This window comes from Erpetoichthys calabaricus, chromosome 4 (genome assembly GCF_900747795.2).
Source record: "Erpetoichthys calabaricus chromosome 4, fErpCal1.3, whole genome shotgun sequence".
Classification (NCBI taxonomy): Eukaryota; Metazoa; Chordata; class Cladistia; order Polypteriformes; family Polypteridae; genus Erpetoichthys; species Erpetoichthys calabaricus.
In genome coordinates, this window is record NC_041397.2 from 244,060,352 (window position 1) to 244,116,438 (window position 56,087).

Genomic DNA, 56,087 nt, shown 5'->3' on the forward strand with positions numbered 1-56,087 from the left:
CAGCCTAGAAGTTCAATGACAAACTATAGTCTTGCTTTAATGTTCTTTTTGGACAGCAGAGGCTTTTTCCTACCATATCTCACATGCAGGTCAAATTTCTGCAATCTCTTTCTGATTGTAGATGTCCACACTTTGACACCAACTTTTGCAAGACTTACCTGCAGATCCCACAATGAAATTGTGAGGATCTTGGAGACTTATTTTAGCAACAAGTGGTCAGCTCTTGGGCTGAATTTGTTGAGCCAACCAGTATCTTGGACAAATTAGGGGTTGTTTGAAGTTTGACATCATTTGTAAATTATTTCCCCTACAGTGGAACGATTGATTTCAGATAATTTATCAATCTTTTTTAAATCTATTGCCAGACTCAAAGGCATTCACAGCCTTCTTTCTGAGAGCTCTTTTGATCTTGGCTTGATGTCACCACACCTATCAATAGCAACAACAACACCAAATGCACTAGATATCTGCAGTTTAAATAAGACAGGTTCCATCTGCCTACTTGCCAAGGATGTTCTGATCATTGGCACTAAATCTGGAACACCTGATACCAGTTTTATGGATCTGAGATGGTGATAAATATAGGGGTGTACTTACTTTTTCCATGTGACAAATCTGTTTTTTTGTTAATTTAGATTATGTAAATGAATACGCCATGTCAGTCTTATTTGTGATTTGTTCAAGTATATCACTTTTATCTGTAGGCACTGTTTACATAAAGATCTAATCACAGGTGGCGCAGTGGTAGTGCTGCTGCTTTGCAGTAAGGAGATTGTGAGTTTGCTTCCCGGGTCCTCCCTGTGTGGAGAGTGCTTTGAGTAGTGAGAAAATATAAATGAAAAGAACTAGTATTATTAATGTTTGCCTCTTCAGATATGTTCAAAAAGTCAAAAATTTCTATGGGGTGCACCTATATTTTCATCCATCCATTATCCAACCCACTATATCCTAACTACACGGTCATCCCAGTCCCAGCCAACACAGGGCAGGAAACAAACCCCGGGCAGGGTGCCAGCCCACCACAGGGCACGCACACATACACACACGCACACCCCAGTACACGACTGTGGAAGGAAACCGGAGTACCCGGAGGAAACCCACGCACACACGGGGAGAACATGTAAACTCCACGCAGGGAGGACCCGGGATGCGAACCCGGGTCTCCTAACTGCGAGGCAGCAGCGCTACCCACCGTGCCGCCCCTTATATTTTCAAGTTACTGTAAATATCCATGAGTCCATTGGCCCATTGCTGGCAAACACTGCATAGCACTACTTGGGATTAATAAAGTATACTATCTATCTATCTATAATATTAAAAAAGCTACACGAAACACACGTTTGATTGCCAGCTACCCCTAGTACTAACAATCATGTATAGGTCTGAGTTTTTATTACCTTTTTTTTATAGATTTAAGCAGTTAAAATGTAGCCAAAGTTCTAACTGTGCCTAATTACAAAAAGTAAAGCATTTTGTTACTCCTAAAATGTGGCCTCATCTTGTTTAAAACATATTCATCTTCCGTATCCAGAACATGGTTATGAAATATGACTGCAAACATATCTGATTCTTCGACTGAAAAACTCCATTACAACACCCAGAAACAAAATTAGACTGAGAGCCAGACTCTGAGCAAGAGCCGCTGACTAACCCCGCCCGTCAGTGACGTCACCACACCCCCACGCATTTCTCATAAAATCCTTGGCTGCAGGCGGAGGCCACGCGCCTAACTCCACCCCGTTATGACATCATCGCGTTCGCAAGAGCGGAGCACATAGCGGTAATGTAGTCAGATTTCTTTTTATGTCCATGCGCAGGAAAGGTAGGGGGCGCTCTCTCTCTGAACGCAAACATTTTGTTCGACCCCCTCAAGATTGGATTTTTTTACGACAAATTGAGGGTGTGGACTAGAAACAAGATATCTGGGAAAGTTTGATTGAAAATCCACTGTGTGTGTATTTGCAGGTAATTTATTTTTATTTTATGCTTGCACGAGTCGACCGTGTGGGATTTGTGGTTAACCTTGGGCGAAGGCAGCAGTTAAAGGAAAAATCCTGGCTTGCCGTTGAAACCAAGCGTTCTTACCGATCTAATGGCCGTGGCAGGCAGCGCGTTTACTTATCATTTTTAACGTCAAGTCTTTTATGTCAAGTATAGAACTGAAAAGAGGAGCCCTGCGGAGGTATCTTCTTTTTTGCATGGAAAAGAAATTAATTCATAAAGTACCGCCGCATGTTTATTTTTTTGACTACCCAGTTTACTTCAGTTCTCTCTGCCTGTCGTAATTGGTGAGACAGCGGATAAATGAGTGGAGTGGACCGTGTCGAACGGAGCCTTCAGCGCATAGTCCACGCACGTAGCTCATGGATCCGGCGTGTCTGGAAGGTGGTAGCGACAAGTTGGGACGTCTGAATACAAGGACGAGCGGCTAGGCAGCTTTTAAGTCGGGCTCGGAGACGGAACTCGGGGGGGGAAATGTGTATGTATTTTTGAGTGATTTCTTTAAAAGTCACTATACCAGAGACTGCTACGTTGCCTGGCGTCTTCCGAAGTGGAGTTTGACACATAATTTCCTAGTTGTTAAAGGGATTAAAAAGTTACAGTGAAGCATCTTACGGCATTGCAGAAACTTTCCCCTTAAAACTGATTAAAGGAAAAGGGGAATAAAGTGGCCCCCCGTGGCCATATTCTCAGCTCCTGTTTCCCCCCAAAGCCTTGCCTTTTCAGGCAAGAAATTCAGCCGTTTGTCTGCTTCCATAACAGGACATTTCTAAACTCCTTGAATGCTCTGAGTGAACCTAATGAGCGCATTCTCGAAGTCGGCGCCAGGGCTTCCATTTTTACTCTGCGACGGCGCTGACGGCTCAGAGAAAGTGACAGGCATGCACTCATTGCAAAGGAACTTGCAGTAAATCAGTTTCTGCTTACAGTACGTTAAGAAGAAAGATTTCTTTAATCGAAGTGTGTGATAGTATATTCCAAATGGAGCTGTTTTTTTCATACATAAAATATGCCATTCTGGCTATTTATTAACCATCCATCTTTTGTCTGACCCTGCTTGACCTGGTGCTTATTCTGGGAGTCAGTGACAAGAGCCAGCCTTTGGAGACTTGGTACGTTCAACATAAAATGTCACTTTAGACACACTAGTTAACTGTAGTAACTGATAGCTATTTTTCCACTGGCACCTTTATTTTTACTGTCGCAGGGTGTCCTCAGGAAGGATTAAATATTAGGTGGCTGTAACAAACGATTATAAAGATTAGGAAAATTAATTGATGGCTGAAATATATCTAGGTAAAGAGGCATTTATTTTAATACTTATTTATCATGGGACCAGAGAGTGGCAATACAGCGCATGTTGGTTGGAAAATTAGTCTGGGAAAGTTGTACTTTTTGTGCCATGTAAAAATGATGCCTAAAAAAAGAGTAACATGAATATAAAAAGCCCCCTTAAGAACAATTAGCATATTAAAGATTTCCTCAACCCTTTGTGCAAGTTAGTCCACATTCAATGTGATTTAATGTAAAATTAAAACTTCCTTGAGAGTTCTTACTTGTATTAGAGAAACACCTGGAACCAGGTTGTCAACCTATTTCTGCTTTCTTGTTCTCCTTGTTGGTGCAGTAAAGACTTGCTGGCAGTACCCTGCTTGTTGGCTCAAACGCATGTCAAAATATATTTAGTTATGTATTATTTCTTACTTTATCCAGCCATCCCTTCTTCCAGTGCTGATTTTCTGTAACTGTATCTTCTCTTTGTCTTCTGAATGTTTCATCATGGTTGTATTTCCTAGTTTTAATGCCAAGTATGTTAAAAACTTTTTCTGATGTTTGTCAGTAGTACAAATTGAAACAACAAAGCAATAAAGTGTGTAAATATAATGCATTTGGGAGTGGTTTTGGGGCAACTTTGCTGTTAGCTCACCAAATGGGGCTGACAGTCATTGTTCTTCTGTAATTTGTTTGTAAGGTTTGTTCTGGTACTCCAGTTTCCTGCTACACTCTTATACCATCAGATTTTGCAAAGACTCTATAAAGATGTACTTTTCATTGTTATGGTGAACATACCAGAGGGAAGAATGAAGACCAAACTGACGGCCATTATGAGCAGTGCTGCACATCCTCTCTCTGACACACCGGCATTGAGTACTTTCAGCCAGTGAGTCATTCAACAAAACGCTATTTGGGTTCTTCATTGCTTACAGCAGTTCTCCTTTATGATGCCTCTTTGGGACTGCTCTTTTATCAGACAAGTCAGATGTTTTTATATATTTTTGTAATTAATTAGTAAATTTGAGGGGGATAGGGTTGCTGTGGTATGTTTGTGTTTCTCCAGCTTCTGTAAATTGCTAAATGTACTACTTGGGCCAGATAAAGTTCCAATTTTTGCACAATCTACAAGGAGACTTCATATGAAGTACTATGCACAGTTTTACCTCAAATATTTAAAAAAAGACATAGCAGCTCTATAGAAAGTCCAAGGAAGAGTAACTAGGGTGATTCTAAGACCGATAGATGTGAGCTCAGAGGAAAGATTGAACACACATAACCTTTTTCAGGTTAGGTGAATGCAGTTTAGGAGGGGACATGATTTAAAGTGTTCACAATTATGTAGGGAATAAATAATGGATCTTGATTTTTGCATTAAAATAGCACAGTGATTAGAGATGTAAATTTGTTAAGTTAGATTTAATAAAACATAATAATACATACACATGTTGTAGTTTCCGTATGTGGCAAATTATTGACACATGGAATAAATTACCAAGGGGTGTGGTAGATAATTAGATGGCTGGTATTGGCCAGTTTGTTAGGCTGAATGATCTGCTCTCATCACAGTTGCTGTAGCTTACTGTGTTACAGATGTGATCTCTTCTTTAACATATAGCTGTGCATGCATGCTTCTGATACACCGACTCTGATCCTTGCCCTCAAGGCTGATAGTAGCATTGTACATGAACACGGCCTGCAGCAAGACATCATTCCATGAAGACAAACACATTCACAGGACTGTCTAATCTGGTGCTCACAATGTACTTGGCAAACAGCCCTGAGTTTACTTTAAAGGCACAGAATCTTGGTTGGGAACACTCGGCACAGCTTGTCATCCACCTGGGATCAGTCCCCCAGCCCTTGTATTCATAGCTCAACATTTCAAGCAGTTTGGAAAGAAGGGTATCTTTGTCTGTGTGTGTTTATTATGGCCAAATGTTGAAAAACGGCCAGTCCAAAATTGAGAGGAAAGGTTATGGTTACTTGGGCCAAAGAATAGTCAAAAGACGAGACAAAGGTCTAAGCCAAGAGATCTTAAAGATCCAGCGAACTAAACCAAAATGTGAGGCATTAATCTAAGGTCCAACAATACTGAAGCAGAGGTCCTCCACTAACTAAATCTACTTTTACTAGATATCTAACAAGACCCAGTGTTCTAGATTGTTTTAATTTATCCAAGATCCTGGATTCTCTATGCTACACATCACCATCTTTTATAATGTGGGCCTAATGGTGTCAGGTGTTACCTTAACATCTGGTCATGTGCTTAGCACTCAAGTGGTGATGTTTACACACAACACAAGCCACAGCAACATGAAACTAGCTCGAAATGGCTAAATGAGGAAGTTACTGATGAATAAAATGAAGTTATGGTGCCATCAAATAAACAATATGCAATGATAATTAAACTGCATAAAACATTACTGAGATTATATTTTTGTGATCTGGAAAATTTTTTTCTTTCGTATGTTTATGATTATACATTTAGTGGACTATTTGGAATGGATCGATTCTTACGAAAGTTTGGGAACAACTTGCACTCATTGGTCTTAAGGGCAGAGTAGGTTTTGGGTTAATTGCAACAATTCTGTTTTGAGCTTGTAAAGTTGAAAATTTTTAAAGCTGATACCAACAATAGCCAAATTGCTGCCCAGAAGTTCACAAAAAATCTGGCATACACAGTTAGGACTTCGAAAGAAAGACTTTTGTGAATTGAATCCAAAGCTTGAAATTGAACTTTTCAAAATTTTCAAATGCAGTAGAGCAATTATATATTGCATATACAGTATTTCGATACATTTACTCCATACTGTAATTATGTTGTAAATATGGAGTGAGTCCTGCTGGCAACATCAGAATGTTTTCTCTTTAAGTATACTGTACCACGGGGAGCAGACACTCTAGAGCCCCCATCACATTGCATGGTATTTTCAGCAGTTTTCAGTTGTAGCCTTCATTTATATCAACTTAGCAAGTCATGGACAATAACAGCACACATTTGTAACCACCATTTATGTAGCATGGCATCTAGAGTGGCTCAGTCATATTGCTTTGCAACTAGCCACAACACAATCAAGTTGGTTTTGTTTTGTTACTTTTCAGAGGGACGAACTCCTTTGTGTACTAAACAATCCATGAGCACTTAACAGGAAGCGTAACGCCAACAAACAACTAAGAGCCCAATCAAATCTACAAGAAAAAAAGATGAGAGCAGAGCAATAGCAGTCTCAAGAAATAAAGGGAAATGGGTGTTCTGGACCACACAAATGGAGGAGACGACACAAATGTCTATTCCTTGCATTCTCATTGTCATACCATGAAAGAGTGGAGAAAGAAAAAAAAATGTTCCATGTTGGCTACTGACACATGTCAATCATGTGATACTTTTACTGTACATTAGAATATTTGAAACTGTGCTCATAGGTCGTGAGCAAGTTGTTTAATTTGGCATCCCCCGTTAGATCTGGCAACTGCAGCCATTATGTGTGACATGCTGTCCGACTTAAATTCATGCAGTGTGATGCCAGTCAAAGAAGAATCCACGCAGACATGGAGAGAACATGCAAACTCTTTACAGACAAGGGATTCTAAGCTGGGATGTGGGTTTGTAAGGCAGCAGTGCTAATCACAATGTTAATGTACCACCCAATGTGTGAATTTCAGTATGTGTCATTAAAATGATAAATGATAAGGCATAAAGAAGTGACTAAAAAGGCATTAGGATTCACATGAGACAGCCTGTTAGTCAGCAGAATGATGATAATGACTTGGTAAATTTCTTACGCCCCATTTTTGATCCATTCACCATCTTCTAAATGCAGTTTATCTAGCTCAGCATTAGAGGGTCTGGACTGGATTACATTCATTTTAAACCAATACTGTAAATTCTCTTGTTTTCCAATGATAGCGCAACCATAATCCTAATGTTACCAAAAAAAAAAATGAAAGAAATGAATGGTTCATTTTGAAAATATCTAGAAAGCCATCTTAGCCTCTATATTTTGTAGACTGGTTACATTTCAACTTCTCACCAGTTTGTTCGTGTGAATTTCCAGTCAGATGATATGGAGAAATGTGACTTAAGTATTGATTTATTATTTGATCTGCAAAAAAAAAAAGTTTTTTTGTGAAAATAAAGAGCAAACTAAACATATTTAAAGGCGTATCATTTTGCTCTAAATGCAGTTCAGCCACAAAATTCCATTTGCAGCTTATCCAAATTATATTTTTTTTATCTTAAATAATTGTGCATTGGCGATCCTAAATTGTCCCTAGTGTGTGCTTTGGGTGTGGGTGGGTGTGTGTCTTGTGGTGGGCTGGCGCCCTGCCCGGGATTTGTTCCTGCCTTGCGCCCTGTGTTGGATGGGATTGGCTCTAGCAGACCCCCGTGACCCTGTGTTAGAATGTAGCGGGTTGGATATTGACTGATGACTGACTAATTGACTGAGGCAAAAGGTCTGTGTTGCCGCACACCTCAGAGGATTCAGGTAACATTGTTTCCTCCAAATTGTCCAACTCTGAGTTCAGCTTCGAAGGACATGCATGTGAAAGTTTCAATTGGGAAGCCCAGCTTTTTATATGACAGGATGTGAACGCCGCAAAAGAGCATTGGGCTAGGGGTCAGGTGTAGGGTGACAAAGGTCCAGCTGACCGGATGAGGTGAGACCAGTGCATAAAGAAGGGGAGGAAGAGGAGTGGTAATGCCATGATTATTAAGAGATGACATGAAAGCAGTGTTCAGAATTAGGAATGGAATAAGCAAGGTGGATCACAAGTATTATTTTAAAATGAGTTTCTCAATAACAACAGAGAGACACAAGTTTTCTTCAAAAAGAAAATAGACAAATGAAATAAGTTCATGTAATTTTATGAGAGGTGAATAGAAATTTGTGAATGTCCCGCTCTCATTGTAAATATCCTAATGTAATAAATTGGAAATGTGTAGATTAAGCTGAGAGAGTATAAGTGTAACCTCCTGTTAGACATGGAGGTATTAAGTAGTTGAGTCCATAGTGACAGTTAGGGTCTTGTTTTGTATGTTTTGTGTGTTGTTGCTGCTTGGGTTTCTCCTCTGAACATTCTTCAGTTGTGTTAAAGCAATTTAGGGTTCCTGTGGTAGCCCGCAGTATATTTGTTGGTTTTTTTTTTTTTTTTTTCTACCACTGTTTTATGCTCTTTTGTGGTTCCAAGATAGCTATACAATTGTGACATCACTGCAAAGGTTGTGTTGCTAGCTTATGTTGTGCACCAACAGCATGGTTTTGCTTGGCAGGTGTGTCAGTACATGTGTGTTCATGGCTGGCTTTTTTTTTTTTTTTTAAATTACATACAGTAAAATCAATATAAACCGTCAGTTTTTCTAGTCTTTTTTAGAGATTGTAATGTCATCTTCCTAATGCTTCTGCAGTTGCTATTGTTACCTCTTCACATCTTTTGTGTATTTTGGGTATTGTTTTCTGAGCGCTTTGTTTTTTCTTGTGCTCCTGTTCCTTTGCTTTTTCTTAGGTATTTTTCTTTTTCGTTGTCATAGTAGTAGCTAAGAAAATAGATTCTGGCTTCTGTAAAATTATGCAGACATGACAGTTAGGTTAACAATGATTTTATTGGCCCTGTAACAGTGTTGGGGTGCTCTGCAGCAGAATGGCATCCCCTTTAATTCTTCCATATTGACTCTGGCTCTCTCTGACCCTGAAATGGGAAAAAAAATATTACTTTAGCATTGTGGGATTAGATTATTTCTTTAGAAGGAAAGTTTATTTTTAGGCATGTACTTGCATCAGACCAAGTAATCCTTTGTGAGCTCTCCAGTAAGACCTCTGCCATAACCGTCTTTATTGGCAAAGCATTAGGGTACTGGAGATTAACTAATGTGATATTTCTTAAGTCTTGCTGACACAGGTTTAAAAAAAAAAAAAAAAAGAGTAAAACTTCACATTTAGTCACAAATTTTACTACCTTGATTTTTCTGTGTTTATATATTCAATGTTTAAATATAGAGAAAAGCCAAGCAAAATGACACCTTTTATTGGTTAACTAAAAAGATTACAATATGCAAGCTTTCAAGGCAACTCTGGCCCCTTCTACAGGCAAGATGTGAAGAAGGGGCCTGAGTTGCCTTGAAAGCTTGCATATTGTAATCTTTTTAGTTAGCCAATGAAAGGTGTCATTTTGCTTGGCTTTTCTCTACATTCATAATGGCTAACACGGTACAACATCCTAGTACTACAATGTTTAAATAGTAACACTGGGGGACTGTTGTATTTAAGAACCTGGAGAAGACTTCAGAATGTTACAGGTTTCATTGGTGACACTAGCACTCTGCCCCAAATCAAGGTATCTAATTCTGCAAAAAATAGTTATGTATAATATACTACATTGTGAATTTCCCATTGGGATTAATAAAGTATCTATCTATCTATCTATAAGATAAAGGAATACAGGGTGAAGTCACATTAGATATCACTGATCTCATTAAAGTTATCCATCCATTCATGTCGACACCTATATTTACCAGTTGCAGGGTTGGGTGGAGTCTGACTCCATACTGACAGCATTGTGTGGGAGAGTGTAACAAGCCTTGACTAGATACCAGTTCATCACAGGGCATACACGCTTACCTCTGCCAAGGCAGTCGGCCAAACGTGCGCGTCTGTGGAATACCGGAGAGAACTGGAATATCTGGAGAAATGACATTCAGAAAATATCCATTCTACATAGAGATTAAAACATTAGATGACTTTAATGAAATTGACAAAAAAGAATTCCACAAACATGTTTTTAAAAACTAAATGCATGAGTTGCAAAATATCTGTCCTATCACATTAAGAACATTGTGTTTTTTATACTTAAATAATACTGTTGAACAGCAAATGTTAATGTTAATACATACATAAAGTATTACTCCTAAAGAGCATAATTTCTGTGAATTAAAGGTCAGGATGTCCCTTTTAGTACCTAGAAATAAAAGGACTTTACAAATTACCAAGAAGGATCAACTTGACATGTAGTTCTGCTTTTTCTCAAGAAAAGTATTTTGTTGTAGTTGTTAAGCATTTCCATGCTTGAGAATAAAGAAAAGCCACCTAATAGTGATAAGATAATATTAGAGGAACATCAGGGTTAGTCACTAGCACTTGGCATTGCCTACTCTTTGGTGATGGTGTATCCTTCTCTGTTATTTCATGATCCAAGGTAATGGAGGCAGTGAAAGCTCTGTATTTGGTATAATTTGATATAGTGTACTTTTAAGAGTCTACTTTGGACATCAGTTAGGTTACAAAATGTGTATTTCACTGGAACAAGTTGCAAGATGATAGATTTTAGTAATGTGGCTTTTGAAACCCTCAGCAGATGACTTTTACATTTTATAATGAATGCCCATTCTGACATCAGTTTTGCTGTTTTGCACAGATCGAACGATCTATCGTCAGATCTGGCTTGGACACTCATACTTGATAATGGAGAACAGTTTAATACCTAGTGCTTAAGATTATGTATTATGTGAACAGAGGTCTTTTCTTTTAATCACTGATAATGTTACATTTCCACTGTGAGTAGACTGGGAAGAGCTGGTGTGCTAATGAGTGTAGACACGGAATACTGTATGTATATAGGGTCATTGTTGTCACGTGTGCAAGTGAAATTCTTACTTGGATGTGCTAATGAACATACAGCATGTCATTCATTACTCTTAAACCTGCCTGTGATGCTCTATAGCCTTTGTACTGCAGCTCCTCTATTGGCTTATTATTTTCTCCTGGCTTCTCCTTTCTGTGCCTAATTCTTAACCTCCCTCCTCTTCCTTTTGGTTGCTATGTGCTCCTGGCCCCTCTCACGTCTGAGAATTCAACCACTGCCGTACCTTTTTTCTGCTATTTGCCCCGACCAGTGCTATCTGTGTCTCGGGCTCCGCTATGTATTAGTCATTCCTTTTCTGTATTGTTTTCTCTCTTGCCCCCTTCTCTCTAAGGAAATAACCTGACTAAAATAGGACAGGAGACACAAATTTGGTCTTTATATAGTGTACTAATGTTAGACATCAGAAAACCACATCAGATGAAGCTGTCCAGAATTACACAAAGTTGTCTGCACTCATTCACATACTACAGTATATGACCAGCCTATTCCAATGGTGGGCTACATACAACCCAGAAGTAACCTCCGAGTGGCCCAGCCTGTGATCCCGACAGATGCTCAGAGAAAAACACATTTCTCAAACCTTAGAAATTCCTTCCATAAATTCATACAATAGTACAGACGATAAATGCAATAACCCACATAGCCTAGCAACATTCAGCCCACGATGCAGCATGTTTTTGTGTCTAGAAGTGGTGGTAGCAGTGTATACTTTAACTGTGATACTGTAACAAACTGTCGAATAAGACACACAGGAGCCACCTCTTGGGGGAGTCTTCAAAATGCCAACTAGCTTTTTATTTGCTGTGCCACACTATAAGTGGTGCCTTACTGCTCTTTGTCTGGGTCACTTTGGGGGGGTCAGACCTCCAAAACAAAAAATAGTAGCCTTCCACTTCCTCTTCATTCTATTTTACCATTCGCTGTCATCTCACTGTGATCCTGTCACTCAGCTCTCTCTAGGGAGGTGCCCTGAGCCACCACATAGCGCTTTCCCCAAGACTCCACCCTCCTCAGACCATGCAGTAGTGAGACACGTTGCAGTATCAACATAATGTGGGATGTGTAACAAAGCCATGTCTAATCACACGTGGTGATTTAAAATGAACCCTCAGTGTATCTTAGTTAGTTTTATCATTTGTTATGGATTTGTGCACTGATAGCTTTGATAGCATTGACAGTTTTTTTTTATTCTGTCAAATGCACTTTGTGATATGCCTGGGTCATATATGACCAAAATATTTATTTTATTTCAAAAGATAAACAAATTTTCTTGCTAATACTGTGCACTTTTTTGATTTTATGCACTTTGAGATGTGCCTAGGTCACATATGACCAAAATATTAATTTTTTCCACTACCTCGGATTCTGTTCGGTTATAGGTTTTTTTTTTTTCTTTTTTTTTTTTTTAATACATGTTTTGATGTACCTGTGTGAGATGTGACCAAATTTAAAAGGGAAACAATGAATAAACATTTTTTTTAATGCATTCATTTGTGTTGGTTTAAATTTGTCATTACCTGCTGCTTACTGGTCACTGAAAATATCTGGCCCAGGTAAATTTCTTGGTTTGAAAATCTGGCCCAACTGAACTTATTATTGAATAGCCCTGCTGTATGGATTATGCTTTTTTTTACTGGAGAATTTGGACCCTGTATTCTCTTTGTTTGACATTATTATCTGATTCAGCTCTTGCAGTAAAAAGGTACAAATACTCGGTTATTGGGCATAATTTATCTGTAGTTAACTCATAGCAGTTTGGATTTTTAAAGTCATTGTTGATATAACTGGTCATTCACTGCTAGCAAAATAACCATATTACACTGAGCAATTTTATCATTATCAGCATTATGTTTTCTTGTGGTTTTAGCAGGTCCAACATGATTCTGTCATTCTCCCAGATCATCTTGATATGGCTAATTCATTGTCTATTCACTGGTCTTTATTCCATCCATCCTGAATTTGCTTAATCTAACACAGATAATAAGGAAGGAACCATCCCTTTAAAACACACCAGTCCATCACAGGGGATGCTTCCATACAAACGTACTCTTGTTCACATGTATAAGGATAATTTAGGATTACCAATGAGCATGGAAGGAAGTGGGTAACATGGAGAAAATTTATACAGACCCAAGAAGAAGAGGCAAACTATACATGAAAAGCTTCCAGCCTGTGGATTTGAATTCAAAACACTAACCCCCATGCACTGTTTCATTCCCTTGACCATTTGTCCTTTAACTTATTTAATCCTGATTTTATTGCTTGCCTGACAATTCAAATGTCCAAGGTGTTATCTTAATAACCTTAATCTTAATAAACAAAGTTGTCTTTACATACTTAACTCTCATCTTTGCTAAATTGATCTTATCCAGTTTTGACATATTTTCTTCAGATACAGTGCCGTGTTAGACAATAAATTAAAATGTCACTCCCACTATTGCATATCTAAAAGCTTAAGACTGTTATTGTGAATAAAAAGTAAGTCAACATCAAAGAAAAACAGAAAATAAAAGTCATGTGTGAAGGTGGTGGGAGTTGACACCTTTCCGAAAAACATGAGGTATAAGGCAGCATCCAGCTTTAGATGGAACTCTAACTCATCCTGGAGCACACCTACACGGCCATTCTGGTCAATTTAGACTCGCTAGTCAAACTAATATGCTTTTGGAGGACACCCAACTGGCAATACTATTTGGCATAATATGTTGTATTTTGTCCTTAAACCCATTCACACCTACTGTGTGCCATTTATTCTTTCTTGTAGGTATTCTCAACAGTAATTGGCAATTCCACCAAGCATCCTCTGAGTTTGTTTCAGTTTTGCTATTTAAGTATCCACTTAATATAATACCAGTGATGATGTGTGAGTCAATATTCCTGCTCCCTTTTTTATTTTTAAGTTCTTAACCTCTCCTCAGATTTGGCTGTACTTGGACAGACTTATGCAAAAAGACCATCTTTTGCTCAGTTTTGACTATTTTCTTCTTGTTTTTGTTTACTTCACTTTGCACATTCTGGCTGTTTGTCCACATCCTCCATTTGTGAAGCATACAAGTTCACATCCTTAACTCGCAGCTCAGATAGTGATTCATGTTTATTTACAGTTTATATGGGTATTTTGGTTTACTCCCACACATTCCGGTGACTCCTCCAGTGTTAAGGATTATCATCTAGTCCATAGTTGGTTCCTGCCTTGTACCTGAAATACCACCCATAACTACATTAACCTGTATTATGGAAAACATGTTTAGAAATTAACTGCACTAATAAAACAATAAGGCCCTACATTAACATACGTAATAAATACATTTTGGACTGTTAGAAAAATATTTTTTTATCCGTTTATTTCTTTTTTACTAATGTGCCAATCAACCGTGTAAAGGCACAGGGTTAGCTGGACTCTTTAATTTTGTATTCTCTGTTAGATGCCTTTGTGACCCAGTAAGACAACAGTACGGGTTTGAATATGAAGTAGGCTATGATTGGCGACCAACAAAGTAAAGGAATGAAGAGTTCAAAGATCATTTCATGGCAGGCATAAACCAAATGAGTATCATTATTCTAAATAAACTGAAGTAGTCAGATTGCAGGGTCTGCGTGTCCTGATATAGTTGTGTTATGTGTTGACCAGCTCTTAGATTAAAATGTTTATATAATTCTGTGTGTTTGTTTTTCAAAGGCAATTAAAGGTGACCTGCACAGCATCAAACATACCTGAATGAAAACACTGAAAACCTCTTACGTGATCCTTTCTCTGAAGACCCCTCTTTCTTAAGAAGTCATAATTCAAAGTGCTGCTATCAGGTTTAGTGTAAGAAGAGAGAATTTCAGCAGGACAGGGATGGATGACATTTTCACTCAGTGCCGAGAGGGGAATGCTGTGGCAGTGCGATTGTGGTTGGACAACACAGAAAATGATTTAAACCAAGGGTGAGTAGTTAAAGTTTGTGACATTATGAATGTATTTAGTAAGGAATGTGTATTCATTCACACAATGCTGTACCTATATATCAGTTTTATAATATGTTTATGGGATGTAATATTTACATAAACATCATTTAGTTGACAAAGTAGTATTAATACCCAGTTCTGTTTTTTGATGTCTTTAAATGGCAATTTCACTTCCATCTTATGACTATAAATGTGTAGGCAGCTGTGTAAAGTTGGACGCTACACTTGGCATAGTAAGTAATTAGCACTGCTCCTTCCTACATTTGTCCACCTTGAGTTTTCTTTTATGATCCAAAAGCATGTACTGTATGTTAGGTTAATTGAGACCTATAAATTGACATATGATTTAACCCATGATTCTTTTCTGTTTTGGACTATTGCCCCATCTAAGGTTGGCTCCTACTTTATGCCCAGTGCATGTTGGGATAAGGTGCCATTCACCTCATCTTTGAATTTGGCTGAGTGGTTCCAGTAAATGGATGGGTGGAGGTCATATTTAAAGTTAGGCACCATTTCTACATTCTTGAACTGGTTACACTCTGATTGTAGCTTAGTGCATATTCAGAAAAATGTGCTAATTAAGGAACATCAGAAATCTAGTCAGTTGTTTGATCCCAAGAGTTTTTACAAAGTAGTTTTGTTGATCAAATGTCACCTGTTATTTGTCCAGTTTCTCCTATTCCAGATCATTAGCTTAGGAATCTCCTTGAAACATTGGATACATTAACTTCATTTCGGGAGTCAGTAAGCTGGATGTGCACTAAGGTTGGGCGGTATCCAAATTTTGATACCGTCAAACCTCCTCCCTATTTTACCTCGGTATACGGTATTACTGTGAATAATAAAAAAAAATGTGACATAAGGCTCAGACAGCGTCACCAAACTGTTGGCTTGTGCCTAAACCGTTCAGAAACTGAATATCAAACACTAATACTGAAACAATAACAAAATAACATGCAGAACAATATTAACAACTTTTATTAGCAACAAATAGCAGTTTATAAAAAAGTGCAAATACAACAGTCAAACAGAATTAAATTAACATAAACATCCAGAACAGTTTTCGCCCGGAGACGCGCACACAAATCAATTAAATTAAATCACACCGCCTGAACAACTTTTAATAACAAAGAAGAGCAGCTTATAAAAAAGTGCAAATAGACCCACAACAGTCAACCAGAGTTGAATTAACATAAACATCATCCATATTATAAAAAGTATTGCAAAGCAATAGTCCTAAACAAAAACTTCTTTCCAGTCTTCTTTCCAATATTGTTTTTAACGTAAACCAAATAAAAATACCTGAATCAATTAAATAAATAAAAATAAACACAGTGCGAATAGGAACGAATGACAAGTGGCATCAATCTAGTCAAGATTTTTCGCTAGAAAAACCAGCATGTTTACTTTGTCTGGCTTTAACAGGGCACGTTGTGGACCGACAACTTTACCAGCGGTGCTGAAAACCCGCTCCGATGGTGTGCTTGTGGCATAGATGCACAGGTACTTTCGTGCCACTCGCGACATCTGGGGAAAACGGCCGGCAGCATTTTTCCACCAGAGAAGTGGGTCCTCGTCTCTTTGAGTAACTGGCTCCAAACAGTAGGCTGTTATTTCAGCTCCGATCTCGGTCCTCTACGGTGCCGATGCCGACGGGACCTGCCATTGCATCAGAATTTTTTTGCAGCATACTTCCCAGAGTCATCTTTTTTCGTGAGGGTGCAGGTTGCGCCTCTCCCTCTTCCACTCTGGTTGCCACTGGACCTGCTGCCTCTAAGCGCACGATCTCAGCCTGTAATTCAGCCTTGGTCTCAGCCAATGCATTGTCATCCGTCTCATATCCTCCACGGTAACGAGGGTCGAGGAAAGTGCATTTTCGCAATATTTTGCGCACTGAATTGGATTCATACTTGGCCTCCAGCTTTGTTAGAATTCCAGTTTTGATTGACTTTGTTAGCTGGAGGTCATTTTCTGACGCAGCCAACACATTGTCCCTGCAGAGCTGTAGTATGGGGAGGATACAGGAACTGGTCACATAATTTTCTCCTGACAAAATATCAGTGAAGTCACCGACTGGTTTCAGTGCTTGTTGAACAGCTTTCAAGACGTCCATGTCCTGCCAGGTCAGGGACAGGCTGCTCCTTCTGTCATCAGACAGGACGTGTCTAATCGGTTGGGCCTGCTCGAGGATGCGCTCCACCATTTTCAGTTTGGAGCCCCAGCGAGTTGCACAGTCCTGCCGACGGATGGATGGATGAATTAATTAATGAATGATGAATAAACGATTAAATGAATGAATAGGCCTAAATAAACAAATGAATGAATAAATAGGCATAAATAAACGAATGAATGAATAAATAGGCCTAAATAAACGAATGCATAAATAAATAAGTCCATTAATGTATATTATTCCATTTGGTCAAATTTGCATGCACATTTATTTTAGGCTAAATAAGTCCCTTATGCACATCAAGCCTGCATTTATTTGATAAAAAATACAGGAAAAAAATTACAATTTAAAAAATGGTTTTCTATTTTAATATAGCCTACTTTTCAATATAATTTATGTGATGCAAAGCATATATATATATATATATATATATATATATATATATATATATGCCCCTTTTTTTATATTTGAGCCCCTGCCCCTGAGGAACTCTCTGCACGTTTTATGCTTACCGTTATAAGACTATGTTTTGGGAGTCCCAAGTCCACTTGCTTCTTGTGGAGTTCATGCTTACGTTGCCAGCTGTGTGAAAAGGCCCCGACAGTATTATGGCATAGTCCGAGGGCGCGCTCGGTTTTTTGCCTCTGGTCATGCAATCTATTCGTGACAGCCAAGTTTAGATTGTGACCGAAGCAGTATAGCCACGGCCAATGCAGGGACCTGATTGCGGCATGAATGTTGGCAGCGTTGTCAGTGGTTATGGCTGAAAGTTTTTTCTCGTCAAGTTGCTATTCCTGAAGTGCAGCTCTGAGCGCAGCAGCAAGATTGTCCGCTGTATGACTCTCAGGAAAATACGTAGTTTGGAGGCATTTGGATTCAAGTTTCCAGTCAGGTGTAATAGTATGGACAGTCAGAGACATGTATGGTGTCATGTTAACTGACGACCACATGTCAGTTGTTAAGGAATAACTGTCTGTCGCTGACAGCAGCACTTGAACATTGTCTCTAACTTTGCTATATAAATGTGGGACGGCTGTTTGTGAGAAATATTTCCGTCCAGGCAGCTCGTACTGGGTATCTAGGACCTTTACCATGTCCGTAAAGGACTTTTTTTCCACTGTGTGGAAAGAGACCATTTCCTTCGCCAAGTATTTTGTCACTGCATCAGTACAGGTTTTCCAACAGACACTGTCCCTTTTGTACTTTGTTGCTTTCCCGAAGGCCCCCATTATCGTCGGCTGCGTACTGGCGGTGGACCTAGATGTTGTTGGTCCTGCATCGGGAGGCATCCTCGCAGCAGTGAGTGGATGGTGGTTTCGTATATGCGACCTTAGGTTCGAGGTATTTCCTTCTCTCGCAGTCACCTTTTTGTTGCACAATTTGCAAATTGCCTCGTCCGTATTTACCGCCTCTCCCTTCTCGTTCGATCGAAACCTGAAATACTGCCAAACTGCAGAAGTTGTGTTCTTTTTCGAGACCAGGTCACTTGGTGCGCGACTCGCCATCTTTCCCCACCTCTCTCTTTCTCCTCCACGCTGTCACGTGATGACAACCACGCATACGCATTTTTAGGCATTAAATAAATTATATTTAATATTTAATCCTTGTCTCCCATATAAGTGCATTGTTTTTATGACAGTATAACGGTATTGAAACTGATACCGTTGCTATTTTTAGATCCCGCGGGATACCATATTATCGTATTACCGCCCAAGCCTAGTGTGCACAAAACGTGCTCATTTTATTGTTCATAAGGAGTGGATTCACTTGACCCATAACCAGTCCCTGTTGTTTCTGGTGTCCCATGCACTGGCAAAGGTTTTTTTTAAGTTGTCAATGTTGAGGGCTTGCCAGACCTTGTCATCTGTGGGAGACATCTTGCCAAGACAGAATTCAAGGTACACGTTGACTTAGTTAGGAGGAATATCCAACGGTGTGTTGATCTCTAATGTTACAAATTCAGTTAATAGTATCATACTTGATTTTTGTTGTTTTCGGCATCCTTGTTCTGAAACTAGCCTGTCAGGTCCTAGTGATGTGTTGCATTTTAAGTGAAAGTGTCCTGTTCAAACTTTCCAGCTTTTGCAAAGAAGTTTTATATTTTTGATTCAGACAAGTCATTTACTAAAATGATGCATCATGCTGTATTCATTTGTGCAAACTTTATTGTGCTTTTACAACATTTGATTGTTTTAGGACTGTTGATATATGACCCCATGGTGGGTTATACAGTTAGGATGTCACAAAAAATTGCTTATCCTACTGCTATGCAACATTAAGTCTTCAGTGGTAAAACTTACACTTTTGGAAGCCTGACATGAATAGTAAAATGGAAGATTTACTTATTTTGGCAATTCTTTTTAACATGAGACAGATAGCAAGAATAAGAAAAATGTTATTCTACAGTTAGCATCATATGTATTGTTGCAGAGGGTAGAATGAACCCAATTGAACGTCATTAAAATCTTCATCCATTTCTTGAATTGGGCCAATGTCTTTAGCATTGAAGACATGCAGACCCTATATGGCAAGCCATTTTACATTTGTCTCGTGTGAATTTCTGTTTTTCATATTTATGGCTACATTTTTGAATTGCATATCTCTCTAATTCCATTTGACTCTTGAAAATGATTTGAAATATGTCTTTTTATATGTATACATGTATATGTATATATGTATATTTAAAGTGTAATTTTGATTTGTCAGAGTGTAATTATAATTAGTGAAAGGAAAGCATGTTAAAATGGTTTGCCATATGCACTAGAATCCATAGAGAATAGTTGAGGCTTACAATGTATAGTGAACGAACTGGCGCCAAAAGAGAGCACTGCCTGTAGTTTTATTCATTGGTTGGAATTAATCACATTTATTAGTCTAAGGTGGGGAGGGATGATGAGAATCATAACTTATATTCTTCTCTACTACTAAACTACAAGTTGTGCCTTCTGTCTAACACATTTTTGTTGTGTTGTTTATCCAACTGATCTGTCACACTAAGGACAACTCCATAAATGGTTTATACTAGTGGTTCTCAAAATGTTTCAAAGGTAGGGATTTAACCTGTTCATCCATAATAACCCTGCAACCTGACGGCATTGAGATTGTAAAAGTGGCATGCATCATCTAAGACAAGGAATTAAGGAATTGTATTTGCCAGGTTCAGATTCTTCGGGCACAACCCGCACAATGATAGTGGTTAATTGATGTAGAGAGAGACTAAAGTCTGAAGAAGTGTCAAGAGAAAGTACAATAGCTACAGACAAGTTAGTGCAGAACAGAAAGGAGTGAAATTAAAATAAAATGTGGCAATGTCTGAAAGAAAGTCGGATAGTGTGCTCACAGAGGTAGTTTTGGATGCATTTCTCATAACTGTAACAGTCAGAAGTCAATTTAAGAGTCAGACTTTTAGAAATAAATGACTATATTTACACATCGAGGTCAAAGTAATTTCTCTCTATTATAAAAAAAAAAAAAATCTTGGAAGGAGACGATACGTGATTTTCTCGGAGACACTTTAACGTCCCGTGAGACAAAAGGACAGCTGCTATACAGGCTTTTAAATGATCAACGCACAGCACGACAAGCAGAACACGCAGCTCGGCCAGCAGCTGATACAACCATGTCTCCTTAGCGTGCGTCCAGCACCACCCCCCTTCACAATGCAAGCGGCAGAGATGCGAAGTGGCTGGCATGTAGTGCGCCCCCATGGCGGGTGGGCAAGCTAAGCGAGTAAGGGGCAAAGCCCCCTAGTTGTTCTAAAATTATGACTTTTGCCTGCAGACTAATTGACTTACACTTGTAGACTACTCGTGGTGGTCCACAGACCACCCTTGAGAACCACTGATCTGTATAGCTAACAGTGTTACAGATATTTTCACAGAACCTTTGTCAGAAGTTGTTAAAATTAAAAATTGTTGTGGGCCATCAGACTATTAATACTGTCAAAAATGTAAGTGTGATAGGAAATTTTGTAACTTGATAATAGCAGACTACTTTCAATTTTTTCAGTACGCTCTATATTCTTGGAGAAATTAATTATTTTATTTGTGCCTTTTATTTTAATTTAGTGATGATCATGGCTTTAGCCCACTTCACTGGGCTTGTCGAGAAGGCAGATCAAATGTTGTAGATATGCTTATTATGAGAGGAGCTCGAATCAATGTGATGAACCGTGGAGATGACACTCCTCTTCATCTTGCATCTAGCCATGGTCATCGTGACATTGTCAGCAAGGTAACTTCTTTTCATTGTAATCCACTATAATGGCGGACTCATGAAGTCTGTTCACCTATGAAAATAACAAGGAAAGTATGGCATAATTTATTAGGCAATAGAAAAGGAACTATTTGTATAAAGTTGTACTCATTGCCTAATATTGTTAGAATTTTGCCAGACTGTAGTTGTAGTAGATTGTATCTAAAAATGCAAAAGGTGCAGGTTAATGTGTCCACCTTGTAAAAGGATTTTGGTGATTATTGTACACTTTGTCTTCCAGTTAATACAGTGTAAAGCAGACTGCAATGCAGTAAATGAACATGGTAATACACCTCTCCATTATGCATGCTTCTGGGGACAAGAACAGGTTGCTGAGGTAAGCATTCCAATATTTCAAATCAAATGGGGTAGGTGGCATGATACATACATTATTTACTATTACTTGTTAAAAGCTAGGGAATATATGATCACTGTAAACCTATCTAAAATATGTTTAATGTCTAAAATATGTTTAATCAAAAAAGAAGAAAAACATAGTTTATAAACGGCTTGCCTATTGTACATGTTATAATGTCAGTAGTACCTGGAAAAATTCAACAATAGACTGCACATTCAGGAGTTAAAATGTAGTTCTTCATAAATGTATTTTATTTCTCAGCATTTATCATATCACCTTTGATAGGATTTGCTGGCTAATGGTGCACAAGTTAGTATCTGCAATAAATACGGAGAAACACCACTGGACAAAGCAAAGCCACACCTCCAGGAACGTCTTAAAGGTAAGGTCTTATCAGTGTAAAACTGAATATGATGTAAAGTCTTCTTATAATATTCAGTAATCCATCATCAGACCTATTTAAATATTTCATGGGCGTATTGCATTTATTTATTTATGTGTGTAGACCTTGCATGCTGTCATGACACATTTAATAAAATCATTTGCAATCCACTATTATGAAACGAAGTATTGTATTTACTGTATGTAGTAGTGGATTTAAAGAGAAGAATCTTCAGAACAGCCCCCTCCATGCTGCAAGTGTAAATAAATAGCAATTAATAATGAGGAAGCCGGTTTACAATGCCAAGATTAATCACAGTCATAATTATCTTCACTCTTCACAAAAAAACTCCTTGTTTTTTTTTTTATTAACATAAATGTATTGTGTGATTCTTTGCCTTGCGATCATTAAGCTGGACCATAAACTAATCATCACAAATTTTGATGTAGAGCCACAAAGTTATTCTTTAACTTATTCAGTCTTTTTGGCATATTTTATGGGTGTTGGTGTGTGTGAGTATTTATTCTGTTCACCATTAAAATCGCAACACCAAAAACAACGTAATATAACAAAGGGGTGTTTATGTATCAAATTACCTGTGAAACATAATGTAGAAGTACCACTTGATCATGTATGATGCATATGGAATGTACAACAATCAGTATTTCGTTTATCTACCTCAGGCCAAAATAACTGCTTATATGCGGTCTGGCAAGGACTGGAAGATATGTTAGTTTGTGTTTGTAGAAGGGCACTTCATGCAGACTGTATACATGCCCAAAGTTCATCCGTTTTAATTGTTAGTGGTGCACAATGAAGGGCAGGAAGAAGTGGTACATGTTAGTCATCTAGGAACAGTACGAGGTTTGTGCCACGTGTGGTTGACTGTTGTCCTGTTAGAATATGGCACCAGGGAACCTCAGCTGATAGGGTGTTACCTTTGCTTCAAGAACCTCTGTTACTTATTGCTGACTGGTCAAGGTATGTAAGTACAGGAGTGAAATCCAATGGCATCCCACAGCATAACATGTGCTGCTGGGCCCATATGGCATTACAAAATGCGTTCCTTCAGGAGCCTTTCATCATGGTGTCACCATACACAGATCTTCCCACCATTGGGCTGTAAGGTGAATCATGTATCATCCAAAAACACAGTGTCATCCTGCTGTTCTTGCGACCAGATAAAAATGTAGTGCAATTCTAAAATGACAAAATGCATATGCACTGAAATATGAGAAATAAAAAGTGTTCCATTGGGGTCAGCAAAGTACTTATACAAAGCAGAAAGAGTCACCATTGATGATGGCACTGTCTTTGTATGTATTTTTGTATGTATGCATATCAAATAAAATTTTCTGTTGGGATTGATAAAGTTTGTCTAATCTAATATATAGTACATCTATGTATGGTTCCAAATCATTGCAACCATTGGATTTTATTATGTAGACTGTCTTGACCTTTTCTCTTCTCAGCTGTAACAACAAAGAATGTTAGAGGGAATGTGGTAATAAGCCTCACTGGCATTACCAGCAACTAAATAAAATTAGTTTAGTGTCCTCTGCAGTGTTATGAGAGAGGCATTTGTTTGGAAATAAAAGGAAAAAAAAGGTATAAAGAAAGGAAACTTGCTTTTTTTTTTTTTTTTTTTTTTTAGTGTAGAGAGATGTCTTTGCTGACGATATGAGCACCTTTTGGGGAGCGTCACGGCTAGTCTTGTGTAGACTGGAGAGACAGTCCTGCCATTGACCGGCCGGGATGGCACTGTCGGTCCTCCACTCCTGGGCATGCCTCCCGCGACCTCATAACTTTATACGTACAAAAGAACGTGCGAAGAACATTAATATTAGTTTACCGCAGTTTAGAAAAGGGATCCCGTGTTTGCAGTTGTTTTTGCTGTAGCTCAGGGAAGGAGAAAAAAAAATTTAAAAGTGCTTACTTTCACTTAAGGCAGAAGCGCAGTCTGCGTCTCAAAGGCCAGCACAGCTAGCACGCGCCGGCTGCTTGACTTTTTATAATAATTATGTGGGACAGGAGGCGACACTTTTCGAAGATGCGTTCACGTCATCACGTAGCCGTGGAGGGATGATGTAGAACAGTTTAATTGGTCAGCGCGAGGGCGCCAAATACAAAAAGGAATTACGGCCTCTAGAGGCCTGACTAGATCTGACTAGATCTTGTTAGAGAAAGGTACTTGGTAGAAGAGCGATTTGAATTTACCAAGCACTACTGCTTGTGCTGTGATTATTGTAAATATATTTTTCTTCTTGTATATATAAATATCTCTGGATTAACTATGGTGGAGGTATTTATTGGGTTGTGGTTATTGGTGCAGTTTATTTTTGTATATGTTACGGCCAAAACCCGAAGTTCAGCCAGTTCCCGAATTGACCGGCCATTTCGCATTTTGGCCGCGAGGTGTGGCCAAAGTCCGAAGTACTAGAAATGACCAGCATATATGCTACTTTGGCCAGCCATTTCGCGAAGTGGCGAGAACTCCCTGGTCAAAATCCGATGTGCTGATGTAAGACTGTCCGCTCAAGGTGCGAAGATGCTTAAAAATTTTCAGATGCAGATTCAGAAGTGAGTTTTCCATTCTGCACGAGAAACTGCTCAAGGCGGGTCTTGTTCAGCAAAGCGGACGCCACTTGAGACGGCCTTCCCCTCGCCCAAACACTAACCTTAAGGTCAATAAAATAGGTCCCTGATGTTAAGTCACTATTTTATTGCTAAAATGATAACAGAAATGTGAAATCTACTTATATACCTGATCTTAATTATTGTGAAACAACCAAGTGGCGTCCGCTTTCTGAACATGAGCCACCAAGGCTACACTCAACGCAATTGCACTACTAAGTGCGCAATAAATCGCTGCTCGTGCCTTTTTCCTTCCGACTTTGGCCGATTGCCCCATGCCATTTCGCAAACTGGCTGGCCAAATCACGAAATTGAGGAAAAGATCGGACATTGGCCGGTCAATTTACAGCGACATTGGCCATTTCCCGATTTGGCCGGACATTTCCCGCTTTGGCCAATTTCGGGTTTTGGCCGTAACATATATACACCTTTTTTTTTTTTTTACTTTTGAATATTTTTGGGTGAATCCTGTAGTATACACTGTTTGAAGGAGCAGCTTCCTGACTTGGATCACTGTGGAGGAAGACAGCTTCACATTTTGCTTTTGTGTGTGTATATGTGTATGTAAAAAATATATATATATAATATAATATAATATGGGTTTCACTAGTTTGTGTGTATTTTATTTTTTCATTTGGGACTTTCAGGCAGCATTGTAAATACTGTATATAGTCATCATTTTTGGGCTCCATTTAATTACTGTTTTTGTGTGTCCTTTGCGGTATTGGACTGTGTATCGATATATAAATTCTGCAGAACATTATTTTTGTTTTTCTTTAAGTGCACCTGTAAGTAAAACCTCACTTTATTTTTCAAAAAACCCAACCCTTTTTGTGTCCGTCTATCCCTGTCTTACACCATCATCCTGATCACGCTCTGTCCCACATACTAGACACCTGGAGTGTAGGCTGGTGACACCAATTCCCAGTACACGGGGTGTCACATTTTGGTGGCAGTGGTGGGATTCGATCAGGTATGGTAAAAATGAGACAGTATTTTTGATTTTGGAGTACGGACAAAGACAGTTTTTGGCAGAATGGCTCCAAAGAAGCCTCAAGGAGTTGGCACTCCAATCTCTCAGGAGGCGTGGGTTCGAATCCCACCGCTGCCACCAAAATGTGGCAATGCGGGTACACTGCATGCTCCTGTCTGCTGTCCGGGATCCCTTAAACCCAACACCGTCGGTAATGCTACCGATCAACTAGGCAGTGACGCATCAACAATGGAGCAAGGGGATGGTGTATAAAAGTGCCAAGTGCTTTTATTAAAAACCAAACAAAACAACAAGCAAAAACAAAGTGTCAAAATAAAGTAGTGCAGTGCATCAAAGATCATTAAATAAATAATCCATGAAAATGGAGGTGAAATTGTGGAGGTTAAAAATCTATTTGAAAAATCTTTAAAACAACGAGGTTAAAACCATGCAGAAAGCAGTCTTTTAAAAACAAAGGCCGGTGATTTTTTATCTGGTAGCTCCCCTGCTTCCCATGTGGGCTTCTCAATAGGGGAGTCGCCCTACCTGCAGCTGGCCTTCTCTCCACTGTCCTACTGTTTGGTTCGCCTTACTGATCCCTGGCTCCGATAGGCCCCACCAAACAGTGACTTGGGATTCCCCAACGTCCAGGGCTCTCACACTGGAGAAATCCACGTCCCAAGTCCTGACTGCCGCCGCCTTCCGCGGCCTTATGTGGAGAGTCATCTGCCCTTCATCACTGGTCACTCCCGCTCCATGATCACTCAGCAGGAGCCACCACCACTACTACTACTACTCCCCGGGTGTCGGCCCAACACCCAGGCTCACAGTTCAGCTGCATGCGAGCCTGCACTCGCTCGCTCGCTTTCCCGCACTGACTTTTTCTCTCTCACTCTCTCTCCACGGCTTCCTGCCTTCTCCTGCAACCTCCGTTTCTTTCAGTCTCTTTCTTTTCATCCTTCTTTTCCTTATAGCTGACTCGTGCTTCTATTTATCAAGAGGGCATGGCAGCTGTGGCAAATCAGCAGCCCCAGGAACAATCACAGATCCGGATGGTTTCTCACCTGTGCACTTAGGTGAGAAACGCCCACATCGTAAATCACCCAGAGAACCGCTTCAGCCACACAACCACCACGCCCCCTCACCAAGCTGCGAGTGCAGTGCTTATTTATTTAAAACTAGCCTTTGATGGGAGCTGTGGACCCGCTATACCACAGGGAAGCATTAAGGGGAAGAGCAGCCTTAAAGTGGATACACATCTTTGGACAATGCATTGTCATTTAGTTTTGATGTTTCTAAAGTTGGTTTTCTTCTGGGTATAGCATGTAGAGTCCTGTTCTAGCTGGACATCCAGCAGACGTAGCAATAGCATCTGCCTCTTGCCGGTGGAAAAAGTGGAAAGCTTATGAAAGTACTAGTAGAGTAGACAGAGACCAGCATATGTAACATAAAGTATTTTTCTTTTGGCAATAAGCCATGTCTTGGTAGAATTAATGAAAGTGTGTGTGTTGTGTTTTTTTTTTTTTTTTTGCCATTCCAAATTTAGCCTCAACAAGTAAAAGGCTGGTGGAAGTGTACTGTATAATTCATTTCCACAGTACACCATGTCCATTAACCTCACCAGAAAAAAAACTACTGGTTTAAGTAGAACTAAATGGCTCTGTAATTTAGTTAAGATATCTCCTAGGTGTTTCACATGGGTTGGATGCAAGGGGACTGGTCAATGACAGGAGACCTGGGGCAGATAGTGTTAAATCCAGATAGAACTGTATATGTTGGCTGACATGGGAGTACTTATCAATCCCCAGAGAGAAGCTAGAGCATGTTTAGGTGAAAATTCATTTTTCTCTGCCCTGCGCAGCTTGTTACTACTGTAGCTCAAACCAGAAGTAGCAGTTAAAGCAGCAAGAAATTAAGGTTCTGATATCTCCTTATTTCTAGAACAAATATATTAAAATGTAGAAATTGATGGCATATTATGGAATGTGATCGGATCTTTTTCAAGTTTTTGACTTGCACGTGAAATAGTAGTGTGCTTCAGGAATTCTATGTTTGAGACTGTACTTGACCAAAGAATGGATACAGTACATTTCCAATATAGAGGTCTTCAAAGGTGCAGACCCTTGACGATTTCCTTGAAGGTTAAAAGGGGCTGGAATATATAATCATATAAGCATTGAAGCAGCCAACAATGCAATTTCTGCCTTAAAAAATATTTCTAAAATAGAAATTAGAATGTTGTAAGGATATTAATTTTAATAGTATTAATTCTCTAATCTAAACAAAAGTAAAATAACTGCCTATTAACATCTTGTTTGATGCTTTCTGTCATGTAATAGAAATTAAATTTGAATAAATATTTGCATTTTCTTGTAATTATGACTCCTACATATCTGAAAGATTCTGGGATGATTAACAAAGTGGTCTAATTTAATATGTTGGGCAAGAGAGCTGAGTAGGAAGTACAGTTATTCAAATTTGAACTCATCAATGTTTCCCGACTTTATCCTCTAATTTAACACGTGATTTTTTGGAAGTTATGGGGATAGGACCTATTAATTAATATCTCAGTCAAGGAATGTATCAGTCATTGGTAACATGCATTCATTATCAGCAGACTGTGCGAAGCATAGTGCAGTTCATTTTAAAACTGTGCATTGTGTATGTCTTTCAATTAAAATGGATTTAAAATACATCAAGGATTGGACGTTGCTTGTCAATAATGTCTTTAAGCACTGGGCTTGATAGATTATCATCATCAAACTACTGTACTTGCAAATGAAGGCACCAATCTACTCTATCTAACTAAGATGAAAACAATGCTTTAAATTGTATCTAAAACTATAAAAATCATTTTCTTTGTGAAGAAAAGTGCAGAAGTGTTTTCAATATTTGGCCAGAATGACTACTGTAATTCTAAATTAGGTCTGTCAGGAATCTGTGTTATTTTTTTCTTCTTCTTGAGACAGTTCTGTTCATATAGTTCTCTGAATTGGGCGGGGAAGTGAATTTAAATGTTGATTAGGAAGGTGCATAAGTGTAATGTGATTGAAATCAACAAACATGTAGAAAAAACAAAAATATTGACAGGTAATCAGAACTGTTATAGACTCTTCCCTCCTCAAGGAAGTTCTTGGCTTCAACACATTTCTGTTACTTCTTATCTAATGGCTTAAAGTAGACTTGTAAAGAAGCTTGTGGAAATGCACAGGGAGCCCCCATTGAAGTTATCACTTCCGCACTGCCAAAACGTCAAACATGAATCTCTGATGCAAAAAAAAAAAACAAAAAACAAAAAAAACAACTAGGATGAAATGTCAAGAGGTTATGAAGTTTTGCTAGCTATTGTTGGACCAGTACAGACCAGAACACAGAAGCTTTGACATGCACTAGCATCTGGTGAACTCAACAGTACATCTAAGGGTATGGTTCCCTTGTGCCTGCTTCAATTCCTATAACATTTGAGTTGCCAATTTACCAAAAAACTACTAAAATAGATGTTAGCTCATTGTTCATATTATACATTTTTTTTCTAAGCTGATGCTCTATGCCCTGTTTTATTTCTACCCTTGTTAAGAATTTGTGAGCTTGTGTGAACATGGTAAGTAACACAAATGCAACCCCAGCCAAATTACATGGCCCTCAGTCTTAAGCATACTGACTATACCTTCTATATATAAATGAAATCACTAGTCATTACACTTATAATTTTGGTACGTTAAGCAATGCATAAATGCTGAATTTGAATATTCAGGTTTGTTTTCTTTCTTTCTTTCTTTCTTTCTTTCTTTCTTTCTTTCTTTCTTTCTTTCTTTCTTTCTAATTCATTTTGTCCTGAGTATCATAAAAGTAATTATATATTAAAAAAACATAAATGTGTATAGCCACACAAAAAGACACCCATTACAAGGCAGTATACATATAAAACTTCATGAAATATGACAACAAAATAATTATTTCTTATATTATTATGAGGACAAGGCTCATGGAGAATATTCCTTGGCAAAATGTAGGAGGATGTATGGTGGTTACATTTCTTAAATGAGTAGGTTTCATACGGGTGAGTAAGCAAGAATGCTTTATAGCAAGGTTCGCTTGGAATGCTGTTGTGTCTAAAAACAATAATAATAACAACGAAGTCAAAAGTGCATAGTAAACCAGGGGAAATCAAGTTTGAGGTTTTGCCTAACCTAACAGAAAATGGTTTATAGATTTAAGCTAAAGAATTCCTGACTCCTGAATAGGAAATGTCCGCTAAATAAAGAAAATACAAATGTATTATAGATTTCAGCTGTCAAGACACTGCAGCATTTACAGAGGAAAGCCAACGATCAATGATATAGAAGAGATGTCAAGAGTTAATAGTTGTAATTCAGCTGTTTAGAAAATACTTTTCTGAATATTTTTTCAGTAAGTTTTTAGAAGACTACAGCATGTGAGCTCAGTCACAAATCATATAAGATTTGTTACAGTGTCTTGCCAATATTGCTGTATGCAGAATATTTGCTCACTTATTTTGAATTAGCCTGATATGCATGTTATTTTATTCAGAGTGTTACTAAGTGACCAGTGCAGAATAAATGATCACATCTCTTCAATACTCTATAGCATGTTGGGGGACTACTCATTTTGTACTTAATGGTTTGTGCAATATTTACAGTATACCATAAATGTCAACAGGCAAATGTCTGCGGCATAAAAATGGAAACAATTCTAAAAACTATGTTCATTCTGTAGTTTCTCCGTTTCACAGAACCATCCTAGTATATAGTAATTTATGTCTGATTAACACAGTTTGTCACACAGCATTATTAATTCCAATATTTATATTAATTATTATCCATACAGAATAATTGAAAGGACAGTTGCAAAACAATTGTGTATTCAATAATATACAATACATTTAACACTTCATGTTGATTAGGATAGATTTGCAAGCAGTGAATTGAACCAGTGCCAGCATTGTTTGTAGCAATAGCAAATTATTTTTGTAAATGTGTTTTTTTTTCACATATAATAGAAAATATACAACAAGACTAATAAAGCAGTGAAAGCACTTACTTATATAAAAAAAAAAAAAAAAGAAAACCCAGAGATGGGTTTTAGATTATTTGTTGTAAATAAACTCCCAATACATCACTGAAGAGGCCAATATTGTTTACTATTAAACATCTTGAAGAAAACTGAGTAGTACAGCATTTGGTTCCTGTACTTTAACTTTTAGCTTCTGTTTCAAGTAAAAGGTAAATTATTTAGTGCAAATAAAGCTACATTTAAAACAACAAAGTAATCAGGCACCATACAATCTTTTATTTATATTTATTTATTTATTTATATATAATATATAGAGAGAGGGAGGTTGGGAACATGCACTAATAGTACATTGCTGCAACCACCACATGACAAACCACCTGGATTGGGACCCAAGTGAAGCGGGTGATACCTCAGCACCACACTGGAACAGTGTGAGGTTTTGTACAGTGGCTGGAGTGCCATTCCTGCCACCAACCCCCAAGTTTTTACTGCAAATTGTAGGACCTGCTTTCAGGGCTGGATGCAGATTAAAGTCATACCCAGGATGAGGCAATTGTATGTTAAGGACCTTTGCTCAAGGGCCCAAAGGAGTAGATACATCGTACTGAATTTCTTTAATGCATAAACTAAAAAAAACAAACTTTTTTTCAGTAATTTAGTAAAATATTTTAGGATACATTTCCTCTAATACCTTTAACATTGCACTTGTAAATAACAGTAACAGAAAAAACACACCACAATTTTGTTGTTTAATGTGACTGGTTTCTTTTAGCCATCTTGAGTATGCACCAGTATTTCCAAGTCTATGGTCCTGAGTCAAGTAGTGGCAGCAATTTTGAAAAACATTCACCACGTTAGAAGACTGTCTCATTAATTGAAGCATTTCCATAATTTAGCTGTCAGTTGCTTCTTTCTAAGGAAAATTATGAACAAATTATTGCAGAATTTTATGCAAGATACCTTTTATTGTCACTGTACGATGCAATGAAATATCTATATATATATAATTCACTAAGCAGCCGACCATGGGATACGCACGACAGAGCCACGCCCGCCAACTCACAGAGCTCCGCCAACCAACAATTCACTAAGCAGCCGACCATGGCACGCAAGACAGAGACCATGGGATACGCACAACAGAGCCACTCCCGCCAACTCACAGAGCCCCGCCCACCAACTCTAAGACCATGGGATACACACGACAGAGCCCCGCCCGCCAACTCTAACCCTCCTCCCGTGTCATTGGATACGCACGACCGCGTCCACCCTCACAAACTATTTTACACGCTGCATACAGCAATTCCCATCAGCGACAAACATGCTTCTTCTTAGATGGTCCTGCAGGAACAGGGAAAACCTTTGTCTACAAAAACCTGATTAATACCATACTAAGAGCATAGTGTTTTTGTTCACTTGCCCGCCCGCCTGACTGTTACCAGCATTCACCGCAATGTACTAGAGTGTAAAACTATCGCAGCTGCTACCTCACAAACTGTCCTTATTCCCCGGATTTCCCTGACTCCATCAGATTCAAATTTGCCTTTTACTTTTACATGCAGACAATTTCCTGTTAGATTAGCCTTTGCAATGACAATTAATAAGGCACAGGGCCAAACTTTCAAAAAGACATGCCTCTATCTGCCAACTCTAAGACCATTGGATACGCACGACAGAGCCCCGCCCGCCAACTCTAACCCTCCTCCCGCGTCCACCCTCGCTCTCGAGGCATGCACACTGCCTGCTCATGTGCCCGCACACAACACCTCACCAAACATCGCTTCAGTCGCTTTTGTCTCTGCTACAGTCCACATGCACCTCTGAGCCACGTTGACTTTTCATTGTTCGTTTCGGTTCTGGCTGCTTTTCTATATATAATCCACCAAGTCGCCCGACCATGGGATACGAACGACAGAGTCCCGCCCGCCAACTATAACCCTCCTCCCACGTCCACCCTCGCTCTCGAGGCACTGCTTGCTCATGTTACCGCCCCCAACACCTCACCAAACACATCCTCACTCACTTTGGTCTGTGCTACAGTCCACATGCAGCTGTGAGCCATGTTGACTGTTCATTTGCCTACCATGGCCACCGCTTCAAATGTATTTCATGGAAACAACACTTCTTTCAATGTTATACAAATTCCTGCATCAGGTAAGTGTTTGTTTCTATCAGTCGTTTTTTTTCTGGAAAAATACCATACTAAGAGCATAGTGTTTTTGTTGGCTTGCCCGCCCGCCTGACTGTTACCAGCATTCACTGCAATGTACTGGAGTGTAAAACTATCGCAGCTGCTACCACACAAACTATCCTTATTCCCCAGATATCCCTGACCCCATCAGATTCAAATTTGCCTTTTACTTTTACACACAGACAATTTCCTGTTAGATTGGCCTTTGCAATGACAATTAATAAGGCACAGGGCCAAACTTTCAAAAAGATATGCCTGTATCTGCCAAAACCAGTTTTCAGTCACGGACAATTGTATGTTGCTCTCTCCAGAGTTCCATCTTTTCATTCACTCACAGTCGTATCCTCAAACCCACCCCATTTGGTGTTCACCCATCAATAAATAATTATGCGGCGTATGCTACGCCGCGGGTTGGCTAATGTCTAATATTCTATGAAAGAAAACATTTCTAATTTTTCTAATTCCAGACTTCAAGTTCATGTTAGTTTTATTAACTACAGTTCTTGAATAATGATCATAAAATTCTCATATCTGTTTAATCCAATTCAGCGTCAGGCTAGCAGTATTAAGCAAAAGGCAGAAAACAGTCCTGCACATGACGTCAGTGTATCAATGGGCCGACAAATGCTTACACTTGCACTCATGCAAGTCCAGTTCGCATTCGCCTTTTAACCTAACCAGCACTACTTTGAAGGAATAAGAGGAATGCTACACAGTAAACAGTGAGAAAAATAATGTTCTTCATAGGAAACCTTCAAAAGCAGAAGTTAATTTACCAAACATGCATCTTAGTGTAATGTATTTAGAATTCTGAGGCCAGTTTCTTATCAATGTGCAGTGAGGTGCCCTACATCCTTTTTACTAAAGATAACATAAATGAAATAATTTAACTGTAAATGCTAAAATCATCGTTGTCTTTGGTATATTGTACAGTAGGTATAAATATCTTGTTATTGCATTAAAATGTTAGAAAGTAATTGAATTTTAAGTGAGTTGATTTTTGTTTTATTTTCAGGCATTACTAGCTTAAAATTGCATTAAGTACCCACATCATGCTAAAAGATTGGATGATATAAATTCAATTGCTCTTGTGAGAGCAAACTTCCACTCTGTACTGTTATTTATTTTTTTATGATACCATTCTTTTTAATTGTGTGCTTTCTTTTTATTCCAATCAGGTCAGGCAGAGAAACTAGGACAGAGCCTTTCCAAGATCCCATATAAGGATACTTTCTGGAAGGGAACAACTCGAACTCGTCCAAGTAAGATCTTTACACAGTTAAAAAAAAATAAAAACAAAAAATCAAAAACAAATTCTTAGGCATACAGAAAGCAGGCATTGGGTTGTGAATTCAGATCATAATACTTATTAAAGTGGAAGTCCTTTCCACTTACATAGTGTTTTTCTTATTTCACAACTTGTAATGTACTAAGCACTAAGTAAATTAAATATTTGACCGAAGTGATTACATTCAGTGACACGTTCTTCCTAATGAACTAATGAAACAGTGAAGATTGCTTCCATATTTAACATACAAGTGAAGTAAGTATGTAATAATGATGCATGCCATATGTAATTTAAGAGTAATCTAATTATATTAAATATTTATTGGGCTACCACAACCCTCACCAATGAAAGTTGATGGCAAGATGAAAAGCACATTAATTTCAGTTCAGTTGTTTAGTCTTCAAAGAGAAGTGGTAATCTTTTGAGTTTAAATGAGAAGTGTAATTATGTGAACAGATTTCATATACAGTTCAAACCTGATTAATCGAAGTTCTGCATTATCTGAGGCGAAATTTTAAGTGTGATACACTATTTTTCTTACAATTTATAAAAGATTGACCATGAATAGAGTGCTGAATGCATAAATGCTTAACTTTAACTGTACCAAGCAAGCAGTCCAAAAGTTGGTAACTGTGGGAATGTAGTCGTGATTCACTCACCCCTCGGCTATTGTCCGTGTATTGCCAGCAGTGACCATATATGCATGCTGTACTATTTCGTTCACTTAGGACTTTTGTGTTTATACAACAATGAGGACTGCACAGAATATCCACAAATCTCATTCATGTGGTCTAAATGCTATTGAAAAAAACAGAACTTTTGTATATTGAACAGCAGGAAGACACTACACCTGCCAATAGTCTGATGCTGAGGCTGCTGCAGAACATTGCAGCAAAAAAGCAAGAAACATTAAATTCACTAAGATATGAAAAGAGTCTTAAAAGTGATACTGCACCATATAAATTGGAAGAATCTTTTATTTCTGTAATTTGTAATGTGAAATGGCCGAGGCCATCAGTTTAATCAGAATGTTCTTATCTCAGGTAATCAGGATTCTACTGTATTTGCACTTAATATTTATTATATATTGTATAATATATATTGTATAATTTTGCAAAGCAATTCAGGGGTGGGGGTTGATTTGTTTTCAATCCTATTCTTGTAAAATTGATCTATTTGTATGGAATGTTGTGTGATTTCAATAAAATCAGTAAAAAAAAAAATTTTTGCTAAACAATTAAATGATTTTTAAAAAACTACTCTGAACTTAACCAATGTTAATTATGAATACTGTAAGAAGGACATGTCCAACTTACAAAATTCTCAGACATTGTATATATTAAGCTATTTATAGTACTGCTTTTTCTTGATCACTCATACCCTTGTATTCTGCATGTTGTGATTTTATTTTTTTTTGGTTAATACATCTAGGAAATGGAACTCTAAATAAGCATGCTGGAATTGACTTCAAACAACTTTCCTTGAGCAACAAAATTAATGACAACCACTCTGGAGAGGTATGAAGAATATTGTTTGGGGGAATATAGTTGAAAAAACCAACACCTGAATTACACAAACTGATTCACAGGGCTCTGAGTAAATTAATGTAAAGCATATTGTATTGAGGCCAATTTTCTTTCAAATGAGTTCATTCATTTGTTTGACAGTTATTCATTATAATTTTCGACATCTTCCTTTTCTATATGTCTTATTACAATACATTGTCAGACCTTATTTTAACAATTCATAGTTTTCTCATAAAGCACACAGTTGGAGATTTTCTTCCTGTTTTATTGAGTGACATAACTGAAGTAACATGATGAACAAGAGTTGTTTAGTTTTATTTATGTTCCATGGGTAACTTAACCATAGTCCCAGAAGAAAAACTAGCCCAAGTTCCTTTCCAAACAAGCTAAAAAAAAACATTTCCAAAGTATATAATTGCAAAACACTGCTGGTTTTTAGTTAAAGGGGTTATGGGGCAGTGGGTCCCATTCCACATTTTACAGTCCATCCCAAGCAAAAGAGATCTCCCTTCAGCATTTTACTATGAAAGCAAATATCTGCCTGTGATTTCAACTGGCCTCAACTAAATTTCATCTCCTTCTTAGTCTCTGAGCATTCCATTTTCTCTCCTCCAGGCTTGCAACCCTGACACATGGTATATACAGCCTTTGTCAATAAATGTAGTTTGGAAAGATATCATTTTGAACTATTGGAAAGTAATTGACTTCAGTATTCAATTCTAGTGAAAGCAGATTCATACATTTTTCTTCTTCTAGTTAAAAATTTACAACCCTGTACATTTTCAAAGCTGAATATATTTATAATGAGTTAGTATGAGTATAAATAAAAACAAAAAAAATGTTTTTAACAAATTAACAAAAAATTGAGTTTAAGCTCACCTTTATTTCAGTTTTCATTAGTATCTGTCAAAGTGTGCATTGTTTTATAAAACAATAATTTTATGATTGTTTATTAGCAGTTTAAAGAAAAGTAGTTTTCATCTGGATTAAGCAGCATAAAGCATTTATGGTTCAAGCACACTCTTTATGGCTTTTGTACATCCTTCCTTTGCCTACTTAGAATATCACATTTTCTCTCACACCCCTGGGGAACCATTTTAGTAAATATGAAGCTCCTGGGTCAGGCTGTAGTTTCCTATGACCCTGCGATGGAATCAGTGGATTCATACAATGGATCAGTTGATGATTTGTCCTCATGGTGTATTCCGTTACTCTCTTCACTCTTTAATTACGTTAGTTTTAGTTGCTTTCTCAGTCTGAAATGTTGCTACTGATATGGATGTCTTAGTAAATGAAATGCACATTTTCAGTGTCATGTTTGTGAATCAGTATACCCTGTGAATTTTCCAATTGTAACAATTTTTCATTGCAATATATGTTGTAGCAGGGGACAGTACTCTGGTGGCAGAAATGCCAAACATTTATATATTCAGAAAAACACAAGGAGAATGCAAAGTAAACAAAACCCAAATAGTGTCTTCCTGCCTTTCTGGGCCTTCCTATATGAGTGTTGGATCTTTCTTTACATGGTGAAGTGGCTCATCCACCTTTTAATAGCACAAACCAACTCCATTTTCTCAACTCGCACATCTCTCAGGAAGCCACTGGCCTTCCATCTTTAAAGATGCAGCACAGTTGCACTCAAGCACCGTGAGCTGTCATACCTAAGAGGCTGGCAGTTGGCAAGTTGTACCTTTTTAAATGGTCAATATTATTCTGTTTCACCTGATCTAGGACTGTATGTTGTCCCCTCTTACACAGTCCTTTCTGACAGTTGTTATATATATTTGTACATTCTGGGCACCTATTTCGGTTATCTGCCATTAACTGTCTTGGGAGAGTGTTACATCTGTCTATCCAGGCCATTACTCTCTTGCTGCTGCTTTATCCTTGTGTGACACAAAGAATGGACAGGGTTTGTTGCTCCTTAGCAGCTCTACTATCCTAAGTTAACTTTTTGCATCTCTGACATAGTAGAATTGTGTGTGTCTTGCTGTCTCTGTCTGTCTGTCTGTCTCTCTCTGTGGAGGTGTTTTGCAGAATTTTACCTTGGCCTGTGCCATACTGGTGGTGCACTTACCAGCTGGGCATCCCTTCAGAAACTCAATAAATAAATTGCTCAAATAGAAGTTTTATATGAAGAGGTATATGGTTCTTAATACATACTTAAAAACCACTTTAAGCAGTTACAAAAATATGCATATCTGAATTTTTCATTTCAGTACTTTATTTTCTTGTATAGGTTGATTTTTTTTTTTTTTTTTTTTCGTTTTTTTGTGTAGCTCTGGAAAGGTCGATGGCAAGGAAATGATATTGTAGTTAAGGTGTTAAAGGTTAGAGACTGGAGTACAAGAAAAAGCAGAGACTTCAATGAAGAATACCCTAAACTCAGGTTTGTAAGAATAGTTAGTTTTTATTATTGATGATTTATTTATCTCGGTAAACTCAGGGTATCATTCAAATGAACATGCTTTATTTAAGGAGCTTCGTTAAGATTTTGTGTTTTGATTGAATCATTTAGTCTTGCTGAAAACTGTGGTGCAGCCATTACCTGTGTGCAAATGGCAAGAAGTGTCTGTTACGGCCATAAAATAATTATTTGCTTATCTGTCTAAAAAATATCTAATAAAATGCAAAGTTGACTCACTCACTCACTTACTCACTCATCAACAAAAACCTTATTTGCCATTTAGCTTAAAAACTGAAATTTGTCAAAAAATATTCACTAAAAAAGGACATTTCAAAATACCAATGTTTAGGGTAACCACCTACCCACAACAGAAAAACTAAATATCCCAAAATCTCAAAGGTGCCTTGGAAGGTTTGTTTGAAATTTGGTGATGTACAAAAAAACAAACAAAATTTAGCTGACACATAGGCCTGGGCAATATATTGAGTGCCACAATATGAATGATATTTTTTAATGTATCGTTTTGTAATGTATGTATCATAATGTATTGTAACAAAGCAGCTTTAAAAATATAATGTTACTTAAAAAAGAACATGCTTTATATAGCATACTTGCGCTGCAGTCACAAGCGCCAGCATGAGCTGCAGCTGGTTAAACAGCACACTTTATTACCACATATAACAGCTTTATATCTAGCTGCCTTTTCACTTTGTGAAGTATGTGCAACATGTTTGAGTGGTTTCCTCAACCACTTTCATGTAAGTGTGCCTGTTTCATCTCCTGCTTGTTGTTTTGTTCCCTGGTTTCCCCAGGTAATCTCCAGTGTTTCTTCCCCATTGTTTACCCTTCTCACCTGTCCTGGGATGGATTGGCTTTGAATCTCTGCCTAGTTTATGACTTTTGTAACAGATTATGATTTGGATATATGTATGAGGGTGTCCCGTTTCTGTCCCATTATTTCAATTACCAGTTCATTTTCAGTTCTTATTGATTTTTTTTACAGTGCAGAATAAGTTGGTTTCGTATACTGAGATACAGTATTCTAACTAAAGCCTGTCTCCTTTTTAGCAACAATGGCAGAAAAGGAGGCAGAAGTGGGTAGTGCTGTTCATAATGATTAGTGCCATAAAAATGTACAAATGTTACATCCATTGTTTGGAAATGGTTTGGCTTTACACAAAATGATACAGAAGAATAGACTGTTGTATGCAAACTTTACAAGAGCGAATTAGAAATGAAGACGGGCAACACGTCAAACCTATTCAGTCATTTGATAACAAAGCATGTTACAAAGTATGAAGAATGTATCAAACTTTGCAAGGCCTCTGCTCAAAACGCAGCAAAGCAAACCGCTGCAAAACAGACCACGCAGACAGCAGTGTTCTCTCGTTGCATATCGTATGAGAAGACAAGTCCCAAATGGAAGGAAATAACAGCTGCCGCAACATATCACATTGTAGATATGGTTCCTGTTGCTACTGTTGAAAAACAAGGATTTCAGAAGATACTGAGAATAATTGATCCCAAATACCTGTATGTACTTCCCATTCAGAAATAATTTTACGAAAAAGTGCCGTCCTAGCTATATGATGAGGTGAAGGAGAAAATTTTTAATCCGCTTCAGAACGTAAGCCAGTTTTCCACCATATCTGGACTAGTTGTACCATGCAGCCGTACATGAGCCCATTTTCTTGAGAACTGGGAGATGAAGAGCATCTGTCTTGACAGGCTATGTGTCAGATGACCAAACAAGCTAGCAGATTTTGAATTTTGCTTGTCTGTCGTTTTGTGTGATATGATTAAGTGTAAGAGGTAAGTAGTGGTCCTATAAACCAGCTCTATAAATATGATTGAAGGTGGACCATGGCTTACAACCTAAAAATTGCTATATAAGCCACTTATGCTCTATAAGATTGCAAAGTCTGGTTGCAGAAGGAGTTTACATGTAATATGGGAAAGGTTCAGGCTGAAGAGGTTTTTTGCATTAGATTAACAGAGCTTTCTCCACAAGTTTCAGAATCCTGTATTATCTTAATCATCCTTTGATGCAAAGACCATGTTTTAGCACTTATAATTAATGGATGAGATCACTTTATATGGAAGGTGAATAGATGTATACTGTGTTGGCAAGCAGTAATCCTATTGGTTATGCCTTGATGTTGCTGCCTGTGGCCCACTTTGTGACCCTGGGATTTGCTTGTGAACCATATGTATATATATATATATATATATATACAGTATATATATATATATATAGGCCACTTGCATTCAGAGATGATTTTATTAGTCTTACTGATAGAGCATGGTAAATATTGAGGTATTTCAGGTAATAAAATGTATGATCTTGAGTAATTTTTATTAAACATCTATGATTTATGTTAAACAAAAATTTATTCTACAAATAGCACTTTTCTTAATGGCCCATGGACATTTTGTGTGTATGTTGTTTTTTATGTTTGTGAAGCATTGCACCTTAGTCTTGCACCACAAGTGCAGCAACATTGGGAAACATTTGCCTTGTAAATACCTAGTCAGTAGCAGCTGCCTGGATGGTATTTGAAGGCAAACAAAAATTGATTTCTTTATACAGTATGCCCCACTGATTCAGATATATAACCTCGATCAGATCCAAATTGGAGTTCAGTAGCCTATACTTTTAAGCTTCTGGTATACATAGATGGACTGGAATGACTCAGGCACCACTACAATGGATATTAGCCAGGCATTTCACTTCTTAAAAAAAATAAAAATAAAAATACGGTACACCTAATGCCCAGTCAGTTACCTGTTCGTTGATGATGGTATTATTAGGTGTAGGCAAATTATGGTGATTGCTTTTGTTTTTTGTTTTCCTTTTTCTTGACAGAATCTTTTCACATCCAAATGTTCTTCCTGTTCTTGGTGCCTGCCAGACTCCTCCTACGCCACAGCCAATCATCATCACACATTGGATGCCTTATGGCTCTCTGTACAATGTGCTTCATGAGGGAACAAGTAAGAGATTATTATTTTCTTTTTTTATATAAATACTCAATATGGTATCCACTGGTGTCCATAATATATACATAATTCACAGTTTAACCATTTAACACTAGAATTACCAAAGCCTACGAAAAACTCGTAAAACCGGCCCCCCCTTAAAGCATAGAGAGAAGTGTGTACATTGCAACAGGTACACATGTCGTAAATGTAGGAAGGACGGTCCTTGCATGTGTGTGAACTGTTAACATTTGAATTTGATGATTGCATATAGCGCTGAACTGACCTCTCTGTACTATTCTTTCCTCTGCATGTCCTGGAGTAGAAAAGAAACAGCATACAGCAACATGTGGGGACTGGCAAGTCCGGGGAAAGAAGAAAAAAAACACGCGGTCACTGATTACAACCGCAAGATTTTATGCGAATGAATATGAATAATGTTGCGTCTGTGCCACAATGTTTTCCGAAATGTACTATACAGGTCATAAAATGAATAATCCAAATATCGTATATACGTATGTCTGTTTTTTGGGGTTTTTTTTTTTTTTTTTTTTTTGTTCAGTCCGGCTTTGACATCATGGACCATAAGGTGCATACTAATTCAGTGTGAGCAGGAACACTCAATAAAACTGAATTTAAAAAAATCAAGTGACGGTGAGATACGAAGAAGGCAGATTCACCAGCGTTTGTGTGTCAGCTTTTATCCCTCCAAATCAGAGAATGTCCAGTTCCATTGCCTCAAAACACCACTCACATCTACAGTTATTCCCAGTTTCAGATAAAAACTAACAGCGTCAGATCCCTGGGTGGAGGGGTGGTAGTATGTATCGTGATTGTGACTGAGAGAATAAAAGTGGAAAAATAAACCCGCTAACTTTTACAAGTACTATATATGTACACCGGCTGTTACAGACGCAAACCAAATGTATGTGTGTACTGTATAATATTAACAAGAAGAGAAGCTCACTACTGAAAACAGTAAATATAGGAGGCAGTTGGGATCGAACCGGGGACTCTTGATTGCAAGTCAGCAAATCTTACCGCTACACCACGGAAGCTCATATATCATTCTTGAACCTTTTGTGAAAGTGTTTATTTGATCTTTGGACTTCAGGCTTCACACATTATATAGTTTATGCCTACATTATGTCATTTACTACTAAAATATGAAAAACGTTTCTGTTTTAACAATGTGTTTACATTATTGTAGAAACGAAACACACATGAAATGCATGTGTTCCAAATAACGATCTATTCCACTCTAAAACTCTAGCACTTCACTCCCGATAATCAAGGCATGAGCTGGGAGAACTTGCACGTTTTGCGGCGGTGGGGAGATGGAATAGCTTGCTGCTTGTCTTTATCTACACATTTACAGGACAAAAGATGCTGACGGAGATGTGCGAAGGGATTTAAGGTGGGCCGGTTTTACGAGTTTTTTTTTGTAGGCTTTGGTAATTCTAGTATTAAACATTTGTCCAACAGTGACCAATAATTGAATTACCCCATTTGAATCTTGATTAAAAGATTATTTTGGTTATATGTTGTGTTTAATTTGTATATATGAAATATATTTTAATCTGAAACATGTAATAGTGAGTTTTGATTTAAAATATGTGCATTTTCCAATAGCTTTCCTAAGATACATTAGTGTCATGCTGGTCTCGTTAGGCCAGACGTGATTCTCGAACAAGAATGCACATCTACAGACAACTCTTTAAAATGATTGTATTGAAAAACGGTGCTGAAAAGGCTCTGCTTTCAGGGTTTATTCCTAAAAACCCACTCCCCATAACTCCAGTGCACTTTTGACAGCCTTGATTTCAGGGAGAGAGCAAAAGAAACTGAACAAAAGACATCACACTGATAGCAACTTTACCTCCTTTTTTTCTGTTATCAATTCAGGATTTCAGTAATACAAAGTAACAGACCCTTAATGGTAATTTGTATATTGAAAGAGTGCATTGACAAAAGAGTCAGTCACGCGTACACACACATAGACCACTGCAGCTGCTTGACTTCACGTATTTGAGAAGTGTTTCTGTCTGCTATATTTTTCTACCATTTTGACTATTGTACCACTATGTGGCGTAGCAACAGCAAATAAAGTTTATGAGAAGCATTGTGGTTTATGGATAACTACGTGTTAAAACACTGTGGCTATATTCTATCATGGCATGTTTACACTTCCAGTTAGACCATCCTTTAGTTATTGTTAAGGCATGCTGCGTAGCCTTATCTGTTGTTCTGCTTGTGTCGTTAGGCAAATTTGTTTATTAGGGTAGTTTGTTATATTTTGCAATTTTTATTTTCACAAATATAGCTGCTAATTCTTTCAACCCTACATAGAGTCAAATGACATTGTCATGACTGAACAACAGAGCACACATATGGCACCTGCAACAATGTATCGTTCACTTTTATTACTAGTTTATTGATGTCTTTGATTGTCAATGTATAATCTGATTTTACATAAAGGTTTTTTCATTGCAACAGGTTATGTTTATTTTTAAGACATGCTCTTAGTGTAGACCGTTCATTATAATCAGAAGCTTGCTCTCTGTTGGACCTGGTTAACTAAGAGTACTACTACTTTTTGCAGGGCAAAATCACCATTACGACTTTGAGCGCCACATTTGTGAGGCATTGGGTTAACTTTGAAATGTAACATTCATTGAGCCGTCTAATTATTCTTTCCCAGTTTTAAGCAAACTTCATTTATGGTTGTCTCCAGATGTACAGTATATATTATACAGCTGGCTCTGTGAGACTAATGTCACGCTGCTTGTTTGGGTGCATATGGACAATGGTGTCCATATCTACTACCTGACCAGGAGATAAATTAAGGGAGTATCAGAGTAGACTGTATAATGCATACACACCTCAAAAATAAATCATCACTTGTTGCATCATTGAGCTTTCTCTGCATTGCTACTAACCCTATTGGATTACACAAGCCTCTAAAATACTGTAACATACCTTCACATAACATTCTCAGAACTGCATAAATCCAGTTCAGGATCAAGTTGTGTCGGGAATTGGCTGGGAAAGAGCCTGTTCAGAAAGAGAATATTAAAATGGTAGTTGTTATTGATAGGATAGCATCTCATGTCAGTCATGCTGGTCAGTTTATGGTGCCCTGAATGGCAGGATTACAGAACAGTGGACTAACCTAAGAGCAGCACCTGATTTGTCCATTATGAATAAAAAACAATCCTTTAGTTTACTTCAACTGTGGCAACAATCACAGCAAATAGGCATCACCGTACCTGTGTTGAATCTGATAATGTTTAAGTATTTGTAGAGTTACAGCCCTATAATGTACTGGTTAATGCTGCTGCCTTTACACTGGTCCTTCATTAGTAAACTTAATAAATACATAATTGTGCCCTTTGATGGACTTACACCCCTTACAGGACCAGTTCCTATATAGTGCCCAGAACTGCCAAGGTTGGTGCCTGTTCTGCATTAAGTATACTCAGAAGTGGATAGATAACTCAGTTTTAGTATATTAAGTGTAAACTGCTTTTAGGCAGTCCAGCACCCAAGGCCCTTGGTATTTGAACCTTTTTAGTGGTTTTGTTTATTATTTTAGCAAATTTAAAAAGAATGAGAACGTTTAGCATGAACTTTCTTCTTGCAAGTTATGATCATGGTTCTTTGATTATGTTGTATTAATGTGATACATTTTTGAATACATTCCAAAGTATCTTTTTCTAAAACTGCTTGGGTTAACAAACCTCAGGTTTGACCCAGTTGTGACCTTTGGGTGGCCGTTTTATGTACAAAGGATAAATTCAGCTGTTCCATTTTACAGCAACAATGTCAAAATGATTTAAAAATAAAAGGACTGAAGTTTTTATACATTCCATTGCAAGAATTAATACTTCCTGTCTCAATTTTTGTCATTAGTGAAATCATCTGTCTTTTCTTGAAGACCTGCTAACCTTGAGCTGTGAGGGAAAAAAAATAATAATTTGAACATTCTGTGCCTTGCACCTATTTTAGCCTCACAAGCTCTGACCGGAAAATTGCTTTTGTATGTTGAAGGGGTGTTGTATCTAAATGTACTTTTTATTCTTGTAGTCCTTTTAAAAACAGGAAGTACTTTGTTTCTAAACTATTTAGTTTTCTTTACCATACAGACTTTGTGGTTGACCAGACTCAAGCTGTTAAGTTTGGACTCGACATAGCTCGAGGGATGGCTTTTCTGCACACTTTGGAGCCATTGATTCCACGTCATTATTTAAATAGCAAAAGCATTATGGTAAGCATATGTATTTTTACTTGTGTGTTTGTTGTGATGGGCAGAGGGGTGTTGGAGATTGAGATTGAAGTGGCTTGTTTTCTTTTGTTTTCACTGCACATTTTATTAAAGCAATTTTGAGTGTAAAAATACCTTAAGTAGCAAAAGACAATGTGATGATGAATGTTAGAGGTATATGGCAGTGTGCATAGGTTTTTTTTATGTAAAACCAGTGTGCTAGGCCTCTGTGGATGTTAGGTACATGTGGATGTCAAGCCAAGCAACCCTGGAAATTGGCTGTTCACATTTGCACATGAAGGCGTTATTGGCCTGGTTGATTTTCCTCAATGATGTTTCGCGGGTCATTAAGAGGTGCTCTCCTGCACCCAAAAAGGATATAAACATTCTGAAAAGAATAAACAGGAAAGGGAACAAGTCAAAGAAAGACTGGAGGTTAAATCGAGAAGAAGAACAGAAGTCCATCAGTATCGTGGCAGAGAAGGTACTGTGGAGAGGAGACTTGGCAGTTGGGGAAGATGCCCCACTTGGAGCAATGGAACTCTGGGAGTAGGGTCACCATCTAATCCAAGGGTCTTACAGACGCTGAGGGACTGTGGTGGGAGAAGTGGAGGTTTCAGATTTCTGCATTGCTCTTTGTTTTGAACACTCTATTTGACTGGAATGAAAAGCACTTTGCACATGTGTTCCAATATTACTGTTCTGTGCCTTCATTCGCCCTAGTCCATTTCAATCTATGACTTTCAATGACGCGAGTAAATGCCAGCTGCAGGCAGCTCTGGCATCACAAAGTCCAGTATCAGTGAAATCTGTTCTGCGTTCTTTCTTGTTTTTCAGTTTATTCTGTTTATGCTGTTATTCTCTTTTTTTATCGCTTAATTGTTGTTAGTTTATAACAAATATAAATTTTCCTTTTTGTTTACCTTGTTTCAGATTGATGAAGATATGACTGCTCGAATTAGCATGGCAGATGTTAAGTTTTCATTCCAATGCCCTGGAAGAATGTACTCTCCAGCTTGGGTTGCCCCAGAGGGTATTGTTCTTTTTTTATTTCATATATATATTTCTTCCTATTGTGTTTTTAATGTTCCTGTAGATTAACATTTGAAAGTTTGTTCTGTTTATTTTTCAGAAAAATGCACTCTTTGGGGAAAAAAATAAATAAATCCAGTACTGAATAACATTTAGATTTAATCGACAAAAAGCAACTTTTCTATATGTGGCTTGATTAAGCATTTGTAAAGACTTTTTTTGCTAAAGGAACACATTGTTGCTTAAATGCACATTGATATGGCTTTGTTTTTTATTGTATAAAATTAATATTCATCAATAAATCTTTCATAGTGTGTACTAGGTACAACTTTGGTATAAACTGCTTATGGGTAGGGATAAACAATTAATTGATTACAAAGCAAAACTGCAATTTGAAACAATGCAATTAGCAAATCGCAAGGGCTGCGATTCAGGATATATGTTTTGCAGTGCGTCTGACCAATACAACTGTCGGATTGAATGTTATTTATTTTCAAAAAAAGTCTTATTTAAAAAGTCAATCCAAAAAGACCACTAGGGCTATCCATTAACTTTTTTAATGAGGACAAAAATACATTTTTATATAAAATGTACATACTGTACGTACTTGTAGATTCACAAAGAACCGAATAGATCAGACGTGTATGGCCCCTGAGTCACATCCCGAGGTTTGGCTGTCCCTGACTGGCCCATGTGTGGTCAGTGGGAAATTAGGAATTAAATGTAATAATGATATGTCATGCACGCAATACAATTGCATTGTTTTTATTTTGAAAGTGACTGCTAATTTTTTACATACATAATATATGTACCCCTCCTTTAACCGTCACCTTATCGTGGTGGAGGGGTTTGCGTGTCCCAATGATCCTAGGAGCTCTGTTGTCAGGGGCTTTATGCCCCTGGTAGGGCCACCCAAGGCAAACTGGTCCTAGGTGAGGGATGAGACAAAGAGCGGTTAAACAAAACCTCCTATGATGAAAAACAATTTTGGACGGCATTTTCCCTTGCCCGGACGCGGGTCACCGGGGCCCCACTCTGGAGCCAGGCCTGGAGGTGGGGCTCGATGGCGAGTGCCTGGTGGCCGGGCCTGCACCCATGGGGCTCAGCCGGGCACAGCCCGAAGAGGCAACGTGGGTCCCCCTTCCCATGGGCTCACCAAGTATGGGAGGGGCCAAGGAGGTCGGGTGCAGTGTGAGTTGGGTGGTGGCCGAAGGCGGGGGGACCTTGGCGGTCCGATCCTCGTCTTCAGAAGCTGGCTCTTGGGACGTGGAATGTCACCTCTCTGAAGGGGAAGGAGCCTGAGCTAGTGCGCGAAGTTGAGAGGTTCCGGCTAGATATAGTCGGACTCACCTCGACGCACAGCTTGGACTCTGGAACCAATCTCCTTGAGAGGGGCTGGACTCTCTACCACTCTGGAGTTGCCCCCGGTGAGAGGCGCCGAGCGGGTGTGGGTATACTTATTGCCCCCCGACTTGGAGCCTGTACATTGGGGTTTACCCTGGTGGACGAGAGGGTAGCCTCCCTTCGCCTTCGGGTGGGGGGACGGGTCCTAACTGTTGTTTGTGCGTATGCACCGAACAGCAGTTCAGAGTACCCACCCTTTTTGGAGTCCCTGGAGGGGGTGCTAGAGGGCATACCTTCTGGGGACTCCCTCGTTCTGCTGGGAGACTTCAATGCTCACGTGGGCAATGACAGTGAGACCTGGAAGGGCGTGATTGGGAGGAATGGCCCCCCTGATCTGAACCCGAGCGGTGTTTTGTTTTTGGACTTCTGTGCTCGTCACGGATTGTCCATAACGAACACCATGTTCAAGCATAGGGGTGTTCATATGTGCACTTGGCACCAGGACACCCTAGGCCTCAGTTCGATGATCGACTTTGTGGTTGTGTCATCGGACTTGCGGCCACATGTCTTGGACACTCGGGTGAAGAGAGGGGCGGAGCTGTCAACTGATCACCACCTGGTGGTGAGTTGGCTTCGATGGTGGGGGAGGATGCCGGTCAGGCGTGGTAGGCCCAAACGTGTTGTGAGGGTCTGCTGGGAACGTCTCGCAGAGCCCCCTGTCAGAAGTAGCTTCAACTCCCACCTCCGGCAGAACTTCGACCACATCCCGAGGGAGGTGGGGGACATTGAGTCCGAATGGGCCATGTTCCGTGCCTCTATTGTTGAGGCAGCTGACCGGAGCTGTGGCCGTAAGGTGGTCGGTGCCTGTCGTGGCGGCAATCCCCGAACCCTGTGGGACCCTGGAGGCAGCTGATAGGTACCGGCAGGCCAAGCAGAATGCGGCTTTGGTGGTTGCTGAGGCAAAAACTCGGGCGTGGGAGGAGTTTGGGGAGGCCATGGAGAACGACTTTTGGACGGCTTCGAGGAGATTCTGGTCCACCATCCGGCGTCTCAGGAAGGGGAAGCAGTGCAGTGTCAACACTGTATATGGTGGGGATGGTGCGCTGCTGACCTCGACTCGGGACATTGTGGGTCGGTGGGGGGAGTACTTCGAAGACCTCCTCAATCCCATTAACATGCCTTCCAATGAGGAAGCAGAGCCTGGGGACTCAGAGGTGGGCTCCCCCATCTCTGGGACTGAGGTCACCGAGGTGGTCAAAAAACTCCTTGGTGGCAGGGCCCCGGGGGTGGATGAGATACGCCCGGAGTTCCTCAAGGCTCTGGATGTTGTAGGACTGTCTTGGTTGACACGCCTGTGCAACATCGCATGGACATCAGGGACAGTGCCTCTGGATTGGCAGACCGGGGTGGTAGTCCCCCTCTTTAAGAAGGGGGATCGGAGGGTGTGTTCCAACTACAAAGGGATCACACTCCTCAGCCTCCCTGGAAAAGTCTATTCAGGGGTCCTGGAGAGGAGGGTCCGTCGGATAGTCGAGCCTCGGATTCAGGAGGAACAGTGTGGTTTTCGTCCTGGTCGCGGAACAGTGGACCAGCTCTATACCCTTAGCAGGGTCCTGGAGGGTGCATGGGAGTTTGCCCAACCAGTCTACATGTGTTTTGTGGACTTGGAAAAGGCATTCGACCGTGTCCCTCGCGGAATCCTGTGGGGGGTACTCCGAGAGTATGGGGTACCGGCCCCCCTGATAAGGGCTGTTCGGTCCCTGTACGATCAGTGCCAGAGCTTGGTCCGCATTGCCGGCAGTAAGTCGAACCCGTTTCCAGTGAGAGTTGGACTCTGCCAGGGCTGCCCTTTGTCACCGATTCTGTTCATAACTTTTATGGACAGAATTTCTAGGCGCAGCCAGGGTGTTGAGGGGGTCCGGTTTGGTGGGCTCAGGATTGGGTCACTGCTTTTTGCAGATGATGTTGTCCTGTTTGCTTCATCAGGCCGTGATCTTCAGCTCTCTCTGGATCGGTTCGCAGCCGAGTGTGAAGCGGCTGGGATGAGAATCAGCACCTCCAAATCCGAGACCATGGTCCTCAGCCGGAAAAGGGTGGAGTGCCCTCTCAGGGTTGGTAGCGAGATCCTGCCCCAAGTGGAGGAGTTCAAGTATCTCGGGGTCTTGTTCACGAGTGAGGGAAGAATGGAGCGTGAGATCGACAGGCGGATCGGTGCGGCATCCACAGTAATGCGGGCGCTGCATCGGTCTGTCGTGGTGAAAAAGGAGCTGAGCCGCAAGGCGAAGCTCTCAATTTACCAGTTGATCTATGTTCCTACCCTCACCTATGGTCATGAGCTATGGGTAGTGACCGAAAGAACGAGATTGCGAATACAAGCGGCTGAAATGAGTTTACTCCGCCGGGTGTCTGGGCTTTCCCTTAAAGATAGGGTGAGAAGCTCAGTCATCCGGGAGGGGCTCAGAGTAGAGCCGCTGCTCCTCCGCATCGAGAGGAGTCAGATGAGGTGGCTCGGGCATCTGATCAGGATACCTCCTGGACGCCTCCCTGGTGAGGTGTTCCGGGCACGTCTAACCGGGAGGAGGCCCCGGGGAAGACCCAGGACATGTTGGAGGGACTATGTCTCTCGACTGGCCTGGGAACGCCTTGGGATTCTCCCGGAAGAGCTAGAAGAAGTGGCCGGGGAGAGGGAAGTCTGGGCATCTCTGCTCAAGCTGCTGCCCCCGCGACCCGACCTCGGATAAGCGGGAGACAATGGATGGATGGATGGATAATATATGTATGTTCTTGTGTTGGCGAACAAACGTTTATGAGAATAGTGAGTTAGCTGTTAGCCTTCAAAATTATCAGCTTATGTTAAAAAAGAAATATTGATAAAGAATGTAGAATTTTTAACAAGACGTGGACTTCCAAGTGTTTATTTACCAAAGACAAACGTAAAGCCATGTGCTTAGTTTGTGGAGAACAGATTTCTTTGTTTAAGGATTACAGTTTAAATCACCATTACAAGACAAAGCACACAGAGAAATATAAGAACTGAACTTGACGGTTACAGAATAGGCACAGATAACTGAAGCTTTGCTCACTAAGCTGCAAAAGCAACAAGGGCTTTTTACCACTCATCCAGTGATTGAGCAGTCAACACCAGCTTTGCAATATCCAACAAAATCGCAAAAAACAGTAAGCCATTCTCTGATGTGGATTTTATTAAAAAGTGTTTGGTGGACTCTGCAGCGCTAATATGCTTTAAGAAGAAAAAAGCATTTCAGAATCTGCCCCTCTGCAAGAACCGTAACAAGAAGGATCATGGACATCGCTGGAAATCTGGAGCTTCAGCTGCAAAGCAAAGTGGAGAATTTTGACATTTTCTCATTGGCTGTGGACAAGAGCTGTGATGTCTGCAACACAGCCCAGTTACTCATCTTTGTACGTGGGATAATGAAAGACTTTGAGGTTATGAAGGAGATGGCAGCAATACTGTCAATGAAAGGGAGAACGATGGGGAACAATTTGTTCACAGAGGTAAATGCATGCTTGCACAAGCGAGGACTGAAATGGGACAAACTGGCAGGTGTTACAACCAACAGTTATCCAAATCTGACAAGGAAAAATGTTGCACTTTTGAAGAAGATGCAAAATAAAGTAGCTGAAATGAACCCAAAACAGAAATTGGTATTTTTACATTGTATTATACATCAGGATGTGTTATATAAGTCAGTGCTAAAGGTGAACCTTGTTATTAATGTTGCAACTAAAATAGTTAACTTCATCAGGGCAAACACATTTAATTACAGACAGTTTGTTGCACTTTGGAGGAGCATAAAACTGAATGTGGTGACAGACTACCACACAGCTGTCAGATGGTTCATCTTGGGCAAAGTGCTTAAGAGTATGAGACCTGAGAGCAGAGATTCGAGAGTTTTGTGAGAAAAAGGCAAGGACCTCCAAGAGCTCTAAGATGCCAACTGGTTGGCAGATCTTGCATTTGCTATTCATGTGACTGCATTAATGAATAAATTAAATACCAATCTACAAGGCAAGGGACTCTCTACACATGAAATGTACAGCGTGGTGAAGGCTTTCATGAGAAAATTGCAGTTTCTTTCAAACCATTTGGAGGCCAACACTGAAAGAAACCACACCATCAGCTGATCACCTCCGTAGGTACTCATCCATGTTAAGAGCACTGCATGGTGAGTTTTCAAGGCAATATGAAGACTTCAAAACAGTTGGGAGTGAAATGTACATGATTTCTTCTCCCTTCACTTGTGGAAAATGTACCAGTGATGTTCAGCTCAAACTCATTGACCTGCAGTCTGATACTGACTTAAAGTGCTCTGCCAGTAGTGTATCACTGCTGGATTTTTATTCTTCCCTCAAAAATAAGAACTTTGCACACATGAGGGGGTATTCTCAAAAGATGCTGGTTCTCTTTGGATCTACCTACATATGTGAACAAACATTCTCGATAATGAAGTCGGTAGTGTAAAAATATTAGAAGCAGTACAGAATCTATTTTATTTCATTTTAGTTCATTAAAATATCAAAGTGATAATGTAGACTTTTTACTGTCCTTTAACAGCTTTGCAAAAGAAGCCAGAAGAAATTAATCGCCGATCTGCAGATATGTGGAGTTTTGCAGTGTTGCTCTGGGAGTTGGTAACACGTGAAGTACCATTTGCAGATCTTTCTAACATGGAAATTGGCATGAAGGTATGAATATAGCAAATGACTGAGATGAGGACATGTGCCTGTCCATTTTTGTTTCCTTAGCCATCCAAAAAGTTATGCATGCATACTGCTTTGTCATATATGGCCACACATGACTAAATACATCAACCTAAAACCCTTAGTTTAAAAAATACCTTGTATTTGTGTTGTCGTTTGTTTATATCTATATACCAGTTTTGCTGTTTTTACAGTATTTTTTTTTTTATATATTTGAAAACTTTTTTTCAACATTCCATATTTTTCTACATACGATTTTCCATTAGGTGTAGATGTACTCAACAGCAGAGTTTTGCATGTTGTTGTGTACTTGTATCACTTGTGCAGATGTTATCTAAACTCAACGTGCTTAATGACCCGCTGGCTACATCTCCAAGTGAAGCACTCACTGTATGCCAGACCTTCCCAACTCAGTTTGTATAGATGCAACAACTGTGAACAAGCCTAGGATTTCCTGTTTATCAATGATTGATTTTAGCTGCTGAAGTTTAGTTAACTGAGTCTCCTGCTCTGAAGGTTATGCAGAAGGTGCTTTGGCTTACACCAAGTACATATGTTCTTCAAAGTGCATATGTTGTGTTTACTGACTTCTCTGCAGCAAAAAAGGAGTAAAATTTTGTCTCAAATAATACTCATTCTTTTGAAGCACCACAGCCTACTCCAGTTCAGCCTATAACATGAGCCTTGAAGTGGCATATGACCACTATATCTTATTGATATGGCATATTTTGTAAATTTTTTTATGGGACCCTATACCTAAATACATAATATGTTTGTAGATGGAGGATGGGGTGGGTATTCTCTGGGTGATTAACAGGGAAGCCTTGTCTTTATCACCTCTTAGTAGGTCCATATTTAGACTTCTCATCAGAAACCCCCGATGGCTGCAGTAATTTGTGTTAGACTGCTAATTAGTATTGTAGGATTACATTCTGACCAGTACAGTAAAGTGTGGTGGGCAGGTTAGTTTAAGAGTGTTGGCAGGAATGTTATTTCAGAGGTTTGTGTTTTACCTTCTTTATTCCTTTCTTTCCCTTCCCATGTTTTTTATATTTATTTTTACATAAATGTATTTTTGTAAGATGTGTTGTCTCACATTGTTGTGGTGTTAAAGTTGTGGCAGCATTTGTATCTAAAGTAACATGAATGTTCAGCAAACGACAACAAAAATAACATAGACATGGGCATAAATCCGGATCATTTTTACATCTTCCACTTTTTCTGAATTTGTTACATTTTGTTCATCTAGCTTTTCATTAATTTTGTGAATGCACCAATCTTTCATTACAGTTTACAGTACTAGGTGTTAGACAGGAACCAGTAATCAACAGAAGCCAAGTGAAGTACAGGGAGCAGTCAGGCACACACTGCCACAGACACCTTTAGCAGTCCAGCTTAGAGTCATCTGTTAACACAACACATATCTGGAATGTAAGACCAAATATATGTACAAATATTCCAAGAATCAAAACCATGTGTTCATAGCTGTGATTTAATAACAATAAGTAACCAGTGCACCACCTCTGTGCCACCCTAAATAGATTTTATTTCCAATTAAATCCTGGACTGTGGGGACAGAATAACAGAATTGCAATGAATATTATGAAATTGTGTAGATTTAAATGAAGTGTTTTAGTTTAATATTTGTTTTCCTTGGAACTACTGTGAAGTGTAACTTGATTTTACTATAAATTAGGTATTATACAGTAAATAATGATGATACTAGCCATGTTAGGAAATGCAACAAAGTTGATGGGGCAGTCTTCATTTTTGTGAAAGGAAAACTATGGCAGTGTGCAGCATGAGTAAAAAACAGTGTGTACAGTATGGCTGTGTAACTGGAAAAACTGTGCAGCACCAGCCTAGTAAAGATGAATTCTGCAACATGGTGTAATAGTTTCTTTCTTGAATCTCAGTTTTACAAAAAAGTTTTAACCTTTATTGCAGATGTGGATTGGGCATTGTAACCAGATTGAATCTCTGCTTTAATTGACTATCATGGATTCAAAATGATTATTAACTATAGACTTAGGAACATTTATTTTTTGATATAGGTAACTGAATTGTGATTGTATGCCCAACTACTACAGCTATACAGGACTTAATTTACATTTCATATGATTAAAAAAAAAATCTGACAGAATATTAGAAAAAATATGCCATTCATTTTTTTATAACATTATACAAAAAGTCTGCTTCTTTGCTAATTCTTTCTCTTTGGCTTGGCAGGTTGCACTTGAGGGCCTTAGACCTACCATCCCACCAGGAATTTCACCCCATATATGTAAGCTGATGAAGATCTGTATGAACGAGGATCCTGCCAAACGACCAAAATTTGATATGATCGTGCCTATTCTTGAGAAAATGCAGGACAAGTAAATACCAACAGTATTTGGAACACACACCTTCCAGCTTTAAAGTGCCACTTAATAAGAGCAGTGTCTTGATATTTAATTTACTTTACATATTTTGTTTGCTGTAACCTCAGTTAGTGTTACTAACTCAAGTGTACAGCAGTAAGGGATGCAAGTTACAAAAGGAAAAAACACTTGAACATGAATGGAATGTTTGATAATTAAGGATTAAGACTTCTGCCACTGTGAAAAAGCCGGTGTGCCTTTTTTTTTTTTTTTTACTAAGACTATTTATCTTCTGTTTTGCTTTTTCTTTTTAAAAGTCACAATCACCCTTTTCACTCACCTCTATTTATAGCAAGTATTCTATGAAGATTACATGTTTTACAGAAAGACAAGTATAACATCGCCATGTTTACTTTTTGGCGGGGTGTCTTGTATTTTGTAACCTGTCCTAAACACTCAGTTTTTGCTTTTTATAATTTTAATGTCTTGTATCTTTATGCCAAAGCCTGCCCTATCTCAGATCATTTTGGAAGAAGTAAAAGAAAAAACCTATTATGGTCATGTGCATGTGATCAAATATAATTAAATTATTTTCTTTATAACAACAGCATATATACAAAACTGTATAAAGATAGATATGTTATTCTTTACACACATTTTGCATTTATTGTACTATATCACTGAAGAAAGATACTTTAGTTTATAAAGTACAGTTTTATTTGACTGATGCATTGGTGTGCTTTCCTATAATAGACACAATTCTGGTTTATATACTGTATGTATTTTTATTAAAAGTATGTCAACAATAAATATATATACTGTAAGTCAGCCAAATGGTGGCAAATGGTTTTGATCCTGATAGAAACTGTGCTAAAATGCTGAAGAATGGAACCTGACCAGTATTCCTGCCACGGCCCTGGGTACTTACCCAGAATTGCCTGTAAGTGGCTTTGGGGGTGGGGGGGTTGGGGATTGGGGGGGTGATGGGTTGGAGTTTTCTTGTGCCTTAAAACTGGACAGTCTCAGCAAAAGGAGTGTGGGGATTATAAAGTGCAAAAGCATAACTGACTGCCCTTGTTGCTGCCTGTAATATTGAATGTGTACTTGAAAACAAACTGCACTCTGCTGGACTTCATCCCAAAGCAAGTAAATTCATTCTGGGATTTTCATTATGGCAACGTACTGATAAAGGAATGGGCTACTGGAAGACTTTACTGTTTAAAGGCTGGACTCTGTAAGAATTGATGGACTTTTGCGTTTGGCTCAACCGTTCAGTTTATTGCTGAATGCTTTGACATCCT

At 38.9% G+C, this 56,087-nt stretch overlaps 1 protein-coding gene across 1 annotated transcript; it reads left to right on the forward strand.

Annotated features, from left to right (window-relative positions):
* Nucleotides 1-1,797: 1,797 nt before the first annotated feature.
* Nucleotides 1,798-55,612, forward strand: ilk (integrin-linked kinase). The gene is made up of 13 exons (XM_028800523.2): nucleotides 1,798-1,965; nucleotides 14,594-14,844; nucleotides 21,103-21,268; nucleotides 21,531-21,626; nucleotides 21,933-22,029; nucleotides 34,037-34,120; nucleotides 35,578-35,663; nucleotides 37,955-38,064; nucleotides 40,949-41,076; nucleotides 45,207-45,328; nucleotides 46,259-46,358; nucleotides 52,281-52,411; nucleotides 54,656-55,612. The coding sequence occupies exons 2-13, from the start codon at nucleotides 14,756-14,758 to the stop codon at nucleotides 54,803-54,805; spliced, it is 1,359 nt and encodes a 452-aa protein (XP_028656356.1). The 5' UTR covers nucleotides 1,798-1,965; nucleotides 14,594-14,755; the 3' UTR covers nucleotides 54,806-55,612.
* Nucleotides 55,613-56,087: the final 475 nt, after the last annotated feature.

Coding starts and splice junctions, on each gene's coding strand:
- ilk (XM_028800523.2), top strand. CDS start 14,756: ATGGATGACATTTTCACTCAGTGCCGAGAGGGGAATGCTGTGGCAGTG. Junction 21,269..21,530: donor ATCGTGACATTGTCAGCAAG/GTAACTTCTTTT, acceptor TTTGTCTTCCAG/TTAATACAGTGTAAAGCAGA. Junction 21,627..21,932: donor GACAAGAACAGGTTGCTGAG/GTAAGCATTCCA, acceptor CACCTTTGATAG/GATTTGCTGGCTAATGGTGC.